Source organism: Lactuca serriola, chromosome 4 (genome assembly GCF_051521515.1).
Source record: "Lactuca serriola cultivar US96UC23 chromosome 4, Lser_US96UC23_V15, whole genome shotgun sequence".
Taxonomy (NCBI): Eukaryota; Viridiplantae; Streptophyta; class Magnoliopsida; order Asterales; family Asteraceae; genus Lactuca; species Lactuca serriola.
This window is the reverse complement of record NC_136411.1, coordinates 239,937,401-240,009,489: the sequence shown is the minus strand read 5'-3', so window position 1 is coordinate 240,009,489 and position 72,089 is coordinate 239,937,401. Positions and strand designations below refer to the sequence as shown.

The 72,089-nt window shown below is 37.5% G+C and overlaps 2 protein-coding genes and 1 non-coding gene across 8 annotated transcripts in view; all 3 read right to left on the bottom strand.

Moving 5' to 3' along the window:
• The window catches only part of LOC145096874 (serine carboxypeptidase 1-like), a 5,057-nt gene extending 2,055 nt beyond the window's left edge, over positions 1–3,002 (bottom strand). The window contains exons 1-8 of one of the 5 annotated variants that reach the window (XM_079034240.1): positions 2,603–3,001; positions 2,242–2,349; positions 1,847–2,121; positions 1,502–1,750; positions 1,264–1,370; positions 1,102–1,185; positions 202–307; positions 1–75 (exon numbers count right to left, since the gene is read on the bottom strand). The exon at positions 1–75 is cut by the window's left edge and continues 253 nt beyond it. In XM_079034240.1, the coding sequence (XP_078890366.1) occupies positions 1–75; positions 202–307; positions 1,102–1,185; positions 1,264–1,370; positions 1,502–1,750; positions 1,847–2,121; positions 2,242–2,349; positions 2,603–2,975 (1,377 nt within the window). In that variant the 5' untranslated portion in view covers positions 2,976–3,001. Of the gene's footprint in view, positions 76–201; positions 495–1,101; positions 1,371–1,501; positions 1,751–1,846; positions 2,122–2,241; positions 2,350–2,602 lie in introns of all 5 variants that reach the window. The other 4 variants (XM_079034239.1, XR_013704142.1, XM_079034238.1 and 1 more) reach the window with 4 other exon arrangements.
• A 33,632-nt stretch (positions 3,003–36,634) lies between these two features.
• On the bottom strand, positions 36,635–36,741 carry LOC145049033 (small nucleolar RNA R71). Its single transcript, XR_013683153.1, has one exon. It is a non-coding gene; the product is annotated as a small nucleolar RNA R71 (small nucleolar RNA).
• Positions 36,742–61,529: 24,788 nt separating this feature from the next.
• On the bottom strand, positions 61,530–69,233 carry LOC145096873 (serine carboxypeptidase 1-like). Of its 2 annotated transcripts, XM_079034237.1 has the most exons (8): positions 68,835–69,233; positions 68,471–68,578; positions 68,058–68,329; positions 67,651–67,908; positions 67,424–67,530; positions 67,268–67,354; positions 62,018–62,123; positions 61,530–61,900 (listed from the first exon to the last, which is right to left on the bottom strand). In XM_079034237.1, the coding sequence occupies exons 1-8, from the start codon at positions 69,205–69,207 to the stop codon at positions 61,751–61,753; spliced, it is 1,461 nt and encodes a 486-aa protein (XP_078890363.1). In that variant the 5' UTR covers positions 69,208–69,233; the 3' UTR covers positions 61,530–61,750. The 2 variants fall into 2 exon arrangements, with proteins under 2 accessions (XP_078890363.1, XP_078890362.1); XM_079034236.1 differs by having other exon boundaries at positions 67,268–67,530.
• Between the last annotated feature and the right edge of the window lie 2,856 nt (positions 69,234–72,089).

Here is a 72,089-nt window from a genome sequence, read left to right as displayed (position 1 = left end):
GCTTGGGACTGCATGCCCTGCACCTCTCACTGTGGTAAGTACAGCTCCTTTGTAGCCTACCACATATCCTCCAACCTATCACAGTTTTATCATCAACTTCTTCAGTTTGTCTATTAATATGGTACTATTTATTTTTTAATATAGTTTTTGCTTGCTCCTAGGTTGTTATTCGATGTGATTAACCTTTCAAATATTGTTTACCTCTTTATTATAGTACCATGGCCTCCAAGCAGACTCTACTGGAAGCTTCAACTTGTTTATGGAGTACCTTGAGGATGTTACTGGGACAATTCCATCAGTGTCACCACTGAGAAATTTTCGTGAATCAGGAGTAGCTTGTAAGGTGCTTTTATAAGTACAATAAACACATCATCCCCACATCAACAAACCAAAAGCTTAATAAACATCCATGCGCGATAAGGAAGCTTTTTCACAAAGCTTATTTATGGGTACTATCAATGTCTATTTACAACATCTACAAGAATTTAGAGCATCTACAATAGCAAAAAACTTTTTCAAAGCTTTTTCAATAATACTTTTGGTGCCAACTTAATAGACGAAAATTTTAACCTATGTAATGTTTTTTCATAGAGCTTATTTTTGGGTCCTACCAAGATAAAAGAAAAAAAAGGTTTATGCAAATGAATTTAATAGTATTGGAATTGTGAAAAAGCGCTGTAAATTTAAGGCTAAAGTTAAAAAGTTTTGGGTTGAAAAAGCTCAATAGTTTGTTTTACTTTCACCAACTTATTTCACTGAAGAAACTCTTAATGAGCTAGTATTGTGAATGCTTTTAATCAAATGAATAAAATAATATTATAGCTTGCAGTGGATACTCATAGAACTGTATTAATTAAGTATTGTCGGGACTCCGGATAAATCATTGTTTGGATAAATGATGTTTGAAAAAAAAAATTAAGAGAAAGGTAGCACATGGGGAAAAGCTCCTTTCACTGTCTTTTTTTTTTTTTTTTTTTCATTCAGTCTTACTTCATGCATTCTATAAAAAAAGTAACACCCATATATAGTTTATTAGATTAAGTCATATCTCTGCTTTAAGTAAAAGAAAAATAGAATTGGGTGTAAACTGGGTAGACTGACCTGTATATCCAGACACTAATACCATATCCAATTAGTTGATTGATAATAGGCAAAACGGTCGTTGGGCTATCTGGCCAGTCAAAACTGCTGCTCATATATATAAGAAAATAAATAGTCAGCATTTTTATCTTATCCATAAGGTATTTATAAGGAAAGTGGTACCTGCAATGTCTCCATGAGGTATTTCGGGCATGCAGAGCTTCTTGAACTTTTGCTTGATTCAGATATGAAGACACATAAAGACTAGAGCAAGGATCAAAGTTCTTGACCTAGTTCCAATTCATTATCTCTTTAAACGATAGTTTAATTAATTAAAATCGAAGGATACATTTTATATAGTTTTTGAAAGGTGGGTGCGCGCTATATATATATTCTTTGATTAATGGAATCCAAGACTTACAGATCCGGATCCAAGTTTCTGTGTGGTGGTATCACATAGTGGTGCATAGATGTTGTATATATCAATTCTACCAAGTTCACTGATTCCTTGGTTTAAATACTGATTGCACTTTTCTGGGAAATTCCCAGAAATATAGTCACAATACTTTTTGATTCCTGCATTTGTCTCATCGGAGATTAGGGCATGTGTCCATAAGTAGTCGAACATCCCTTGATTAGATATATTGTCATCTAGCCAAGCATTCCCAATCTACAAAAAAAAAAAAAAAAAAAAACGTTTACATGATCACTTCACAAATCTATAGGGTTTTTTTTGTTCATGTGAATAAAAAAATTAAAGGCTTACTGCAATCCCGTGAAGATTAATAATCTTTTGGTTTGTCTTCTTGTTTTCTGAGAGAATGAGGGATGCGAGTTGAGGTACATAGTGACCTGCGTAGCTTTCACCTGTAATAAAGAAATCTCGGGTTTTGTATTCCGGGAATCTTTCAAGCCAGTTGATGAGGAAAGTGTATGAGTCTTTCGCTGTTTGCTTGTCTCCTGCGGTTGTGTAGTCAGACGTTTTGTTTGAATACGAGAATCCAACTCCAGCAGGTGACTCCAAGAACAGCACATTAGCCACTGTCAGATTTTCAGGATTTAGGGTACGTTTTACATTGTGATAGCTTTTAAAGGTGTCCTCCCTCATCCTCATCATAGAAATAGTCATAAAAAGCTTTTAAAGGAATTAATTTGTGTTACCATTATTCCATGCATAGTCGTTGCGATAAAGTGTTTTCCCATCACTGTTGACTCGGAAGGGTCCAAGTTCTTCCATGGCTCCGTATCCAAACGACGAGCACCCTGGCCCTGTACATTATCTTCATTACTAGTGGTCAATTTCAGCACATGTAAATCATGATGATTTATCATATAATATTCCATGATGAGAATAAATGATATTCATGTCTTTTGCAAGCATTATTTTAGTGGCATCTTTTTTTGGTGGAACAAAAAGTTAAAGTTCAGTTCACATTGATTCCAAAAATTGGTTAGGACAAAATGTAATCTTATATTGTCATGGGCCCATTACAGCAGTAGAATGAAACAAAAAACGCATTACCTCCATTTAGCCAGAGGAGGAGAGGTTTGGTTGATGAATTGTGAGGTGATTCAACAAAGTAATAGAACAATGCCCTTCCAGCCTTTAAATCGACTGTTATATAGCCTGCAAAATGATCAAAGTCCACTTGTGGTTGACCTGGAAGCCTATCAACCCTGTCTGCTTCCTTTGATCCTTGTTGAGGTTCAATAGAAAGTACAGGAGAGAAGTTTGAAATATCTTCTTCTGTCCATGGTTCCCCAGCTGGCGGATTCTCTGATCTTCTTGACTCGGTCAATTTGTTGAGTTTGGTGATCTGGTTATGCTTCTTTGCCACAGAAAAAAACAGAAAATATATTGAAAAAACTAGTAAAAAGTGACAAATTTGGGCCATTTTACTTTTTTATCAGTGGTTGTGTATGTGTGTCTCTTTATAGACTTTCTTGTAGACGTGGTTGGTTAGATAATGCTCTGACGTCATTACCTTATCTCATTTATAATGCACTTTGGGATTCGTGGTTAATCTTTATTCTACATTTTTAGAGAGTGAGGTTGAAAACTTTTGAATTGTAAATTAGAATTTTCTAAAATCAATGTTAAAGGCTTTAGAAACAAAATGTTGTTGGGCCTCTTTGACAACACTAGCGGATAGCATGAAATTGATAGTGGGTAGCTGTTAGCGTTTTGTTAAAAGGTACATGAGATAGCTTTCAGGTTTAGAACGTTTTTTATAACCTAAACGCTAAAAGTTTGTAGTGTCAAACAAGATTTTTTGTTCAAAACGGAGCGTTTTGTCAAACGTTAAAATCAGAAGTTCCCAAACGTTTCGTGTCAAACGCGTTCGTTAATAAGTCATAGTTATTGCTTTGTGGTTGATGCTCATTAGTCGTTGCACTTGCCTATATGTCACCGCTATTGGTGTCGTAATTATTACATATATGTCTCTCGCCATTGAAGTCACACACAATATTGTCGCTCTATTGATATGCCATTGATTAAAGTGCCCCTAGTGATCAAATCGTCGTTATTGCCCATCGCCGCCCTTATTGATGTCATCACTTTTGGTGTTTACTTTACAAAATATTTTGTTATTACATGAAAATAAAATGTTTTTATAAATGCAGAAATACTGTTATTATATGCAAAAACTTAAAACTACATATTTTATGAAACAGACATAAATTATTACAAAAACTATAATATATGTTTCAAGTTGTTTGTTACCCAAAAACAACAATGTACTATTAACTTTAAGCAAAAAATAACAATGTGATATACTTTTAAATATTAAACAACAATGCACTTCTAATATTAATCAATGAATACTGACACATTGTTCATGGACTATTAGGTCAACAAATGACTCATAATATTAGAATATAGGCCTTTAATGACACACGAACTATAATATACATTGGCTTTAAGACACGTAAAACTGCGTGTCTTTAAGACGCGTAAAACTGCGTGTCCTAAAACAATGTCTCTCTTTGAAAATTTGAAGTATTTAACACATGTATTTTTGTGTGTCTTAAAATTGCAGTCGCTTTATATTTATTTTAAGAGCGCGCATCTCCTTAATAGTTAAGTGCCGAAAAAAATCCGCCAAAATTTTGAACACCTGTTTTCCTCTACCTCTGCACTCTCTCCTCTAGATCTCCACCCGTCGTACCTTTATTCCTCCCTCCCTTCTCTCTGCAAACCCTTTCTACCTGTCAGCAATCGACTTGCACTCCCAAGAAATTACAAAACTCCGTGTTGAAGCAAAATCCCAAACACCCGGTGGTCTTTTGCCTAAAATTCATGGATTCTCTTAGGCGATTTTGTTGATTTTTGTTTTCACCCTGTTTTTCTGGTGCAGATCATCCCTCCAGTCGTCTTTGGCCTTCGTTTTCTTGCGTCTTTTTTACCTTGTTCTCCTTTACCTTCTTTTCCATCTTTCATCTTCAAATTCTTCTCATTGTTGATTCAGACGATTCAAATGATTCCTGGTCGTTGAGGTTCAAGAATAGCAAGCGTTCATGTAACATCCATAAAATTCATAAAAAGTTAAAACTTTTTCAAGTATCCAAAAAACATTATTTATTACAAAATGTTTTCAAAATAGCTTCATATTAGAGTATCCCAAAAATCAAAAGCATAAAATGTGAGCAGGTGCACGATCAAAACTTCGCCTTCCCGCGATCATCTGGAGTACCTGAAACAAAATCCAAAATTGTAAGCTCAAAATTTAGTGAGTTCCTCCAAAATACCAACGCCATACAAACCTGGACAATATCATAACAAACAATATGCATATAGAGTCTGTAGTATAACTGGACCGTCCTTACCGAGCCTTCAGTCTATCTGACCCACTCTCAAAACCTTCAACATGTATTGTCCGCCCTACCGGGCCTTCAGCCTATCTGGACCGTTCTTCGGGCCTTCAGCCTGACTGGTATGCCCCATTGGGCCTTTAGTCTCTCAGGGCTGCCCCGGGTATCTTGGCCTACAGCACAAAGCAGGACCACCTCAACCCACTCGCAAGCATACACTCAACACACAAATAACAAATGCTAGCATGTACAAAAATTCAGACCGATCTAATAGATCAATAAACATAGGATCATCATATATATACCAGGATACAGATCTAATAGATCACTAAGCATATCATCATGCGATAACCAGGATAACAATCCAAAAAGGGTCAGCATTGGTGCCTTCGACCCTGTTAGTATAGTGAGGAAAACTCACCTCACAAGTAGTGTTGAATCAAGAAGATCAAACCCTAACTCTCAGTCCCAAACTCAATTGCTTGTAATCCCCATCATGACTAATTCCATTAGAATCCCATATTACCAACATACCTCCAGAAGTCAAACTTTGTCAACCATGGTCAAAGTCAAAGTCAACAATCCATGTTGACCCGACTCGTCGAGTTCACCTACTGACTCGCCGAGTTCCTTCATAACTCAAAAGATTATGAAACACTCGAGACAACTCACCGAGTTACCCGAGTAACTTATCGATTTCTTCGATGTTCAGAAGACCAGGAAAACCTTAGTGAACTCGCTGAGTCATCTCACCCACTCACCGAGTCCACTCATAATCTAGAAAGCGGGAAAATCCTTAACCAACTCATCAATTTGGCTAAGAAACTCGTCGAGGTTTGTTGTCTTAATGAGTTCATCCATTTCCAGTCGTCTCTAAGGCTCCAAAATACAGATCTAGCCTCTTGGGACTGAGATACCACGTAAAGTGCAACTTTACGTGCATGCAAGGCTTCAAAGGGATTAAAACACTAAAACTAAGCTTAATAAGAGGTTTAGGGCATTGAAGTTGGCCAAAACTTCACAATGCTTGACTCTTTAGGCCTAAGGAGACCTAAAGGGGTTTAGATCTAAAGCAATGTCCTCATGACAAGCCCTAATCCGAGAATGACTCCAAGATGTACCAAAAATGACCATTTTCTTTCATGAGAGGAGATCTAAGCAATGAAAGGTCAAGGTAGCAGCTTTATACCTCAAGATGGCTGCTACAACAATGCAAATATCGAATCAACAACCCCTTCCTTCAGTTATGCACTCACTACTTCAACCTTCTTCAAGGAATGTACCAAACACACACTCTTTAGCCTTATACACTCTCAAGAATGGAAGGTTAGCTTGATTAGGGTTTCTTTTGACTGTAAAGTGATAAGGGAGGTTGGTGAAGGGGACTTATGGTCCTTTAAATAGGGTGCAAACCCTAAAAATTAGGGTTTTCATGCACAGCCTCAATTCGTCGAGTTAGGGTCCTCAAACTCTTTTAGTAGGTTCCATAAACCACGCGGCCTGATCAATTTCTACACGACGACTTGGGGCCTTCAAGTCATCGAGTGGGTCTTAAATGATGTATAAATTTTTTTGATATTCATAGTTGGGAGTCGGGATGTTATAAGTCTCCCCCACTTGAACTAGACTTCGTCCTCCAAGTCTGTTGCGGTGAACAACTCCGGATAATGCTCCCGCATCTGGGCCTCCGGCTCCCATGTCCACTCGGATCCCCTCCGATGTTCCCATTGTACCTTTAGCAAAGATACCTCCTTTTTCCGTAGAACCTTCACTTTCCTCTCCAGAACGACCACTGACCTCTCCACGTAATTCAGGCGCTTTTTGACCTGAATATCATCTAATGACAACACTGCATCCTCATCTAATATGCACTTTTGCAATTGTGAGTCGTGAAAAGTGTTGTGAATCTGACTGAGCTCCTCTAGGAGATCTAGTCTATATTCCACCTTGGCAACCTTGGCAATAATATGAAAGGGTCCATTGTATCGGGGACCCAACTTCCCCTTCTTTCTTAAGAGAATCACACCCTTCCAGGGTGAGACCTTCAATAGTACCATGTCACCAACCTAAAACTCCAACTCAGATCGGCGTCGGTCGGTGTAACTGTCCTGCCGACTCTTAGTAGTCTGCAGCCGCTGCCTGATCTGTCGAATCCTCTCGGTAGTCTGCAGAACTACCTCGGTTCGACCTATCAACCTGTGACCAACCTCACCCCAACAGACTGGGGTGAGGCATCTCCATCCATATAACAGCTCAAATGGTGGAGCACCAATACTGGAATGCAGCCGCATGCCTAGTTCCTCGTGGAACTTCTACTAGAAACTGGAGGTGAATCGAACATCACGGTGTGAGACAATAGAGACCGGTACCCCGTGGCGAGCAACAATCTTGTGGATATATATATCGGCCAGCTTCTCAGCAGCGATGAGCTCTCCTGAAAGGGCATAAAATGGGCACTCTTGGTCAATCGATCCACGATGACCCATATAGCGTCGAAGCCCTTTGCCGTTCTTGTCAACTTGGTGATGAAGTCCATCGTGATCTGCTCGCAATTTCGACATAGGAACCTCTAGAGGCTGCAGCTTTTCATGCGGCCTCTGATGCTCAGCCTTGACCAACTTGCAGGTCAAGCACCTCTCGACATACCATGCGACCTCTCTCTTCATGCATGGCCACCAGTAGCTTAGTCTCAGATCTCAGTACATCTTGGTGGTCTGCAGGTGAATAGAGAAACGAAACTTATGAGTCTCCTCTAGTACAATCTGTCTGACCCCACCAGACATCGAAACCCCGACCCGAACACAACTGGTCAACAATCCACGACTATCCTGCACAAATCGGGTGATCTCTCCCCTGATCCTCTCAAGTTTCTAGTTCCCTGCCACACACCCTTATCCTAAGGTTCCATTATGAAGCTCACAAGTGGAGAATCCACTAATATCCTCATACATGTTGCTGGAATAGAAGATCCATCTGACTTGGGGCTCAGGGTGTGTACAACCTCATTTGCTTTACCCGGACGGTAAAGGATCTCGCAGTCATAATCATTGACTACATCCATCCACCTGTGTTGCCTCATGTTCAGGTTCGGCTGATCCATGATGTGTCTCAGACTGTTGTGGTCAGTGTATATGGTACAGCGGACCCCATAAAGATAATGTCTCCAAATCTTGAGAGCGAATACCACCGCTCCTAACTCCAGATTGTGTGTGGGATATCTCGTCTCATGCTGCTTCAACTGTTGCGATGCAGAGGCTATCACCTGTCCTCTCTTCATAAGGACTGCTCCCAATCCGATGATCGATGCATCACAGAACACCACGAAATCCTTAACTCCCTTAGGGAGTGTAAAAACTGGCGCCTCGCAGAGTTACTGTCACAAAATCTCAAATGCAGTCTGCTGCTCAGGGCCCTACCAGAAATCCACCCCCTTCCTCGTCAAAAGAGTGAAGGGTACCGCAATCTCGGAGAGATCCTATATGAATCTCCGGTAGTACCCTGCCAATCCCAAGAAGCTCCTGATGTTTCCTCCATCCTTGGTTCGGGGGTGTCACAGATTGGTATCAGAGCATTGTTTATAGTGAACATATTATATCAAACTACATAAGATATACAAACTATAATCACAAAGCGACTAAGATTCTCTGATTAACTATTTTCCCCTACAATTATACTTTTAAAAATAAAATGTTATTCTGATGAAACGGTATAAGTACATACATGCATACCGGTATAGTGTCACGTCTAAGGAAAACACAAAAGTCAAAAATAGAGGAGTTGTGCACTGTGATTATGCCTTGGGATATGCAATCAAGTCTGGGAGGAATATAGCCTGATCATCTATATTCGTCCCAGAAGTGACTAGTATATGCCGGGGGATAGTCATAATGGACAACAAGTCTATCAACCTACCAACTTCCATACAAGTATAACCCTAACAATCAAACAAAACATTTAACATACTATAGGAGTATTTTATGCACTAAAACACAATACACCTAGATTCATTATGTGCCTCTTACACCCTTATTCTCGTACAGACGACATGGTAGGATTTCATCCACCAGCGGATCCCTACTTTCCGAACCAAGGAAATGGTGGGTGAATAGAAGCAGAACCGGAAGAGGATCCCGTGGAAGATCCCAAAGTGGCCGAAGAAGAAGAAGAACCCGAGGAGGAAGAAGAAATGGATGAAGAAGAACCCGAAGAATAATTTGAGGACGAAGAAGAAGAGGAGGAGCCAGAGGTGAATGTTTTTTACCCTCCTTACATCGCCAGGGTGCCTGCGAACCGTTTCGGATACAACGGGCATGAGCCCCGTTGGGCAACAGTGATCGAGAGGTGGAGCCGTCAACAACGACAACGATCACCATATGGCGATCAACAGGGTTACTATGAGCTCAGCCATGGGGGACCGGCTGACAGAGCCCTCCCCGTCATGGTCCAACAAATCATGAACCTGGGGAACCAGAATAGGGAAATGGAAGATCAAGTTCGGGATCTGAACATTGTTGTAGAAGCCACCAATGCACACACTATGGATTTGGAAAGAGACTTCTATCACGTGGACTAACTCATTGAGGACCTTACCGCTGCTTGGGCGGAGGTATGGGAGTACCAGTGAGGCACATAGCTCTCGAGGAGAGAGTGATCGCGGCCAAACGCCGGATTGTGGAGCTTCATGGAGCCTCGACCTCGTCCCAAGGCCACAATGGGCCAACTGATACCACCCGCCTCGAGTAGTGTTTGCAATACTCGCATTTTTGTTATAAACTAGGTTTATGGGTATACGTTGGGGCTATTCTTTCTTGCAACTAGTTTTGACCTTGCGTCTAAGTGATTACACTAGTCAAAGGGTCTATGTGCTGTCAAAATTTTCTGTTACATTGATATAATGTAGAACTTCTATAAGGTCAAATTTTCCTGCAGACATGTACTAAGTTATATCAACGAAAATTTGCACGCATTTTATTTTATTAGGTGTTCCCCTCAAATTGCATAACATAGCATTACAAACAATTTACTTATGGTAACTCTGAGATTATTTAATATATACCTCGAGGTTATATGTAATTAAGGGGCGATCGACTTAGAAATGGTGAGTTTCCCTTGGATCCTGTTCCTTGTTTGGTTGTGGACTCAGAGCAAAGCCATTAAGTTCGACGGTCGATTGAACCTTAGTTGCACACAATAGTATACATTGAGTGGTCTTAGGAGTGGATCAGGCATGGATCAAAGATTACAAGATTTCAATTGAAGTCATTACTACTAAATTAATGAGTTTATTTATATAGACTTCTACTATGAATCGGAACATACTATACTTGAAAACTAATAACCAAATTCTACGACACTTGACTTATAACCAATACTAAAAGTGTCACAACCCCGAACCAGACAGTGGAAACGTCCGAGGGCTCGCGTGACTTAAATTGAATATCGTCACAATGAACATACATGAATCATGACATAAACGTCGCCATGCATCAATATATTACAACTGGAATTGTTCATATCAAGTACATTGTTTTAACACTACACATTCATAACCTAAATAGTTTGAGTACATTCAACAACATAACATCTAACATAACTTCTTAATCCTTCCGCTTACCTGTTACCTGAGAATACAAGTTATTTTGGAAAAACGTCAACATATGAAATGTTGGTGAGTTCATAAGCAATGTTGTGATAAAATGATTGGTGTATTTTGTAAAACCCAGAAAATCCGATATTTTCTTAAAAGACTTTTGTTTATCAAAGTGTGAGATCCATAAGTTGATGCATGAATGATTTTAAAAACATATATACATATATAAAGGGTATTTTGTATTATAGTTATAATATTTCGAACGAGTAGTATTGAATTCCCCGGAAAACCCGATGCTGAAATGTATTCGTGATTACTGATTTTTGTATTGTCTTAACGAATGAATATTGAATTAACCTGTATTGTATATCGTCCTAAGTATGTCTACTTTAATTTCGCGTAAGCCTTAACAAATGAAGAGAAGGGGAGTATTATGTCCCACTACTATCGTAAGTTCCTTAGGCTATCGTAGATGCGAAAGACACGATGGTCCAACTCATATTTGATTACTGTGACCTTACTAGCTTTTCTAGCGGGACACTTTGGCCCACTAGCAAACAAAGCTATTGAAAGTCCTTTTATAAAATATTGGGTCATTGAAGGCCCAATAACATATAAGCGTTATCCATTTGGGCCCAAAGATTATGTTGGTGGGCTTGCAAGGCCCAACAAGCATAATTTAAAATTCATAAGCCCAAAGTTTGTAGATTTACTCATTGTAGTCATCACGTATCTATTGAAGTGTTTTGATTTAACGTTTGTTGTTTTGTATTGATTCGAGACTGAATCAATTCGTTTATAACGATATTTGGTATTGTAGGTGTATTTGTTTTTCGTTTTTCCGCTAGTCGGATATCTTGTATTTTGTCTTAATGAATTTGTTTAGAAGTATGACTTTGACCCTTTTCACTACCTTTCTTTTATAAAAATAACACTTTTAGTCCTTTATATAAAAGCATTTCATTTTTAGTCCTTAAAAACATTTTCTTGACACTTTTGTATCATAAACTTGTTGAAAAGACATTTTTAACCCAAATTATATTTAGTAAACAGTTTTAGCCCTTCCAGAATGGTGTTTCTCGGTTAGAACCCCAAATTTCGCAACTTTTACAGTTTTGGCCCAAAATACAAAAAGTATACATTTTGGTCCTTTTTGGAGTTTAAAAGCATTTTTGACCTTAGAAATAGTTTTATTTCACTTCATGTCCCCTATTTTATAGAATATTACAATTCAGCCCCTTAGAAACTTCAATTTTTGCAATTTTGTGCTTCTTGGGCAAAAAAGCCCATATTTAGCCCAATAACTCATTTTTTTGCATTTTAAGTCCTTTGAAAATTCTAATATTCAGAAAAATGATTATGAAAACTGTTTTGACTCTTTTGACCCTCAAGAAACCGTGACTTGGCAGATTTTAGCCCAAGTTTCGTATTTTTAACATTTTAAGCCCTAAAATGAGTTTTATGTTAAAGTATGTTCCTTATAAACTTATAAGCTATTTTTCTTGACTTGATTAGTGTAAAATAAATTAGATTATGTTTGTTTCCTTTCTCATGTCATAGATCTCGAATTATCACCCTTTTTGTTACATATTTATCTCGAAAACACATAACATCACACACATACATGCATAAAATCACACATAGCATACACATACACATAGATCTACACATTTTCTTGTATTCTCCCCCATAAAAAATATGAAAAACCAAAAATAGAGGGGTATGAAACTCACCTTTGCTTGATGATTTCGATTTGAAGAAGAAAAGGAAGAAATTTGATGCTATTTTCGGCTCTAGCAACACCTTGTAGTAAATTTCGAGCTTAAGGAGTTTTCTAGGAGTATGATCACCAAAAGCTTGTTTAGAAGAAGTGATCTTGCAAGAGAATAGAGTTATATAACTTAGACATGTAAAAACTTACCAAAGAATGATTATTTTCTTGTGAGAATCCTTTTGAAGCACTCTCTAATTCTCGAAAATTTAGAGGAAAGTGTAGGAGTGTTCTTGTGAGTGTTTGAGATATTATTTGAGAGAGTTTGTGTGTATGTATCTTGGCCGAGAGTGAGAGAAATAGGGGAGGAAGAGAAGGCCTTGCATGGAGGGTAAAGATTTCATGGATGTTTGTGATGACCTAGAAGTATGCTAGACAATTATGAGTTGTCATCACCTCCTAATTCCTTCCTTAATTCCTTTTCCCCCCCTTTTTTCTTCTTTTTAGCATGGGCCGAAAATTTGGCTTAGAAGGTATGAATGGAATAGTTTGAGCCCATTAAATTTTTGTTAGGATTTTTGGACCTAATCATAAAATTTTCGGCCCATTGGGCCTCTATGAAGGTTTACAGCCCAATTTGTCAAGAATAATGGGTTTCATAGTCCATTAGAGCTAATTAGGTTAGTTATGGCACAATAAGGTCCATTAGGGTATTTTATTTCATTATAGGCCCAATATGGTCCAAAGTATTAAGTTTCATGCATATGGGTCCAATTAGGGCCCATTTGAGTGTTCTAGGTTTAAGATAGTTAACATAATTGTTGTAGTTACAAGGCATAGAAATTTCCTAGTTGTGACATCATCCCCCCGTTAGAGGGAATTTTGTCCCGAAATTCTTTTGAAAGTTAGATTTGAGAATACGAGAATAGGTGAGGGCACTTCTACTTCATCTGGTCCTTGCGTTCCCATGTGAATTTCCGGTCCACGCTTAGCGTTCCCTCGGATCTTCATAATCAGAATGCGGCTTTGTTATGTACGCTTTACTTCCCTATCCCGTAGCTCGACTGGTTCTTCAACGAACAAGAGATTCTCGTTTATTTCGACCTCTTCTTAAAGGATTGATAATATTTTTGCTTGATAGGCTCTTTTTCACATCCGGTATGCTAAACATAGGGTGTACGTTTCTGAGCTCTACAGGCAGCTGCAGCCTATAATTCTTTGTACCAATCCAAACAAGAATCTCTAACAGTCTGATGTATTGTGGGTTTAGTTTTCTTGGTTCCTAAAGCGAATCATTCCTTTCCAAGGAGATTCCTTTAATAAATCGTGATCCCGTCTTGGCATCCTAATGGCTTACGCCGCTCATCAGCGTAGCTCTTCTGTCGGTCTCGCGATGCTTGAAGTCGAGTTCTGATTTCGATTATCTTCTCTGTCATCACGCGAATAGTTTTCTAGTCCCGTGTGAGTACTGACGAGTGATCTGCATTTACGACTGTGAAGAGCTTCAAAAAGAGCATCCTTGATGCTCGTGCGATACCTGTTATTGAGTGAGAATTCAATCAAGGGAAACCGGGTATCCCATGACTTGCTGAATTCCAAAACTCGGGCTCGGAGCATGACTTTGAGTGGTTGAATGGTCCTTTCACTTTGCTATTTGTTTGAGGGCGGTAAGCAATGCTCATATCTAGCTATGTTCCCATAGCTCTCTGAAGTGACTGTCAAAGTCTTGAAGAAATTCCATTATCTCGATCCGAGAGGGTAGATACCGATATTTCATGGAGTCTCATGATCTTCTTGATATAGATCCAAGCTAATCTTTTCGTCCTGTTTGATTTCTATATTAGCGGGAAATGGGCAGATTGGGTTAACCTATCGACGATCACCCAGATAACACCCAACTCAACTCTTATAACAATAAGCTTCGTCTTCCGACTTCGAGAGTTTTATCCATCCATGCAGTGCTTTCTTCGGAATATCCTCTGACTTAGATGCTTTCAAGGCTAGTTGTAGATGCTGGCAATGTTTTGTTCTCGCTTCGTGGGCAGACGAGTATGCTATTGATGAAAATAATGAAAAGGCTAACTAGGAATGGTCGGGATAACTCGGTTCGTAGGGTCCATGAATACCGTGGGAGCATTCATTAGACCGAAGGGTATCACAATGAATTTGAAATGGTCACGACGAGTTTGGAAGGTAGTTTTTGGAATGTCGTCTACTCGGACTCGAAGTTGATGATAATCGGTTCTTAGATTTATTTTAGAGAAGTAACTAGCTCCTTGGAGCTAGTCAAATAGATCATCAGTCCGAGGAAGTGGGTATCAATTTTTGATAGGGAGCTTGTTCAATTTCCTAAGATCGATGTACCTTCTGAAGGATCTATCTTCTTGAAGAACAAGACCGGAGCTCTCCAGGGTGAGAAGCTTGGTCCGATGGATCCTTTGCTCGAAATTTTCTTAATTGACTGGTTAACTTCTGAATTTTCGGTGATTGTCAACCTATAGGGTGAATTGGCAATTGATGTGGTTCCCGGTATGAGGTTGATTCGAAATTCAACCCATCTCTCTGGGGTATTCCTGGAAGTTCTTCGGGAAATACATCCGAAAAATCGCATATTACTAGAATACCTTGCATGCTTACTTCTTCCTTGGTCTTGTCCACATCGAGGGTGAGGAAACGTAGTTCTTCTGGTGCAGGCACTTCTGTGCCTTGATGCACGAGATAGGACGAGGATTGACGTTAGGTTTATCACCATGGGTTATTAGAGTTTCGTGATTGGGGGGGGGGGGGGGGTGAAGGCAAACGGCCTTCTCGTGACACATAATATCAACATGGTGGGCTTAACCCATCCACGCTGATTATCACATTAAAACTCCTAATATTTACTGGCATTAAATCTACTTGAAATGAATGGTTGTTTAGTGTTAAGGTATACTCTACATAAATGTCACAACTGGAAATTTTGTGTCATGTAATCTATACACTCAAGTTAACGTGAATCAAAACTTAAGAGCATGTGTGATACCTACTATTAGGACATCAAAAACTTAAATCCAATACATCATACAAGTACTACAAATGGTCATCAAACAATTGGAAACCCTAGAAGTTCCTGTTTAGGTCCACTTTGGACTAGGACTTCCTTATTGGACCCAAATGGACCAATAAGCCTCCAATTTGACTATCATGGGCATAGAACCCTAATTGGGCTCTATTTGGACCCACATTAATTTATTTCAACATTTTGGGCCATATTGGGCCTAGAATGAAATGAATTAAAAGCTTTGATCCATGAATAACCTAAACTAGTCCAACAAAAATGTAAAAATCATACTATATTCTTTTATGTTAAAACTCACCCAAACTAACTCTAATATTGGGCTTAGGAGTAAAAAGCCCAAAAATCCTTTCTTTCCTCTCCATTCTCGGCCCAAGCCCAAGGAAAAAGGGAGAGTTGACTTTGGATTGCCACCTCACTTTTATTTGTTGGGTTTCCATGCACACAACTCATATTTCCAAGCAAGTATCACTTCAAAGATCACTTCTTCTTTTCCCTCCCTCACTCTCGGCCGAAACACACACACACATACACAAATATCTCTCAAACTCTCTCTAGAACACTCAAGAACACTTCCTCCCTCTCCACTCAAAGATCTCGAAATTTAGGAAGCTTTCAAGAGGATCCTTCCACAAACTCTTCATCTAAGGTAAGATTATGCTTGGATCTATGACTTAGGTTCTTTGTGTTATCAAAATCTTTTCCTAATCCATGCAAAAATCGTGATCTTACCTTTTAGAAGCATACCAAACTCGAGATCTTCAAGAAAAGGGTGCTAAGGCCAAAAATCACCAAGTTTTCTTCCATCTTTTCTTCCAAAAACCGAAATCACACCCTAAGGTGAGCTTCATACCCCCTATTTTATGTTTTTATGAGTTTCGTGGGGGGGGGGGGGGGAATACAAGTGAAAGTGTAGATCTATATGTGTTTTGTATGCCTTGTATGATTCTATGCTTATATGTGTGTTTTTGTGTGTTTATAATGTTGGATCTAGCCATAAAACCCCTAAAAATCGAGATATACTTTATGTTAAATGATACTAGCATCAAATATATTTCCACATATAAAGTGTTCCAAGAAAAATAGCTAAATGGCTTAGTAACATTTTCTTTGGGCTAAAAACTCAATTTTTGGACATAAAATGCTAAAAATATAAAGTTAAAGGGCCCAAATTGAAATATTTCGAAATCTGATGGGGGAGATGAGTCAAAACAGTTTCAATAAAATATTTTCTGGAAATATACTCATTTGGAGGATTAAAAACATAAATTTCAAGCTTAATGGGCTAAAAATGACATTTTCGGCCCAATAAGGCCCATTATGCGAAATTTTCTGTTTTGGAGGGCCAAAACTGTGTTTTTCTGTAAAACAGTGGACTACTAGTGTTCCAAGCACTTTTCAAAGGTTTAAAACGCTTTTTAAATTTAAAAAGCACCAAAGTTGCAAAAAATTTCCAATTTGGGCCAAAATTGTCAAAACTGCGAAAAAGAGGGGTTATAACCGAGAAAACTGCATTTTCAGGGACTTAAACTGTTTTCAATGAAAAATATGCTGAAAAATATTAATTTCAATAATTTTTGGTGTTAAAATGTCAAGAAAAAACGATTTAAGGACCAAACCGGAAAGTTATTTAATTAGAGGGTTGAAAAAGTAAATTTTACAAACAATGAGGGGCTGAAAACAGAAAACTTTCAAGGGTAATTCAATACACGCAACTTGATCAAATATTGGCACCGCGACTACCGACGAAATACAATACACGACAATACCAAAAAAATCGTTGTTAAACGAATTGGTTCGGTCTCGAACCAATAAAAATCCAAAACTACTAATGCGACGATAACTCGATTCATACAAGTAACATTTGGGAATTCAATACACACGTGAGAGTGCACAGACGTCTACGCACTATCTTTGGGCCCCAAAAGTGTAAAATCTTGTTTGTTGGGCCTAGCTAGCCCAATGACCTGATCTTAAGGCCCGAAGACTTCTACCTTACGAGGTGTTGGGTCTTACATGACCTAGCACAGCGTAAAAGGACTTTCAATGGCTTGTATACTATCGGTCCCCAAGGGTCCTTTGGTATTGCTAGTAAAGTCGGTATTTCATGCGAGGCGGGTCAGGGATCCCTCTTACCTTTTTTTTATCCCCAACCGGTTAATGGAGTCATCGGGGTCTTCGTGTCCCCTTTCTCTTCGGATGTGGGGAAGTCAGGGCGGTTGGATAACGTGATTAGTACGGACGACGCCTACGGGATCGTTAGTATAGTTATAAACTGGTCGTTTGTGTAACGCGTGTTTATAGCAATTAATCATTCTCAAAAATAATCCAACGTCGCCTGGAATTGATAACTTCACGCGTTGCAATGGGTTCATTTTAACTTCATGGAATTCAAAGAATTAGGAAAACATCGGGTTTTCCTAGGGTTTTCAATACATTCGGTTTTCAAAACGTACACAATTTTGATGAACATTTTCTTTACAACTATAGAAACAAACAAGCATACTTATGGATCTTCACAAATGTTTTCAAAAGCTCTTTTCAGAAAATATCGGATTTTCTGGTAGTTTTCAGAATGATACAAAACATTGCTTTTCAAATACCGCTTATGAACTCACCAACATTTCGCATGTTGACGTTTTTCAAAATACTTGTGTTCTCAGGGAACCAGTGAATCAAAGGAAAATGTACTCAGTGATGGCTTGCAGTTTACTTCTTAACGAATCGAACAATTTATTTTTGGGAATGTAATGTTTAAACAATGTACTTCACGTAAACTTTATTGGTTGTACTATATTAATGCATGGTGACGAATGTTGTTACGTTTCATATATATTCAACGTTATGGTATTCAATTAAGTCACGACAGCCCTCGGACGTTTCCGCCGTCTAGTTCGGGGGTGTGACAGGTTGGTATCAGAGCTTTGTTTATAGTGAACTAGCATGTCGAGCCACACATTGATGTGCAACTATAAACCAAAAAGAGGGACTAACATAACTCTGAACAAAACAATGTAAATAAAACACTCTTGTTTGCATTAGGAATAGGAACATAACGCCGAACCAAACACAATAATGCTAGTATCTCGGTTAATTCGAGACTGTTCTTAGTGATACCAAGGAGTGGATGTAGCATGATCAACTACATTCTCTCCAAAGTAAAACTAACACACATCTTGATGAGATCGGGATAGCTAGGGAATCTAAAACTATACCCTTTATCATCAAAAGGAGAGCGTCTAGTTAGCATAAGTCATAGTCAGGAGAGTGACGATAGTTTATATTTTCCCCAGTCGTCATGGAGGAAGAGCAGCAGGGTATCTAGTTCCATCAGGTCCTAGTAGCTCACGGGATGCTTGAGGATGAACCGGGAGAGAATCCAGGGGAAGCACATGACGTAGGACCCGACGAATACGTAGACACCGACTACGAATTTGGGGAGATCGACGACGACGACGAGGAAGGCCAGGTCGAGGACCAGGACCCCGTCCCGCCCTATGAGAACGAGGCACAACCAGACCACCCCACTCCACCAGTGAACCCCCCAAGGGGGAACCGTTCCCCCGAAGCTGAGATCGCCGCACTGCGACAACAACTGTATGCTATGGAAGCTCGGGCAGTGCGAGCAGAGCATGAGAGGGGCGAGGTTATTGGTGACATGGCAGAGATGGCGCAGTTACTGGCGCAACATTTCGGCATATGACCTCGGCACCACCTCCGGATGCAGCTCGTCACGGGTAGGGATAGACTTGTCTTAGTAGGTTGTTAGGAACTATGCTATGTACTCCGACTCTATGTTTAGGTGACTACACTACTCATAGAGCCGTTATGCTGTCAAAATAGCGTCACTTATGTATGCTCTTACGAGCAAAATTTTCTTATATTAAATGCGGATAATATTAATGAACTTTTGTGTGCTTTACTATGATATTACAAATTGCTATGTGTTGAGAAGTTATGATTGTATGTCCGATGGTAGTATTGTCTAAGTCCGTACCATACCCCTAGTTAGTAGGATCACAACCTCACCGAAACCACATACACTCAACATCTTTCCGTTTCGTGACAGAAAGATGCCTCTCCGACCTACTCGCGGAAACCCAGGACCAACCCCACCTGAGATTGACTCCACTGCGTTCCAGGCAACCGTGTCTGCTGCGGTCACCACAGCTATGGCACAACTCCATCAGGGGAATAATGGAGGAGGCAACGGGCAAGGGGTAGGAAGTTCGAACAACGGGATGAACCAAGGATCTACCAAAACATGTACCTACAAGGACTTCACGAACGCTAAACCACGAACTTTCAACGGCACTGGAGGGGTGATCACTCTGAAGCGATGGATTGAAAAGGTGGAGTCAGTGTTCGAGATATGTGATTGCCCCGAGCAGATGAAGGTGAAGTTCGCGGCCTACACTTTTGTGGACCAAGCACTTACTTGGTGGAACGGACACGTAGAAGCTATGACGCTCCCTGTAGCCAACTCTATACCATGGGCAGAAATGAAAGAAATGTTAATGGCTGAGTACTGCCCCCGAGGCGAAATACAGAAGATGGAGCAAGAGCTATGGAACCTCACTGTGCAGAATGCGAACATCGATGCCTACATATCGAGATTTAGCGAACTATCTCTGCTGTGCCCGGGTATGATCACATCAGAAGGAAAGAAGATTGAACGATTCATTTGGGGACTAACGTCACCTATTCAAGGGAATGTGATAGCTGCGAACCCTGAAACGTTTGACAGTGTGAAGAGATTGGCGAAGAGGTTGTATGATCATAACAACAAGAAGGGCGAGAAGTCAGTGGAGACTAAGAAGAAAAAGGAGGGTGATGGCTGGAAAGGGAAGAACAACAAGAGGAAGGGACGTCAGGGCCCCGAGACCTCTAAAAAGCAACAGACAGTGGCAGTTAACGCTGTCACCGCACCGGTTCCAGCCACACCACATTCTCCAGCCTCAGCTGCTTCAAATGCTTCAAGACCCTATTCCGGTAATCTTCCCAAATGCAATAAGTGCGGTCTCCATCATCACGGCGAATGCAGGGAATTCCATTGCACCAGTTGCAACCGAAGGGGACACACTGCAAGGTTCTGCAGGACTTATCTTCCTCAGAACCAAAGCCAGGGAAACAACCACAACAACAACAATAACAACAACCACCGCAATAACCACAACATCAATACCGGCGGCAACAATGCAGGGCCTAGCCACACCTGCTTCGGGTGTGGAAGGACGGGGCATTTCCGCCGAGATTGCCCTAACAACAACAATTCAGGAAATAGAGGAGCAGGAAGGATGCTGACTATGGGTCAGGGTGATGCAGTTCAGGACCCCGCAGTTGTGACCGGTACGTTTCTCCTAAACCATACTTATGCATGCATCTTATTTGACACCGGGGCGGAGCGAAGTTTCGTAAGCGAGAAGTTTAAACACTTATTAAAACAACAACCCCAAAAGCTAAATGAAACCTATACGGTGGAAATGGCCAATGGGAAAACCGAATCCACTGGGGAAATCTACATCGGATGTACCCTAACCCTTAACCAACACGTCTTCCGAATAGACCTAATGCCAGTATCAATTAGGAGTTTCGATGTGATTATCGGCAGGGATTGGTTAAGCCCTCACCATGCTGAGATTATGTGCCACGAGAAGGCCGTTCGATTTCGTCTCCCAAATCACGAGACCCTAGTAATTTACGGAGACAAACCCAGCACGAATCTTCGTCTCATCTCGTGCATCAAGGCACAAAAACATCTACGAAAGAACAATTTGGCGTTCTTGGCTCACATAGTGGATAAGACCAAGGAAGAAACTAACATCCGAGATATTCCGGTAGCGTGTGAATTTCCAGACGTGTTTCCTGAAGATCTTCCGGGAGTACCCCCAGAGAGACAGGTTGAGTTCCGAATCGACCTTGTTCCAGGAGCAACTCCTCTCGCTAAATCACCCTATCGGTTGGCTCCTGCTGAAATGCAGGAATTGTCCAGCCAACTCAGTGAGCTTCTGGACAAGGGATTTATCCGACCTAGCTACTCGCCATAGGGAGCTCCGGTGCTCTTTGTCAAAAAGAAGGACGGATCTTTCAGAATGTGCATCGATTACAGAGAGTTAAATAAACTCACTGTTAAAAACCGCTACCCACTCCCACGAATCGATGATCTATTCGACCAGCTCCAAGGAGCTAGTTATTTTTCTAAAATAGACCTACGGTCCGGATACCACCAACTCAAAGTCCGGGAAGAGGATATTCCTAAAACCGCTTTCTGAACCCGCTACGGACATTATGAATTTGTCGTAATGCCCTTCGGTCTAACAAATGCACCTGCCGCATTTATGGACCTAATGAATCGAATCTGCCGACTGTTTCTCGACAACTTCGTCATTGTGTTTATCGATGACATTCTCGTCTATTCTCGAAGCAAAGAGGAGCATGGCCAACATCTCCGACAAGTCCTAGACACTCTGCGATCGGAAAAACTTTACGCCAAACTCTCCAAGTGTGAGTTCTGGCTCCGGAGTGTGAATTTCCTAGGCCACGTAGTTAGCCAGGACGGAATTCATGTGCATCCCTCTAAAGTCAAAGCTGTGGAAGGATGGGCAACTCCGACCACGCCCACTAAAATTCATCAATTCTTAGGCCTAGCGGGCTACTATAGGAGATTCATTCAAAACTTCTCTAAGATCGCCAAGCCACTTACCTCGCTTACGCAAAAAGGCGTACCATTCAATTGGACAGACAAACAAGAGATTGCGTTTCGAACCTTGAAGCAAGCTCTCTGTAGCGCCCCCGTACTATCTCTACCTGAAGGAACGGAAGATTTCGTAGTCTACTGCGACGCGTCGAATCAGGGCTTAGGTTGCGTTCTCATGCAACGTGGAAGAGTGATAGCATACGCGTCCCGCCAACTAAAGACGCACGAAGTAAATTATACGACCCATGACCTAGAATTGGGAGCCGTGGTCTTCGCTCTGAAAATTTGGAGGCACTACCTGTACGGTACGAAGTGCACCATCTTCACGGATCATAAGAGTCTCCAGCACATCTTGAACCAGAAGGAGCTGAACATGAGACAACGAAGATGGGTTGAATTGCTAAACGACTACGAGTGCGAAATCAAGTACCACCCAGGCAAGGCCAACGTGGTAGCTGATGCATTAAGTCGGAAGGAGTACTCTAATCGCTGTAAGAAAACTCTCTCGATAACCATTCAATCTCATCTGGCCACTCAAATTGCATCAGTCCAGTCGGAGGCCATGAGGACGGAAAACAAGGCAAGCGAAGCATTGCGCGGGATGGAGAAGAACCTAGAAGCAAAGGAGGATGGGGTATACTACTTCATGAACCATATTTGGGTCCCAAAAATCGGAGGATTTAGGGAGGTTGTTATGAAGGAAGCCCACAAGACGCGATACTCCATTCATCCTGGTTCAGACAAGATGTATTTGGATATTAAACAACACTATTGGTGGCCTAACATGAAGGCGGAAATCGCGACCTACGTTAGTAAGTGCCTTACGTGCGCCAAAGTAAAGGTGGAATACCAGAAGCCCTCAGGATTGTTGCAGCAACCGACAATCCCTGAGTGGAAATGGGAGGGGATTTCTATGGATTTCGTGACCAAGCTACCCAAGACGTCGGACGGACTGGACACCATATGGGTAATAATCGACCGACTGACGAAATCTGCCCATTTCCTGCCAATCAAAGAATCCTACAAGATGGAGAGATTGACGCGTTTGTACCTACGAGAAATTGTGAGACTCCATGGAGTGCCAAAGTCTATTATCTCGGATAGGGACAGTAGGTTTACATCGCGCTTTTGGCAATCACTCCACAAGGCAATGGGAACTCATCTCGACATGAGCACCGCATATCACCCACAAACGGACGACCAAAGTGAGCGAACCATTCAAACGCTTGAAGACATGCTTCGTGCATGTGTGATAGACTTTGGGAAGTCTTGGGATACCCACCTACCTTTGATCGAGTTCTCGTATAACAACAGTTATCATTCGAGCATCAAGGTGGCTCCTTTCGAAGCACTGTACGGGCGTAAATGTAGATCACCGTTATGTTGGGCTGAAATAGGTGATACCCAGCTAGCGAGAACACATATGTCGGACAAGGCACTAACGGGACCGGAGATCATTCGCGAAACCACAAAAAAGATCGTTCAAATCAGAGCTCGATTGCAAGCATCGCGTGACCGACAAAAGAGCTACGCCGACAAACGGCGAAAGCCCTTAGAATTTCAGGTCGGCGATCGAGTACTGTTGAAAGTCTCACCCTGGAAAGGGGTTATACGTTTCGGAAAACGGGGAAAGTTGAACCCGCGATACATTGGACCTTTCGAAATCGTCGCCCGAATAGGTCCGGTAGCCTACAGACTACAACTACCCGCAGAGCTAAACGGTGTACACCCCGTGTTTCATGTCTCTAACTTGAAGAAGTACCTATCAGATGAAACCCTTGTCATTCCTCTTGACGAAATCGAAATCAATGAGAATCTCCTGTTCGTTGAAGAACCAATTGAAATAATGGACAGGGAGGTGAAGCGTACTAAGCAAAGTCGCATCCCGATCGTGAAGGTACGGTGGAACGCAAAGCGTGGGCCAGAATTCACGCGGGAACGCGAAGACCAAATGAAGCAAAAGTACCCTCACCTATTCTAACATTCTCAAATCTAGCTTTCAAACAGAATTTCGGGACGAAATTCCCTCTAACAGGGGGATGATGTCACAAATGGAAATTTTGTGTCATGTAATCTATACACTCAAGTTAATGTGAATCAAAACTTAAGAGCATGTGTGATACCTACTATTAGGACATCAAAAACTTAAATCCAATACATCATACAAGTACTACAAATGGTCATCAAACAATTGGAAACCCTAGAAGTTCTTGTTTAGGTCCACTTTGGACTAGGACTTCCTTATTGGACCCAAATGGACCAATAAGCCTCCAATTTGACTATCATGGGCATAGAACCCTAATTGGGCTCTATTTGGACCCACATTAATTTATTTCAACATTTTGGGCCATATTAGGCCTAGAATGAAATGAATTAAAAGCTTTGATCCATGAATAACCTAAACTAGTCCAACAAAAATGTAAAAATCATACTATATTCTTGTATGTTAAAACTCACCCAAACTAACTCTAATATTCGGCTTAGGAGTAAAAAGCCCAAAAATCCTTTCTTCCCTCTCCATTCTCGGCCCAAGCCCAAGGAAAAAGGGAGAGTTGACTTTGGATTGCCACCTCACTTTTATTTGTTGGGTTTCCATGCACACAACTCATATTTCCAAGCAAGTATCACTTCAAAGATCACTTCTTCTTTTCCCTCCCTCACTCTCGGCCGAAACACACACACACATACACAAATATCTCTCAAACTCTCTCTAGAACACTCAAGAACACTTCCTCCCTCTCCACTCAAGGATCTCGAAATTTAGGAAGCTTTCAAGAGGATCCTTCCACAAACTCTTCATCTAAGGTAAGATTATGCTTGGATCTATGACTTAGGTTCTTTGTGTTATCAAAATCTTTTCCTAATCCATGCAAAAATCATGATCTTACCTCTTAGAAGCATACCAAACTCGAGATCTTCAAGAAAAGGGTGCTAAGGCCAAAAATCACCAAGTTTTCTTCCATCTTTTCTTCCAAAAACCGAAATCACACCTTAAGGTGAGCTTCATACCCCCTATTTTCTGTTTTTATGAGTTTCGTGGGGGGGGGGGAATACAAGTGAAAGTGTAGATCTATATGTGTTTTGTATGCCTTGTATGATTCTATGCTTATATGTGCGTTTTTGTGTGTTTATAATGTTGGATCTAGCCATAAAACCCCTAAAAATCGAGATATACTTTTTGTTAAATGATACTAGCATCAAATATATTTCTACATATAAAGTGTTCCAAGAAAAATAGCTAAATGGCTTAGTAACATTTTCTTTGGGCTAAAAACTCAATTTTTGGACATAAAATGCTAAAAATATAAAGTTAAAGGGCCCAAATTGAAATATTTCGAAATCTGATGGGGGAGATGAGTCAAAACAGTTTCAATAAAATATTTTCTGGAAATATACTCATTTGGAGGATTAAAAACATAAATTTCAAGCTTAATGGGCTAAAAATGACATTTTCGGCCCAATAAGGCCCATTATGCGAAATTTTCTGTTTTGGAGGGCCAAAACTGTGTTTTTCTGTAAAACAGTGGACTACTAGTGTTCCAAGCACTTTTCAAAGGTTTAAAATGCTTTTTAAATTTAAAAAGCACCAAAGTTGCAAAAATTTTCCAATTTGGGCCAAAATTGTCAAAACTGCGAAAAAGAGGGGTTATAACCGAGAAAACTGCATTTTCAGGGACTTAAACTGTTTTCAATGAAAAATATGCTGAAAAATATTAATTTCAATAATTTTTGGTGTTAAAATGTCAAGAAAAAACGATTTAAGGACCAAACCGGAAAGTTATTTAATTAGAGGGTTGAAAAAGTAAATTTTACAAACAATGAGGGGCTGAAAACAGAAAACTTTCAAGGCTAATTCAATACACGCAACTTGATCAAATATTGGCACCGCGACTACCGACGAAATACAATACACGACAATACCAAAAAAATCGTTGTTAAACGAATTGGTTCGGTCTCGAACCAATAAAAATCCAAAACTACTAACGCGACGATAACTCGATTCATACAAGTAACATTTGGGAATTCAATACACACGTGAGAGTGCACAGACGTCTACGCACTATCTTTGGGCCCCAAAAGTGTAAAATCTTGTTTGTTGGGCCTAGCTAGCCCAATGACCTGATCTTAAGGCCCGAAGACTTCTACCTTACGAGGCGTTGGGTCTTACATGACCTAGCACAGCGTAAAAGGACTTTCAATGGCTTGTATACTATCGGTCCCCAAGGGTCCTTTGGTATTGCTAGTAAAGTCGGTATTTCATACGAGGCGGGTCAGGGACCCCTCGTACCTTTTTTTTTATCCCCAACCGGTTAATGGAGTCATCGGGGTCTTCGTGTCCCCTTTCTCTTCAGATGTGGGGAAGTCAGGGCGGTTGGATAACGTGATTAGTACGGACGACGCCTACGGGATCGTTAGTATAATTATAAACTGGTCGTTTGTGTAACGCGTGTTTATAGCAATTAATCATTCTCAAAAATAATCCAACGTCGCCTGGAATTGATAACTTCACGCGTTGCAATGGGTTCATTTTAACTTCATGGAATTCAAAGAATTAGGAAAACATCGGGTTTTCCTAGGGTTTTCAATACATTCGGTTTTCAAAACGTACACAATTTTGATGAACATTTTCTTTACAACTATAGAAACAAACAAGCATACTTATGGATCTTCACAAATGTTTTCAAAAGCTCTTTTCAGAAAATATCGGATTTTCTGGTAGTTTTCAGAATGATACAAAACATTGCTTTTCAAATACCGCTTATGAACTCACCAACATTTCGCATGTTGACGTTTTTCAAAATACTTGTGTTCTCAGGGAACCAGTGAATCAAAGGAAAATGTACTCAGTGATGGCTTGCAGTTTACTTCTTAACGAATCGAACAATTTATTTTTGGGAATGTAATGTTTAAACAATGTACTTCATGTAAACTTTATTGGTTGTACGATATTAATGCATGGTGACGAATGTTGTTACGTTTCATATATATTCAACGTTATGGTATTCAATTAAGTCACGACAGCCCTCGGACGTTTCCGCCGTCTGGTTCGGGGTGTGACAATAAATATCTTTGGTTGATCCGGTTTTTCCCATTAGCCATCTCCACCGTGAAGGCTTCGTTTAGCTTCTGGGGTTGTTTGTTTTAGTAAGTTTTCGATTTTGTTACTAACGAAGCTTTGCTCGGCTTCACTATTGAATAAGGGGTAAGCGAAAGAGTTGTTAAGTGGGAACGTACCGGTAACATCCGTCGGGTCTTGGACTGCTTTGCCTTGACCCAATGTTGGGACCATTTCTGCTCCTTCTGCACCTCGATTGTTATCCTTGGGGCAATTGTGCCTGAAGTGACCGGTTCCTTCACACCCACATCGGGTGTGACCGGTCTCATCATTGGTGTTGTTGTTATGGTTGTTGCAATTGTTGTTGGTTTCATTTGGCTGATGATTCTGGCATGGATAAGTGCTACAGTATTTAGTGGTGTGATTTATTTCGGTTGCATTTCTTACAATGCATCTCCCGGCAGGCTCCATTATGATGGAAATTGCACTGGTTGCATTTTGGAAGGCTTCCAACATATGGTCTCGTGGTTGTTGGTGTAATAGGGTTCATGGTCGCATGAACAGCAACAACATGTTGCTTCCTTGAGAACCCTTGAGCGGGCTATCCCTTTTTCTTACTTCCATACTTCCGCTTCTTGCTCTTAAGCTTAGGGTTTGGAGTTCCTTGATGAGCTCTCACTTGTTGGTTTCCATGTTCTTTCCTTTGACTAGAGTTTTCAATGCTATTCCTGCTTCCATTGGTGTTGTTTGCATTGATTTATGCTATAGCAGCGGTTACTGCTGCTGTTACAGCAGCTTGGACTGTAGCAGAGTCCATTTGCAGGAGCGGTGTCTCGCGGGTGTGGTTGTTATTCCTGCAGGATGGCATTTTCCTACTGCACGTTAATAAGCCAGATCGCAAGTAATGCTCATCATTCCTGTTTGTACTCTATAAATTTTGCGTCTTGTCATATGATTCTCATTGTTTCCATCTACATTCCTATGACGTATTTATGGTAGTAGGTAACCGCAGACTTGGAACGATCGTTACGTCTATCCCTAGAGTATATGGTTTGTTTTGGTTTTGAGATCCTTAAGTGTCTAGCGGTTTTGAGGGTTCGGTTGTGCATTGAATTTATGTAGTAATCTTAAATAAAGATAGCACATAATTGTTCCATTGGTAAGTACCATCTTAGTAAACGAAAGAGAGTCACATCGGATAGTAGGGGGAGAAAAGAAAAGGCTGATCCTAATTGTGGCGGAAAGTGTCTGGTGGTGGTGCTGATGAAGTGGATGCACCTCGTAGGCGAGCTACTTGTTTTTCGGTATCTCGTAGTCATACTTCCCAAACTAACTGTCTTGCTCGAGAGTCTCTGTTCACTTCCTATGTTTGCTTCTCATTTCTCTCAATAGCAAACCACATTTTTTCCGTTCAATTTGGGGTGTCCCGAGCTTGGTTATCAATACCTCAGGTGCGCCGGACCATGATTGGGATTAGCTGTCCTCTATGACTAAGATCGAAGAGACCTCGGTTCCTACCGTAGTGTGGTCGAATCCCCTACTGATGACTCCACCCCCAAATACCGAGTGCCCAAGGGGGCATGGGGCCACCGGGGCCCACACGATAAGTCGGTACTCTCGCTTTACATGGGGGATTGATGACATCAGATTCTGCATCCGAGTCATCATCACCATTTCCCTCTGGCTCTTCCTCTTCGAGGTCCACTATTGACTCGATGTGTCTATCTACAAGTTCTACTTCGTGTTCCTCCTCTGGTTCTTCCTCTGAGTCTCCTTCTGGGTTTTCCTCTGGGTCGAGCTACCCTAGTATTCCCTGACTACGGAGATAGGGGTTTCCTAGCTAATAATATTCGTCTATAGTGCATTGCACGAAGGGGTATAAACACTAGAAACAAATAGCATACCAATTACTCCTATAGTAATTTAGTTTTGTTTAGGTTTTGTTCTATAAGCTCTTTGGGTAACTGCCCGGGTTTAATAGCGATGTTCAAATCCTCCAAAGACTTTTACTGTTCTTGTTGTGTAATTATTCTAAAATGCACACAAATTTATGTATCTTAACTATTATGTTCAGAGTTGGGGTTAGTCCCCTTTTTGGTTTATAGTTGCATATCAATGTGTGGTTAGATATGCTAGTTCACTATAAACAATGCTTTGATACCAACCTGTCACACCCCGAACCAGACGGTGGAAACGTACGAGGGCTCGCGTGACTTAAATTGAACATCGTCACAATGAATATACATGAATCATGACATAAACGTCACCATGCATCAATATATTACAACTGGAATTGTTCATATCAAGTACATTGTTTTAACACTACACATTCATAACCTAAATAGTTTGAGTACATTCAACAACATAACATCTAACATAACTTCTTAACCCTTCCGCTTACCTGTTACCTGAGAATACAAGTTATTTTGGAAAAACTTCAACATATGAAATGTTGGTGAGTTCATAAGCAATGTTGTGATAAAATGAGTGGTGTATTTTGTAAAACCCAGGAAATCCGATATTTTCTAAAAAGACTTTTGTTTATCAAAGTGTGAGATCCATAAGTTGATTCATGAATGATTTTAAAAACATATATACATATATAAAGGGTATTTTGTATTATAGTTATAATATTTAGAACGAGTAGTATTGAATTCCCCGGAAAACCCGATGTTTCCCGATGCTGAAATGTATTCGTGATTACTGATTTTTGTATTGTCTTAACAAATGAATATTGAATTAACCTGTATTGTATATCGTCCTAAGTATGTCTACTTTAATTTCGCGTAAGCCTTAACAAATGAAGAGAAGGAGTATTACGTCCCACTACTATTGTAAGTTCCTTTGGCTGTCGTGGATGCGAAAGACACGATGGTCCAACTCGCATTTGATTACTGTGACCTTACTAGCTTTTCTAGCGGGACACTTTGGCCCACTAGCACACAATGCTATTGAAAGTCCTTTTATAAAATATTGGGTCATTGAAGGCCCAATAACAAATAAGCATTATCCATTTGGGCCCAAAGATCATGTTGGTGGGCTTGCAAGGCCCAACAAGCATAATTTGAAACTCATAAGCCCAAAGTTTGTAGATTTACTCATTGTAGTCATCACGTATCTATTGAAGTGTTTTGATTTAACGTTTGTTGTTTTGTATTGATTCGAGACCGAATGTATTCGTTTATAACGATATTTGGTATTGTAGGTGTATTTGTTTTTCGTTTTGTCGCTAGCCGGATATCTTGTATTTTGTCTTAATGAATTAATTTATTTAGAAGTATGACTTTGACCCTTTTCACTACCTTTCTTTTATAAAAATAACAGTTTTAGTCCTTTATATAAAAGAATTTCATTTTTAGTCCTTAAAACATTTTCTTGACACTTTTGTATCATAAACTTGTTGAAAAGACATTTTTAACCCAAATTATATTTAGTAAATAGTTTTAGCCCTTCCAGAATGGTGTTTCTCGGTTAGAACCCCAAATTTCGCAACTTTTACAGTTTTGTCCCAAAATACAAAAAGTTTACATGTTGATCATTTTTGGAGTTTAAAAGCATTTTTGACCTTAGAAATAGTTTTATTTCACTTCATGTCCCCTGTTTTACAGAATATTACAATTCAGCCCCTTAAAAACGTCAATTTTCGCAATTTTGGGCTTGTTGGGCAGAAAAGCCCATATTTAGCCCAATAACTCAATTTTTTGCATTTTAAGTCCTTTGAAAATTCTAATAGTCAGAAAAATGATTATGAAAACTGTTTTGACTCTTTTGACCCTCAAGAAATTATGACTTGGCAGATTTTACCCCAAGTTTTGTATTTTTAACATTTTAAGCCCTAAAATGTGTTTTATGTTAAAGTATGTTCCTCATAACCTTATAAGCTATTTTTATTGACTTGATTAGTGTAAAATAACTTAGATTATGTTTGTTTCCTTTCTCATGTCATTGATCTCGAATTATCACTCTTTTTGTTACATATTTATCTCGAAAACACATAACATCACACACATACATGCATAAAATCACACATAGCATACACATACACATAGATCTACACATTTTCTTGTATTCTCCCCCATAAAGCATATGAAAAACCGAAAATAGAGGGGTATGAAACTCACCTTTGCTTGATGATTTCGATTTGAAGAAGAAAAGGAAGAAATTTGATGTTATTTTCGGCTCTAGCAACACCTTGTAGTAAATTTCGAGCTTAAGGAGTTTTCTAGGAGTATGATCACCAAAAGCTTGTTTAGAAGAAGTGATCTTGCAAGAGAATAGAGTTATATAACTTAGACATGTAAAAACTTACCAAAGAATGATTATTTTCTTGTGAGAATCCTTTTGAAGCACTCTCTAATTCTCGAAAATTTAGAGGAAAGTGTAAGAGTGTTCTTGTGAGTGTTTGAGATATTATTTGAGAGAGTTTGTAAGTGAAGTGCGTGTGTGTGTGTATCTTGGCTGAGAGTGAGAGAAATAGGGGAGGAAGAGAAGGCCTTGCATGGAGGGTAAAGATTTCATGGATGTTTGTGATGACCTAGAAGTATGCTAGACAATTATGAGTTGTCATCACCTCCTAATTCCTTCCCCCCCCCTCCCCCCCTTTTTTTCTTCTTTTTAGCATGGGCCGAAAATTGGGCTTAGATGGTAGGAATGGAATAGTTTGAGCCCATTAAATTTTTGTTAGGATTTTGGAACTAATCATAAAATTTTGGGCCCTTGGGCCTCTATGAAGGTTTACAGCCCAATTTGTCAAGAATAATGGGTTTCATAGTCCATTAGAGCTAATTAGGTTAGTTATGGCCCAATAAGGTCCATTAGGGTATTTTATTTCATTCTAGGCCCAATATGGTCCAAAGTATTAAGTTTCATGCATATGGGTCCAATTAGGGCCCATTTGAGTGTTCTAGGTTTAAGATAGTTAACATAATTGTTGTAGTTACAAGCATCAAAATTTCCTAGTTGTGACAAAAAGACTTATACTCGTTTCGTCTTTAAAATTCGATGACAGAAAGATGCCACCTCGTAGATCTGCTAGACGCACTGGCAGAACACAAACAAATCCACCACCTCCGCCTCCCCAATATGAGCCTGTTATGTTCCAGGCTACGGTTATGGCCACAGTGGCAGCTGCTATGTCCCAAATCAGCACTGACGATGCCAGGAGGACAGGGAGCGGTACTAATAACTCTACCCAAGGAGATAGCTAAGGGCGTTCGAGAGAATGTCCCTATAAGGACTTAACGAATGGCAAACCCGATTCTTTTAATGGAAGCGGGGGCGTCATCTCTTTGATGCAGTGGTTCGAGAAGACCAAATCCGTCTTCGAGATCTGTGCATGCCCCGAAGCAAGCAAAGTCAAATTCGCAGCTTGCACTTTCACCGGCAGGGGCCTTACTTGGTGGAATGGCCACATAAAATCACTAACACTCGTCGTGGCTAATTTGATAAGTTGGGAATACTTGAAGACTATGATGCTGAACGAGTATTGCCCAAGGGGTGAAGTGCAAAAATTAGAGCAAGAAATGTGGGGTCTCAAAATGACGGGCTTTGACCTTGCAGCTTACACTGCCCGATTCAATGATCTAGCACTCCTCTGTCCAACGATGGTCACTCCAAAAAGCAAGAAGGTGGAACGATACCTCTGGGGACTATCTTCCTAGATTCAAAATAGCGTGTTGGCCTCAAGGCCAACCACCTTTGTCAGTGCCAAGGAGTTGGCACAACAACTCAACGATCATCAGGCCAGCCATGTCAATGTGAAAACCACCTCCGATCAAGCCAAAGGAGGAAGCAACAAGAGGATGTTTTGGAACAATAAAAAGAAGCAGCCGACGCAGGACCCTGCCAAGAAGCAACAAACTGTTACCATCCATGCTGCCACTACTCCTTCCACTCCAGCACCACTGATACACTATGCTAGAACCCTTCCCAAGTGCAACGAGTGCAACTTTCACCACAACGGTCCTTGTCGGGAAATGCACTGCAACAACTATAATAAAAAGGGGCATATCACCCATTATTGTAGGGATTCTGCCGAACAAGCCAACCCGGCCGCCAACGTCGGAGCAAGCCGAGCTTGTTACTATTGTGGGAAACTGGGCACTGCAAGTGGGACTGCCCAAAAGCTAAAAACACAAACACCAGCGGTGTCAGAAGGATTTTGGCCTTAGGACAGGGGGAAGCTAGGGAAGACGCCATGGTGGTTACCGGTACGTTTCTCCTCGATAACTCATATGCATGCATATTATTCGATAGTGGAGCGGAGAGGAGTTTCGCTAGCCACAAATTCAAACAATTATTAAAACAAAATCCCCAATCACTAAAAGATACATACATCGTAGAAATGACTAATGGAAATACAGAAAGCACTAACGACATATACTCAGGATGTACCCTCACTCTACACAATCACTCATTCAAAATAGATCGATTGCCGGTTTCGATAAAAAGATTTGACATCATCATTGGCATGGATTGGTTAAGTTCAAATCGTGCTGACATTTTGTGTTACAAAAGGGTCGTACGCCTTAACCTTTCGAGTGGCGAAACTCTTCTCATCTACGGCAACAAACCTAGTGTAAAACTACAAATCAACTCTTGCGTCAAAACCCAACAGTATCTCCACAAGGACTACCACGCCTTCTTAGCCCACGTAGTGGATAAGAAACATGAGGTGAAGAACATCAAGGACATTACGGAGGTCTGTAATTTCTCAGACGTATTCCCATAAGACCTTCCCAGAGTTCCATCCGCACGACAAGTTGAATTCCAAATTGACCTAAATCCCGGAGCTACCCCCGTAGCCAAAGCGCCTTACCGCCTAGCGCCAACCGAGATGCAAGAACTATCCAGCCAACTAAACGAACTGCTAAGCAAAGGGTTCATTAGACCCAGCTTCTCGCCTTGGGGAGCACCTGTTCTGTTTGTGAAAAAGAAAGATGGGTTGTTTCGCATGTGCATCGACTACCACGAGCTAAATAAGCTTACAATCAAAAATTGACACCCTTTACCCCGAATTGACGACCTATTTGACCAACTCCAAGGAGCATCTTACTTCTCAAAGATCGATCTGAGATCGGTATACCGTAAACTATGTGTTCAGGAGGAGGATGTTCCTAAAACGGCGTTCAGAACTCGGTACGGTCACTACGAGTTTGTAGTAATGCCCTTTGGGTTAACAAATGCACCTGCGGTGTTCATGGATCTAATGAAACGGGTATGTTGGCCTTACCTAAACAAGTTCGTGATTGTCTTCATAGACGACATCTTGGTCTATTCAAGGAGTAAGGAAGAGCATAGCCAACATCTATGACAGGTATTGGAGACACTAAGGGAGGAGAAATTATATGCAAAATTTTCGAAGTGCGAATTTTGGATCTTTTGGATCCGAGAAGTGGACTTCCTCGATCATGTGGTTAGCGAGAAAGGGATACACGTGGATCCCTCCAAAATAAAGGCGATCGAGAACTGGTTAGCACCAAATACGCCTACATAAATCCGCCAATTCTTAGGCCTCACTGGCTACTACCGAAGGTTCATCCAAGACTTCTCCTAGATTACCAAACCACTTACCACTCTAACTCAAAAGAGTGTAACTTTCAGCTGGAGAAAGAAACAAGAAATCGCCTTGCAAACATTAAAACAGGCCCTGTGTAGTGCCCCAATTTTATCCCTGCCAGAAGGGACCGAAGACTTTGTGGTCTAACGTGACACATCAAACCAGGGCCTTGGATGTTTGTTAATGCAACGAGGAAAGGTCATTGCCTATGCATCGAGGCAATTAAAAACGCACGAGGTCAATTACGCCATACATGACCTCGAACTAGGAGCAGTAGTATTCGCCCTAAAAATCTGGAGACACTACCTTTATGGAACAAAGTGTACTGATATGTGCATATTTAGTTCATATTAAGTGTAGATTTTTATTCATTTATTAGCTAATTTATTGCATTTCATGGACAAAAGGTACTTAAAAGTGTTTGAATTATGTTTTCAGTCCCAAAAGTGAAGCTCGGAAGCAAAAGGAAGCAGGAGAAGCGGTTGGGAGTTCGAGAATTGAACAAAGAAGAAAAACACCAAAAACAACACCTACTCGGCGAGTAGGGTCGTCTACTCGGAGAGTCCGTGCGAATATTATAGAAGATAAAGACTCAAAAACCCAGAGACTTATCACATATGGGGATTGAGAGATGGACTCGGTGAGTCGGCACCTGACTCGACGAGTCGTTTCGCATATATAAAGATAACTTCTCAGAACGATGAGGGAGAATTCTAGAACCATTCTGGAGAGGTTAGCTGCGATTGAAGAGTCAGAAAAACCCTAGAGGACGAAGATACAAGCTAGAATCCAATTTTGAAGGAGAATTGAGGCAAATTTCATCATTCTAAAACTCTTAAACAGAAGTTCCTTCCCATTATTGAATCTAGTAATTCTTTGTTTTTCTAGTTTTTAGATTAAATAATAGTTAGTAAGTTTCTAGTCTTGTAAAACTAGAGAAAACCCCATACTTATTAATTAATTTAGATAGAATTAGTTTTTAGTTTTAATTTACCGTTCCCTGTGTTCGATACCCTACTTATTTAACTATACCACAATTGATAGGTCCACTGCCTTTGTGTGTTTATTTTATAATTAAAAGTAGGTTTAAAACTAAGTGAGTTTGCACACATCAAGTTTTTGGCGCCGGTGCCGGGGAACGGTTCTAAAATTAACGTTAAATTCTAATCGATCCTTTGTGTGGGATTTATCTTACACAAAGTTAAATAAAAGGTAATTTAGTAAGTAGTATAAGTTTTAATAAAAATCCGTTTTTAAAAGTAACTAGAAATTTTTTTTGTTTTTGCCTTCAACTCGCCGAGTGCATTCGCCCCGACTCGGCGAGTTCATCGCTGATTCATAGTTTTAATTTTATTTATTTTTTGTTCTTTTTATGCGTTTTTTTTGTTTTCTTTACAGTTGTTTCATGACCCGAGGATCTGATACACCTCTGGTCCTTCCTCTTGAAGACCCGAAATCCGCACTAAAGAGGAGCAAAGGCAAAACCGTTGGAGAATCCGCTTCTTCAAAAAACTCGCCACTCAAAAACCTCAAGTCCATTTTCAGCAAGAAGAGGAGCAGTAAATCAGGAGCATCCAGTGCCTCTTTGATAATCGGAGACCCAATTCAAGAAGACACCGAGTATGAGACCGAGGAAGAAGAAGAACCCACATACGAGCACGAATCCGAGTCTGAAGACGATTTAGCTATCACTATGGTTATCGATGAAGTCCCCATGGGGGAATGGAAGAAGAGGATGCGCGATGACAGTGGCCTGGGACTTGTGCAGCCCGCAATTCCCGCAACCACTACTTTCGAGCTAAAGGGCCATATTCTCGCTCAACTCAAGGAGATTCCTTTTTATGGGAAAGACCACGAAGACGCCTACAAGCACTTGGATGAAGTAAATGATGTGGCTGACTACTTCAATGTACCGAATGTGCCACGTGAGACCCAACTACTTCGCATGCTTCCAGTCACGTTCAAGGGTGCTGCAAAGGATTGGCTCAAGTCACTTCCTCCCGGATCGGTCACCACATGGCCCAAGATGAAAGAAGAATTCATAGACCACTTTTACCCACCTTCCAAAATTGCTAAGTTGAAGAAAGCCATCACCAACTTCGAGCAACAACCCAGCGAATCTCTTTATGAAGCTTGGAAAAGGTACAAAGGTTTGCTTAGAAATTGCCCACACCATGACCTTAATAGCCAACAAGAGGTCTCCATTTTCTATGATGGAGTCAATGTCACCACAAGGCAATTGCTCGATTCACAAGTCCCGCTCACGAAGAAGGCGCCCCCGGTAATCACGGAGTTAATTGAAGAATTCTCTAAGCATTCTAGAGAATACCACAATCCAAGAAATGAAGTAAGTCGGGGGGTAGTGAACTCGGTAAACGATAGCATGGTGGTGGTGATAGCTAAGGTCGATAGTCTAGATAGAAGGATGACAAAAGTGGATCAAACAATCCATGCTATTCGAGTTGGATGTGAGAATTGTAGAGGGCCCCATCTCACAAAGGATTGTGATTTGGATGAAAATGAAAACAAGAAGGCTCAAGTGTTCTACTCAAGTGGAGATCGATACGACGAGAATTGGCGGAAACCGAAGAAGGAATGGCTCCCATACGAAGAATACAAGAAGGCTAAGGAGGAGAAATACAAGCAGAAGGAGAGGAGATTTAATCAAAAGGAAGAACCGGTAATGGAAAAGAAAGCCAATTTAGAAGAATTGTTCACTAGATTCATAGCCGCATCCGAAAAGAGACACAATGATCACGATGTTGCAATACATTCTCAACATTGAGAAACAACTGGGACAACTTGCACATCAAGTGAATGAAAGAAGACCAGGTCAACTTCCAAGTAACACCGAAAATAATCCAAGAATGGAGAATGTGAGTATTGTGACTTCCAGCTATGAAGAAATTTTCACACATGCACAGAGGATCTCCAATAGGAAGACAGAAAAGGCAGAAGAGTCGGCTCCAGCTAAACCCGATCAGACTCGCTGAGTCCCTCTAATGGACTCGACGAGTCCATGCGTTAATGACAAAACGGTCATTTCCTTAAAGCCATATAATCCCCCTTTGCCATTCCCAATCAAAGCCATGCCTGTTGAAAAAGTTGAAGCTTATAGAGCTTTTATGGAGCATGTTAGAGCCCTACAAGTCAACGTGCCATTTGTAGAAACGATGCTTCAAACGCCCAAGTATTTTAACTTACTAAAGGGTCTCTTTGCTGCTAGGAAATATTTAGCTGAAGTCGCGGAAATAATATTGAGTGAGTTACCTGAAAAGAAGGGCGATCCGGGGAGTATCATAATTTCGTGCCAATTTGGAAATGCACTTGTCACTCAAGCGTTGATCGATTCGGGTGCAAGTATCAACTTAATGCCCTTCTCTTTCTTCAAGAAGCTGAATTTACCGGAGCCAAGGCCGGTAAACATGAAGATCCATTTGGCAGACAAGACAATAATTCATCCAAGAGGCGTTTGCGAGGATCTTCTCATTAAAGTCGACAAGTTCATCTTTCCAGTAGACTTTATGGTGCTTGATATGGAAGAAGACCCCGAAATTCTGATTATTTTGGGGCGGTCATTTTTAAACACCGCATGTGCTTTAATTGATGTATGTGAGTCTACACTAACGTTAAGGGTAGGAGACGAGTCAGAAATATTTAGAGCTTTACCAAAGATCAAGCAACAAGAGGAAGGAAAAGAAGAGATCTCATTTATCGATTTGGATGATGAGATACTACAAAAAGAACTTGCACTTTTGCAAGAAGAAGATCCAAGCAAGTTTTTGCTACCTTCTGGTGGTAACAGAGATTTTGACAAAGACTTGGAGGAGATAGAAAAGCTGCTGAAAGGAGCCGACTCGGAAAACACAGTGGAAATGGTGAAATGCGATCCGACTCGCCGAGTCACTTTCCTAGACTCGACGAGTCCAGTCGAAATTACCAAAAACCTGGACGACTTAGATCTGCTTGTTGTTAGTTCTCTGCATGTGCTGGACATGGATGTTTTTCCTTATTCTTTAGAAGAACAAACAGTAGAAGGAGAAATCGATACTGAAGTTTAACACGTTCATATAGTATGTCTTGATGCAATCCCACTTGAAGATGAGGTAAGCATTGAAAAAGAGAAGGCAAAGGATAGGAGAGTTGATGCTGATCAACCATTCATTACCAAACCTAGAGCACGAACTTTCACAAAATATGAAGTAATTAAGTTTAAGGAAAAGGAGGTGCAAGAAAAGGTGCAAAAGAATGGGGTGAAAAAGAAAAAGAGGAGAAGAGAATTTCAAGCAGCTGAGGATAATGCTGTAAGAAAGAAGAAAGAAGACTTAAAACGGGCTTACAAAAAGAAGATTCACGCTTACAAGACAAAGTACAAACCACAAAAGATTAAGCGTGCGTTCCCGATGCTGGAAGAGGAAGAAACGTAGATGGGAAGGAGTCCAACTAACGACTCCTTAAAAAGAAGCGCTTGGCGGGAGGCAACCCGTTATTTAGAGTTTGCTTTCTTTTATCTTTTTAGTTTTGTTTGATTTTTTTTTCGTTTTTGGGATTTTAATCTTCCAATTCGTCGGACATGTCTGCTAGAGAGTGCGTATGGACTAAGTGTGGGGTGGAATAAATTTTCTTTTCTAAACAAATGGCAAAATTATATAATTTTTGAATTATTTGTAAGAGACTCGCCGAGTCTGAACATGACTCACCGAGTACATTCAGATTTCAGAAGAGGATAGAATCGCGACCAGACTCGCCGAGTCTGTCTCTGACTCGACGAGTCTGTTTTATTTACAATAATAATAATAATAATAATTTTTACAACCGGTAGCTAGGGTTTTTAACCCTAATGAAATCAGTTTTTTTCCCCATCACTCGCCGTGCGCCTCCACTTTGGTTCTCTCTCAAGCATTCATCAACTTCTTCATCTTTCCTTCAAGTTTTTCAATTTCCATCACAAAAGGTACTGAATTTCTTCCTAATTTCTGTTAAAGGCATGATTTTTAGATGATCTAGGGTAGCAATTTCATAGAATACCCGATTTTGAGTAATAGTAAATTCTTAGGGTTTTGCTTTTACATCAAATCTGATGTTTTGGATGATTATTCTTGCCCTAATACATTTTAGACATGTCCCTGGACAAAACCCTTGAAGAAATTTTGAGATTTTGTGGTTGAATTTTGATCGACTCGCCGACTGACTCGCGCAGTTCATACGACTCGCCGGGTCGCTCATGGACTCGACGAGTCCAGTCGGGGACCCAGGCGTGATCTATTTTGATGATTTTCTGTGTTTTTTGGGTTTTGTGTTCATTGTTTTGCAGGGACAATGTTTCACAGGGGTCAAGGTTCCAGTGGACGCCAAGGGGATTTTCCTTGGTTGAATTTTCCTCAAATCGAATCAGCTTCAACCATGACGAGATGGAAGAAGAAGTTAGCTGAAGTTAGAAAAAAGGAGATCTACGTGCCAAACAGAGTTGATTGGGATTGGTTGCAGAATGTGCAGTATGAGGAGGAGTTAGCATGTTATCTTGTGAAGGAATTTACGTTCGAAGGGGAAACAATGGTTTGTGACGGATGGAGCAGGGTCTTTCGTATTCAAGAACCGGTGTACCGGGAACTTTGCTGGGAATTCTTCTCTATGGTATCTTTCCGTGGAGGTGACGATTGCTATCACCCAGCAAGTTTCAGTTTTTGCCTTGGGGGCGAGTTTCATCAGTGCTCAGTTATTGATCTTGCTTGTCGGCTGGGAATCTATGACCGCCCATTGGTCTCGACTGCTATTTTTCGCGCCTTTATGGAACATTCTCACAAGGTGTTCCCCTATGGTGTTACGAGCACGGGATGGTGGAATACGATCGCTAACAAGTTGTACATTCCAAAGTGGGCCCAAGAAGGAAGTATTCGGTCGCCCACGCACCGTCTCATTCACCGCCTTATCTCCACTACCATCAACCAACGAAAGGATGATGACAAGGTTTCTAACCTTGATGTCTTTTATCTATGGAGCATTATCACACCAGACACTTTTTGCAACATTCCGTGGTGTTTGGCTTCCTATTTGGCGGAGGGTGCGGTCAAGGATCGCAAGACATCAAAAATTAATGGTGGAATGTTTGTCACACGGCTAGCCAACTCGTTTTTGTTGATGACCCTCGGTGCATGGAATTTGATGACGGTGATTCCTACCCCTCCATTTAATCGATCCCATTCTTTTTAGGAGGGCTAGGATTATTGAGGACTATGGTGGTGGTCATTATGCTATCTCGCATGATGATCCAGTGGTTGGTCCCGAGGCACCGGGAAGGAGGGTTAGACCGAGGAGGGAGCGAGATATGGAGGAGGAACCTCCGGTAATTCCGGTGGATAATGATGAAGTTCCAATGGATTGGTATAATATTTAGATGAGGAGAATGCAAGATCAAATGGCAAGGAGTCTCAATTTTAGCAACCAATCCCACATTCGACTTTTTGACCACTTTCATATTCCGCATATCGATGGTGGTAACTTCCCATATATTCCATCTTGGGATGAGGTGATTAATGCAAGAAGGAGTGGCGCTAGTGGAAGTGGAGCTGTACAGGACCATGATGATGAGGAGGAGGATTAGTTCTTTATGTTTTTGTTGAACAATTTTTAATTTGTTTTTATTTGGGTTTGGTGTGTTTAAATTTAAGACTTTTACTTTATGCTTGATGTTTAATTGCTTTGATGATTTTCAGATTCTGGGTTAGAATGCTTGCATAGAAGGGTCTAGAGTTTGATGGAGAAAGAATAATATAAGAGTTATAAAGAGTGGAAACAAGTCAAGAAAGGGCAGAGTCTAGAGTTAAGGTGTCGAGTCCGGTCCCTAGGGACATGAGCGAATGAGTCTAGAATTTGTGAGAAGTTTTGAAGATTTATCAGAAGCTGGAACAAATGCAGAATGCGATTTTTTTTCACCCAGCGGTCTACTCGCCGAGTGCACTAAACTGACTCGACGAGTCGCCTTGTATTCTCACATATTCGAAGCTATCCGCGCCTATATTTGACGAGTCGCATATATGACTCGACGAGTCATTCATTTTTATACCAAGAGGACTGCTGATTTGATGCTGCTGAGTCTACCACTTGACCATTTATTCCTCCATATCGATTCTTGAAGATCTTACACTGTTTTCCCTGCCTATTTGGAGCCGCCACATGTGATTTGATGCCCAAGGGCATGGATGAGCTATTTCCATGTCTAAAGTCTAATGAAGATGGAGCTGAAAAGAAGAGTTATCAACCTATCGACTGCTACCCCAGAGGAGTTTGTTCCAATTCCCTCTATATTTGCATTTTTATTTTTTGCATAATATGCAATGAGGGCATTGCATAAAATAAGTGTGGGGTAGGGGGTTGGTCACATATTAGAAAATATAGAATCTTAATTTAGGTCTAATTTAAAAAAAAAAAAATTTGTTGCGTACCAAAAATATTACTTAGGACTTAATTTAGAAAATTTTGGTAAAAGCAAATTAGGATTCCATGTTAGAATTGTGTTGATAATTGCATGAAAACCCAAATGTTTAGTTGAGCCTATATACGTTGTAGTGCATTTGTGGTCTCCTTATTGTAGTGAAATCATGGGAAAAAAACACGACCTCGCTCAGCCTGAGGGATGCAATATGTTTAGCATCGTGTACCAGAAATGTATCCAGGAAAATTATTATCGTTAGCCAATAAAGGTTGAGGTTGAGCGCCTCACCTTAAGCATGTAGGGTTTTGAGTGAAAAAAGAGAGGTACATGTAAAAAAAAGAGAGAGAGAATTGCAAGAAAAGCTTGAAGAATTTTGGAGCAAATAAAGTGAAGATCAAAATTCCAAGAAATTCAAAAATTGAAGATACCAAAAATCAAACAACAAAGGTAGTGAATTCAAAGAAATCAAAGATCAAATTATCAAGGAAGTGAAGAATTCAAAAGAGCTCCATAGTGGTATCGTAAATTGTAATTCTAGATTATGTATGCTTGGGTTGCTCAACTAAAAATACCTTGAGGGTAAGAGGTTTTCTGCGGATGGATTCAGAGGGATGCATAAAATGAGCATAGTTCGGGGTGAGTGGGCGAATGTTTATGAGGATTGTGAGTATTTGGAGTGTGGGGGTTATTAGGGAAATTTTAGACACAAATGTATGCGTTGCGTTCTTGGCATAATGGTTAGGTTAGATTGGAGTTGTCATATGTGATTCTAATGTTTTAAAATTCAGTTTTGCTTGGGGGCAAGCAAAAGTCAAGTGTTGGGTATTTTGATATGTGCATATTTAGTTCATATTAAGTGTAGATTTTTATTCATTTATTAGCTAATTTATTTCATTTCATGGACAAAAGGTACTTAAAAGTGTTTGAATTATGTTTTCAGTCCCAAAAGTGAAGCTTGGAAGCAAAAGGAAGCAGGAGAAGCGGTTGGGAGTTCGAGAATTGAACAAAGAAGAAAAACACCAAAAACAACACCGACTCGGTGAGTAGGGTCGTCTACTCGGAGAGTCCGTGCGAATATTCTAGAAGATAAAGACTCAAAAACCCAGAGACTTATCACATACGGGGATTGAGAGATGGACTCGGCGAGTCGGCACCTGACTCGACGAGTCGTTTCGCATATATAAAGATAACTTCTCAGAACGATGAGGGAGAATTCTAGAAGCATTCTGGAGAGGTTAGCTGCGATTGAAGAGTCAGAAAAACCCTAGAGGACGAAGATACAAGCTAGAATCCAATTTCGAAGGAGATTTGAGGCAAATTTCATCATTCTAAAACTCTTAAACAGAAGTTCCTTCCCATTATTGAATCTAGTAATTCTTTGTTTTTCTAGTTTTTAGATTAAATAATAGTTAGTAAGTTTCTAGTCTTGTAAAACTAGAGAAAACCCCCTACTTATTAATTAATTTAGATAGAATTATTTTTTAGTTTTAATTTACAGTTCCCTGTGTTCGATACCCTACTTATTTAACTATACCACAATTGATAGGTCCACTGCCTTTGTGTGTTTATTTTATAATTAAAAGTAGGTTTAAAACTAAGTGAGTTTGCACACATCATGTACTATATTTACCGACCACAAAAGCCTTCAGCACATCCTTAATCAAAAAGAGCTCAACATGAGGACTTCAAGCCAAGAAATAAATCTAATAACCATAATAATTTTAGCAAAAAATTTTCTGCCAATTCTACTACCACTTCTTCTGGAAGTTCAAATACTTCTAATCTTTTTGATTCTGTTGGAGATTCTAAGTTTCATCAGCTTACTAAGATCAATACATCAAAATTGTACAACTTATTGGTGATAGAAAAATTAATGAGGAAGCATCTGCTAGTGCTAATATGACAAGTACTTGCTTTCTCCAAGTCTTTAATTCATCTTTAAATTTTCAAAAATGGAATCAGATCTTCTTGTTAGTCATCCTATTGGTACTTCAACTAAAATTGAAATAATTGGTAACATGAACTTATTGAATTCCTTAACTTTGTTTGATGTTTTTGTTGTTCCTGACTTCAATGTCAACTTGTTATATGTCCACATGGTCTGCAAAGACAGTAATTGTGAGGTTATTTTTAATGAACATAGTTGTAAAATTCAGGGTTTACAATCAAAGGAGGTGATCGGGAATGGTAGAGAATTTGGAGGTCTCTATTACATAAATAGTGTACCTTTAGGTAATTATTTTAGTATTAATAATTCTTCTTCTATTTGTTGTGTGTCTAAACTAACTTGGCATAGCAGACTTGGTCATCCCTCTGATCAAGCTTTGGGTTCTTTAAAATATAAACTTAAATTTCGTAATGAAGTTCTTCGACCTTGTGATGTATGTCATAAATCTAAACAAACAAGAGAATCCTTCCCTATTAGTCAACATGTTACTTCCAAACATGGTGAGTTAATTCATCTAGATGTCTAAGGACCTTATAGAGTGACAACTACAAAAGGATTTACGTATTTCTTGACCATTGTGGATGATTACACTAGAGCAACTTTGGTTTATCTTTTAAAGTCAAAAGATGAAGTTTATGATTGTGTTCTTATTTTCTTTAATATTCTGCTTGGTCAGTTTGGTGTTAGAATTAAAACTGTTAGGTCAGATAATGGAACTGAATTTTTAAACCATAAAATGAGACAATTGCTAGTGTCATAATGTATTTTTCATCAAACATCTTGTGTTCATACTCCACAACAAAATGTAGTTGTAGAGAGGAAACACATGTATATTTTAAATGTTGCTAGGTCTTTAATGTTTTAATCTGGTTTACCTCTTAAATACTAAATAGAACCAATTTTAACTTCTGTTTTCTTGATTAATAGAACTCCTACTTCTATTTTAAATGGTGCTTCTCCTTATGAGCTTGTTTATAATAATTCGTCTGTTTTTGATAAACTTAGGGTTTTTGGTAGTTTATGCTTTGCCACTAAGTTGAATAATTCTGATAAATTTTCTAAAAGAGCAAATAAATGCATATTTCTTGGTTACTCTTCTGATAAAAATGGTTATAAAGTTCTTAGTCTTAATTCAAATCTTGTTTTGTTTCTAGGGACGTAAAATTCTATGAAACACATGCATATTTTAATGTTGCTAGGTCTTTAATGTTTTAATCTAGTTTACCTCTTAAATACTAAATAGAACCAATTTTAACTTCTGTTTTCTTGATTAATAGAACTCCTACTTCTATTTTAAATGGTGCTTCTCCTTATGAGCTTGTTTATAATAATGCGTCACTTTTTGATAAATTAGGGTTTTTGGTAGTTTACGCTTTGCCACTGAGTTGAATAATTCTGATAAATTTTCTGAAAGAGCTGATAAATGAATATTTCTTGGTTACTCTTATGATAAAAATGGTTATAAAGTTCTTAGTCTTCATTCAAATCTTTTTTTGTTTCTAGGGTTATAAAATTCTATGAATCAGTTTTTCCCTTCAAGCTAAAGTCTTCATCTTCAACTGATAAATCTAATGTCACTTTAAATTCTAGTGACCTTTTTTCCTATGGTGAGTCATTGCATTCTAGTACTCTTCTTGATAACACTAGTTTAGATAACTTAAGAAGTGTCCATCAGTCTGATGCTGCTAGTGCATACCAGAACCTGGATGAGACTTGCCCATATAATGTCAGCAACCAGACTAATGAGGCACATGTGCCTTCTCCTGGTGTGACGTTTCCATGTTTTTCTACTTTGACTGAGGAAAGTATTTCAATTAATACTAATCCTTATGAGGGTCGGTCTACTAGGTTTATAAGGAGTGGACGTGATGTTCACATGCCAGTTAGGTTTAGTGATTATGTTGTGGAGGGAAAACACAAATATGGAATTGAGAGATATGTTAACTATTTGGCTCTTAATAGTGAAAATCTTTGTTTTTTATCTAATCTTAATAAAACTGTTGAACCCAATAGTTATAGTAAGGCTGCTTTAGATCCAAATTGGATAAAAGCTATGAATGAAGAAATGTAAGCACTTATAGGAATAACAACCGGGAAATCACTAATCTTCCTAAAAGAAGAAAATTTATAGGTTGTCCTTGGATTTATAAAATCAAATAAAAATCTAATGGAGATATAGACAGATATAGAGCCAGACTTGTGGCTAATGGTTATAACCAAAGGGAAGTTATTGACTATGAGGAGATTTTTTCTCCTATTGCCAAGATTGTTACTGTTCGCATTGTCATTTCTTTAGTTGTTTATAATTCTTGGCCTCTTTACCAACTTCATATTACAAATGTTTTTTATATGGGTACCTTTCTGAAAGTGTTTATATGAACTTACCTGAAGGGTATCATCCAAAAGATGATGTTAGGCTTTATAACTGTTAAAATCTCTGTATAGGTTTAAACAAGCCCATAGAAAGTGGAATAATGAATTATGCTCCTCTCTTTCCACCTTTGGTTTTAAACAGAATATAAATGATTATTCTTTATTTTTTAGGAACTCTAAAGATATTATTGTTGTGCTTCTTGTTTATATAGATGACATTATTATAACTGCAATTGCAAAATTGAATTGAATAATGTCAAAGATTTTCTTAAATCTCAGTTCTTAATCAAAGATTTAGGGGATCAGAAACTTTTTTTTTATGAATAGAGATTATAAAAATAGATAATGACATTTGTCTTAATCAAAGAAAATACTGCATGAAATTACTTCATGAATTTGGTATGATCGCATGTAAACCTGTCAAAACACCTCTTGAAGCTCATTTGGTTATTAAAAGAGAATGTGAATTATAGTTCTAATTATTTGGTTAACATAACTGAGTTTCTAAAAGTTATAGGTAAATTGATTTATTTAGCAATTACTTGTCAAAATATTTCATACGCTGTCCAATTACTAAGTCAATATATGCATAATCCTTATAATTCTCATGTTAATATTGCATTTAGAATTTTGAGATATTTGAAGAACAGTCCTGGTAAGGCGTTCATTTAACTAAAACTAATTCTTTTAATCTGATTGGGATTGTGGATGCTGACTAGGCAAAGTGTTTGTTCAGTCGTAAATCTATTACTGTTTCTTGCTCCTCCACTAAGTCAGAGTATAGAGCATTGGGTAGTATTACTTGTGATGTGATGTGGATTTTAAAATTGCTTTTTGATTTACGTATTAAAACTATTTCACATGTTGATATTATTTGTGATAATGAGTTAGCTATAAAGTTGGCTTTGAATCCTATGTTTCATGAAAAAACCAAACACTTTGAAGTTGATCTTCATTTTGTTCGGGGAAAAAATTAAAAATGGAATTCTGAAAGTTAATAAAATTGAATCTTCAAACCAAAATGCAGATATTTTAACTAAATCTCTTGGAATTAATCAACATGAATACATTTCAAATCGTCTTGGTTTGATTGATGTTTTTAAAGGAAGTTGATTTCTGATTGTTCTCTCAAATTAATCTTAAGTTTGAGGGGGCGTGTTAAAAAAGTTATATTTAAAAGGTTTCAAACTTAAACATTAATTTATAGACTATAAGGGCGAGTTATGTAAATGAATATATTAATGTGGGTATGTTTGGTAAATATGATGCAAGTTTACAGGTTTACACGCAGACTTCGAGTTGAACCTCGAATCTTCTTTATCTGAAGTATTTAAGTGACTGTTGTTGCAATTTTCTTGTCATTCAGTCTATTTCCTCACTTTTGTATTCTTAAAAACTCTCTCGTCTTTCTCACCTTTAGATTAGGGTTTCATAGGTAGCGTTTGTTCACACTCTTTGTTTTATGTATAGATTTCTTATTCATGTGTAATATGAGTGTGAGTGTAATATGTAGTGAGATTTCTAATGTATTTTGTTGATGTAAAACCATTTGTTTCATAGTGAATGAAATGATGATGTTGGGAAGATCTTGATTTGTTTATGTTTTTTAGACTGGTTCTACTTCGAACCTATAGATTCAATGGAGAAAAATGGTAGGATCTGATCCAGATGAAGAAACACAATTTGGTAATGATCTCAATTCTTCAGGTATGAAAATTAGTAATTCGAAAAATAATCATCAATTCAACACCATTATTGACTCAAATTATGGTGGTTTACATCAGGGGCGTGGGATTTGCTTCAAACCAGCTGCAACTGCTAGCAATTTCATAACTTTAGCAAGTAGGTCAAATAATTTTAGGGCTCCAAATAACAATGTTGCACAATGTTCCAATATGATCATCATGGAAACAATGGAGTTCAAGTATACCCATCAAAATTTCAAGTTAGAGAACTTACATGTATTAGACTAGGAAGATTTAGCAAGACTGCTTCAAACTCAAATCCTAGGCACCGAAATAAAAATGGGGAAGAAGATGATGATAATGATGATGGAGAAGATTGAGTTTGGGTAAAAATGCCCAAAGACAAAAGTTAGTATCCATTGAGTTAAGAGATAATAAGTGTGGTGAACAGAAACTTAAGCCACCATCACTTTTTGAATGGTGAATATGATTTTCCAGGAGATAAAAAAGAGTGAAAAGAGACAATAACAACTCCTTCTGAGATGTGGGCCATTCATTTATTTAATAATAATACAATATGAAAAGGAAACAATGAATATATATATATATATATATATATATATATATATATATATATATAAATAAAAGTTTATATGAGGGTGTTATGTACCTAAGATTAGGCGTGGAACCATTAAAAACTACGTCGTTTTGAACTAAAATATAACTATTTATCTCTAATTCCTTGAAAACCTTGATTTTCAAATTTATTTTAGGTTTAGAATAGTTTTACATCAATTTTGTTAAATCGGCGTCTTCAATATTTAGAAATAGAGATTAATTTCTTCGATGTTCATTTTGATCAATTTATTTAAGAAAGAGGTCATTCATTTCATTCTGAAGGCAACATCGACGATTCGTTTAATAAAAAGGATCAATTAATTCTTTAGTTTATTCAAGGTTGCAGAAATCGCTCGACGGTGGCTCAGCGGTGGACTGGGGTCAAGGGATTAATCGGCTAGGTGGGGATTAATCGGGGACCATTAATTATTAAAAAATTAATAAATAAAACATTAATCTTAAGAATATAACATTATATCTATTAAAAAGTTACTAAAAATTAATAAATGTACAATTATAACATGATACTATGATTAAAAAAACCCTTTTGATCCCTAATACATCAGATCTAAATAACCAACAATTGCATTTGGATCCAAGTCTCCATAAAATGGGGAGAAAAAAGTGTTATGAACAATGAGTTCCAATAGCATCGGAAAGAGATGTGGACCTGCAACCTGTTGTTTATTGCATTTGGAACTTTGTAAATGTTAAGGGAATTCAATAGCAGGAGGCTATGGATATGTGGGAATTCCATGATCAATGATTCGATCCTGATTATTGCTATATAACACAGAAGAGGCGGTGACTGTTGTTGAAGCTTCAGAAGGCGAAGACTGGTTTAGATTCGAGAATGACGATTGACGGACTGCGATGACGTGAATGGAAGAAAAAGACAGTGTCGGAGGAGGGACAGATGGTATCGAAGAAGAATATGGCATCGTTTTAGAAGCCTCAGTTCATGCTTTCTTTCGTTCCTTCAGACCACAGAGAGAATTTAAAAAAAAAAAAAAAAAAAGAAATGAATGCAATGGAGTGAGAAGAACCCTAACAACAAATCTAACAATTTGAAACTTTTTCCCTTAATTTTTTTTTTATCGATTAGGGCGCCTAGGCCCGCCTAGACCCGTCTAGACCCGATAATCTCCGTCTTTGACCGATTTTGACCACGTCCGATAATAGGGTCCGATTAGCTATAAACATAGACAGTGGAGGACCGCCAAGCGCCTAGCGCCGATTAATCGGCCACCTAGGCCGATATTTGCAACACTGAGTTTATTTAAGACCAAAATCTTAACATTCATGCAGTATTTTGGTTTACACGGTTATCAAGGAATTGTTTATTATGAATTTGAATATTATAAGTGAAAAAACCACCGAACAATCCAATTGGAATTTGGAATCAATTACTTCAAAACTTTTTCACTAATCTGTTTTTCTCTATGCCTTCTGCTGCGGAATTATTTTGTAAACAACAATGTTAAATAAAGATCATATTTGTTGCTGGAACGTCGTTTACGATATATATATATATATATATATATATATATATATATATATATATATATATATATATATATATATATATATATATATATACTAGAAACATGGGTTTTAGAGACGGACGAATCCATCGCTATTCCGTCGCTAAATGTTGTTTGCGATGGATCAGCGACGGATTCACTCCATAGGTAATTTAAATGTGGCTAATTTCTCAGCGAGGGTTTTAACGACAGATCGGTTTTTCCTTGCGACAAATATAGCGACAGAATATTCGTCGCTAAATGTCACTCAATACATTTACTCAGGACATTAGCGACAAATTTTGATAAAGTCATTCCGTCGCTATTCTGTCGCAAATTTCCATGATCAGTTTTTTTTTTCCGTAGCTAATCCCTTGCAAAATTCATATACTGATTTTTTTTCCGTCGCTGATCCGACGCTAACTTTAGACATGATTTTTTTTCCATAGCTAATCCCTCGCAAAATTCATACATTAATTTTTTTTTTTTAATTCACTGATCTGTTGCAAACATGTAATATCATTTTTTATTATGATTCTAAACAAAAAAAAATACTACAATCATCAAATTATTATACAAAAAAAAACATCAATAATGACACAACCAAACATTACAATACCAAAACTATCAAAGTTCACCAAAGTATCGTTCAAAAAACATTCAAAACCAAAATTTTATATGCTAGTGGAGATCCTTCTATAATGATACCATTACTGCAAATTAAATAACACACACAATTATTGTTTATATAGAAATACCAAAAGAAACAGCTTTTGATATCTTACCTTGGTACTAGTATCTTTGGATTTGTCGAATCCTCTTGCACGTACTGATTCCATTACTGTTTTGACATTGGAATCAGTGACAGGGCTGTCTGCAATTGCATGTACTGATTCCATTACTTGCATGCCACCAATTTTTACAAGAGTAACAGATTTTGCATCCCCTGGCTGGAAAAGTAAACTTAAGTGCATATTTATTTTTAATTTACATAACATATAGTGCCTTAAGGTGAAGTATTTGACCTCAAATCTAGTAGTTGTTCCTGTGGATATATTTAGTCTCATGCCATATGCTTTTCTTTGATCAAAAATTAAACTTGGATTGACCTCGATAAAATGGTAATGGCTTCCAACCTGTAAAAATAGTATTTATTTAAGTAATTATATAAGAGAAAAATATTAAAATGTGAAAAGGAAAGTAGGAAGCCACATGTATTGGTCTATCTCCATTGTTAGTTACCTTAATGACTACTGCTTCCCTTCCAAAATTAAGCATTATATATCCATGTTTGAAGGTTAGTTCTCCAGGAATCTTACAACTTTCTACAAATATCCATCAAATTTGGCACCCAAGATAAGTAAAATGGATCTGAAAAGATGAAAGTACAGATTGCTGACCTGGAAGAAAAGATCCATGTAAAGCTATTTCAAGATTTCCATTTTCACAAGATACTGGATCATCTACAGTAATTAACTTTGTTCCATCAGGAAAGGTTCCCTCTACCTAAACATAATTTAAGCATCAATGAAAAAGAGTTGATGCAAATTGATCAACTCGGGTAGTAAAGTGGGACAGATTTTAGTGCTTATGTAACAAATCACCTTCTAGTTGACAAAAAAGTCTAAAAAATATACGTACATCTATATCTTCTCTCCCAGTAGCATGAAAGTTGTAGCTATCACCATTACACACAGGAAGAATAAGCTTCTAAAAAAATTAAAAAATGACCTGTTTTGCAAAATGAAAATTAAGTGAATACTACCTCAACATATACCTCTCCCTTCCTTTCTTCATCAATTATCCCATAGGTTTGACTCACGTTTCATGAGAACTAATAAGAAAAAAGAGCAGACTTATTAGTAATATTAAGTATGTGTATCATTAAATTAACTAATTAAGTTAATAAACAACATTCACATGTAATCCAACGCTTAGTGTAAATTAAAGGTCTTAGTAGTTTCAAGAATAATGTAAGAGTGTTCTCTAGTATTGATGCAGCAACCTGTGATATAGTGAAAGTTCATGTAAAAAGCATTTGGATTTTTCTCAATATGAAAAATAATAGATGAAAATGATAAATTTATAATGGAGATAAGATACCTTGTCAGGGTTATTTTTAGTAACTACAACACCAACTGCTCCACCAAGAGACCTTCCAAAGGCAACTAGTTGAGAAGTGTCAATGTCTGTCCCCTGGCTGAGATGATCTGGAGAAGCCTAGTTGAAATGTATGTGATTGAGTTCGAATAAATTAAATAAAAAAAAGAAAAAAGAAAAAGAAAATCATTTTAATGGATTATGGCTAGAATGAAACCTGAGCATCCCTAATGATTCCTTGTTGAGAAGGATAACCACCACTAGCACCATATCTATTTATTGTGAACAAGATAAAGATTATAATTAACTGCATCTAGAATTGACTCCAATCCCTACAAGTCATTATCCATCTATTTGTTTAAACGGTTTCCTTTAGTTTTATGGTTAATTATTATCTAACACCATATTCAATTAACTTTGGATCCAAAACATGAAACTTACTTGACCTAAAGCAAATAGATCCCCATGGATGAGATCCCTTTCTTAATATTGTACAGTTTAGTGTTCAAGTTGAACTTATAGGAACGAAATGAACTCTCATATGAATCATTTAGGTAAGCTAAAACTTAAAATACTTTCAAATATCGATCAACAATGAAGATATGTTAAAACTTAAATTACCTTCAAATATTGACCGCCAATAAAGATAAGAGCCCTAGAACAAACCCGTGTCATGTGACAAGGTTGATCAACCTAAGAGAAAAGAGAATAAGATAAGATAATGTTTTCCAGTTGCCTCTCAAGTTTTAGCTCATTTGACCTCAATCTGAGTGCCTACAAAAGAAACTTGTTTATGAATATACTATCTAAAAAAGATATGACATTGTATTTTTAACTTAGTTAATTAAATTTATACCTTCTCTTCTAATCCAATAACTTCATAAGCCAATAGCTTGGAACGTTCATCAGCTGCACTACATTCTAACTGAGGATTTCCATACCCTGTACTCATAGCCTCAAGTCCCAACTAATCACATAAATAAATAAAACATATTTCAAAATTCAATCACCAAGTTAATGTTTATTGCATCTTATTAGATAAGATACTAACCACTTAAGCCTTAATTTCTTCCTACAATCTCTCCATATCCAACTTTAACTAGTTCACAATGCCTCTCTGCAAACGAAACAAAAAAAGATTTACAATAATTAAAATTTTCTTTTTCTAAATGATTATCTTAGAAAATCAACAACCTGTTGGTTATACATGTCGGTAAGTGCTGATCTTTTCCAGAAACTTGTTCAACAACTATATTAATCAAAAACAATTATATATAAGGGTATTAAAGGGAAATCACAATGTCATTGTCCCTATAGTAATGACTAAGATACCTGAAATACCCTGGGCACTTGCTGCATGAGCAAGCATCATCTTTCCATTAGCATCACCAATGCAATACAAGTGAGGGACCTAAAAATGTGACAACCCGATATTTCAACTCTTTGTAATGACCTAAAAGGTCAAGTATTGTAACCACTTTTGAGTTAATAAAAGTAACTTTCATAATAAAATGTCCAAATAGTTCTATTTAAATTCCTTCTATGTTTAAATGTATTTAAACCATGATCGTACGTAAAAAGAACGCCCAAATCCGACTTCGTATATTGAAGTTATGATTTTTCCAAGTTCAGCTTAGCAACAGACAGCTAAAAACTCGAATCGGAGATCGAGCGACTTTTGGCCGGAATGACCTAAACGAGAATCGAAGGTCTCGACAATGGTATTTCAGCGGTAAAAAGTCTGGCAAAAACCGACGTCAGATAAAGAAGTTATGAATTTTTGAAGAAATTCCTTAAACACGATGAGTTATAAAATAAATAATAAAAATAATTTCGGAATTTGCCAACGGAGTCTAAACGAAAGTTGTAGAGCGTAGTCTCACCTACACGTGCATATAAAGACCATCGAAAACGGAGTTCGTATGAAGAAGATATGAATTTTTGAAGTTTATTAAATAAAATTGTATTTATTTAATTCAAAAATCAAGCATTATCCGAAGAGGAGTCAGCGTCCTCATCTGAGGTACGCGCTGCGTACCCCTGTACGCCCTCCGTACCTGAGGGCCTTGGCCTCTGATCGTCCACGTCGCCCTATGCGAGGCTACCGACCCGTCCGACCCGCCCGTCCGACCGACCCGTCCGACCCGCCGTCCCATCCGACCCGCCAGACTGATCCGTCCCATCCGAAGCCGAGGCAGTCGAGGCTTCGGTCATGCATGACGTACGCGTACGCGCTGCGTACGAGCGTACGCCCCGCGTACGAGGCTTCACAGACCCCCCTATAAATAGCATGCGAAGGCTTCCGAAAAACTTGCTCATTTCTCTCCTTTCTCTCATGATATTGCCTTGTTTTCCGTGCCCGTTCAAACCCGAAGCTCTGGTCTTTTTGCTCAAGTCCCGAGGGTCGATTTTACTCCCGAGAATCCCGAGAAAAATCCGTTTCCCGAGTCGAAACTCTGCCCGGTTTTCCATCTCGCTATCTTCAAACTTTCAAGTGAGTTGATACCCCTTAATTTACCTTTTAAATGTTCTATCAATTCTTTTATATGCTTTCAAGGGGGGGATTACAAGTAAAACACACGAGTATTATCGGGTGTTACATAAAGAACTCTTTTATATGCTGTTATATATCCAAATCACATGCGATTTACAAACTTTATAAGGAACTTTCATATATATAACATATGTTAAAATAGCATTCTATCTTTTGAAATATAAATTGTCGTAATGCATTTATAAACTAAACTTTTCTTAGATTATATGTATACTTGTCTATCTTGGACTCTACACCAAAAATCTATGCTTTCATAACGAATGATTCCTTTTTCTAGATATTTCTAAACAAACGAGACACACTTTTAGAAAACTATAATAGGTATAGTTTTACGAACAAATTTCTAACTCTTATGTACTAGAAACATGAATTTCAAGAAGTCACTTTCGTATACAAGAACAAACGTAACATTTTAACAAGTAGATCTGTTTTTATACCACAGTTTTGTGAGACACTAACTTCATGTACGTCCGAGTACACATTTCAAGTCCTGTATTATATACCAGAATCCCTTGGAGGGGGAGCATGGTGTTTGTGTATAGATCTATACGGGCTTGACAACCCGCGCCCTGACTGTTAGCTGCAGTCCACCGTTTGGGGTGACAAACGTCATAACATTCCAACGCCTGAAGAACGTTGTGTATAGGCATTCCGAGTCAATAGTATGGTTATAAAACTCACATGGGGTATTAAAAATGCATTGATTTACAAGGTTTTCAAACACCTTGGTTATTTTACACTTACATACATTTTAGAAACAAACATTGGTCTTGAGTGAAGGATACTTTTATACTAGTAGAAAATATAGGATTTTCTAAACACAAACAAACAAAGACAAAACATTTCATTTCATACAAACATTGTCACGTAAATACTTATGAAACTCACCAGCTTAAATGCTGATCTACTCTTTCAAAATTACTTGTATGTCCCAGGAAATCAGTAATTTCAGGTATTCGTTATGCTTTTGATGAAGGGATGCTGCGGCGCTAGTTTAATCTCGTATTTTGACATCATATTGTAATTGGTTTTGAACATGTAACTTTTGACAAATGTAAACTTTCAATTATATATAGATGATGGTTGTATTGCTTTCTTTACTATGTATTCATTTGTTACGTTACCACATGAAGTCATCCGCCCCCGAACGTTTCCGCCGTTCAGGTTTGGGGGTGTGACAAAAAAGACCAATATTTTATCATTTTATGTTTAAAGAAATAAACTTAAAAAAAATCCAATTAAAATTTTGATGTCAATTTTGAGTCAATACCAGTTCTCCCTTTGGGTCAATCACTCTCATGCATTCATCAATAGGAATAAAACCACATTGTGTTTGAACATTCACCTATAAAAATCAAAAAAGACGATAATGCCCTCTGTATTTTCATCATCAAAAATATCCTAAAACCCTAAACCCTAAGAAATGCAGCTTTGTAGATTTATTGATGAGTTCACTTACACTCTCAAGACCAAGCCCTTCTATGAATGGAGCTCTTCCAGTTGCAATAAGAGCAACATCTACCTGTAACAAATAATAAATTCACAGAGGTAAAATGACCTCCTGATGATCACATGACCATATCCTGAAAAGACTACTATATAAGTGGATAGAAACATGTGACAATACATACCAGTTACATCTTTCTATCTTGAATTTGCAACCATGCAACAAAGTCTTTGTGTTTATTTATCTATTGATTTGAAGTATGCAGAGTATGCTCTGCTAAAAAATGATGCAGAGTTCGTTGCTAAAGAGCCACATTCAACTTTTCTTTTCAACAACTATGTTCAACAAACAGTAAATTACCAGTTGATTTCTTTTACGTACACACTATTCATCAATTTGCAGCTAGTACTATCATCTAACACATAACATTTGCCTAAAATTATGCATATCATCCATAAATTTCAAAATTACCTTCTAAGTTAATCAAATTTGTAAGAACAAGATCTTGGAGGGGATAACCACCACAGTTTTCAAGAAGCCAATAGATCGAACTATGTTGGTAGGAAACATCGAGTGGACAAGAAAAGGAGACGAACCAAGAGGAAATCCAACGAGAATGTTCCTTGGTGTTGCTTCAAGTAAACTTCAAAGAGGGGAGATACAGGTAAGAGAGGCGATGCAGGCGGATGGTGGTGGAGGTTATTTCTAGGGGGAGGAGGGAATTGAGTCGAAGTAATATGGTTTAGGGTTTTGGAGGGGGAAATTTAGAGAGGATGAAAATAAAACGAGGGAACAAAGAAAAAATTAGCGCAGAATGAAAAAAAGGGAGTGGGCCTTTCAGCGACCGATTGGCGATGCCCAAGAAAAAAAATCCTCTGTTTCTAAGAAATCTGTCGCTGTTCCCTAGCTAAAGATCTTTAAATTTGCTACAAATTAGCAAGGGATTCCTTTTGTCGAAAAAAAAAGACCAATCTGTCGCTAATCCCTCGGTAACCCCTCACTAAAATTCTAAAATTAATTTGGTTGAGGTATTTGTGAAATCTGTAGCTGATCCCTCAGAAAACCTTAGCTAATTAGCTACGGAAAAGTTTCGTCGCTGATTTCGTTGCTGAAAGTCAGGTTTCTAGTAGTGTATATATGGCTAGGTTAAAGTGTTTTTTACATTTATTATGTGCTACAATTCACCAATAGGAATTTAGTAAAATTATATTATTATTTAATTAAATAATGATAGATATTAAATGGTTTTCATAATTGTATGTATATTAAATGATATCCATAATTATAATTTTCACTTTATGGAAATTAATTAAATTCGTCATTAATGTCAGCAATAACATTCTTTTAGAATAAATTCGTATCTAAGTTTTTATGTCAGCAATAACACAATTTCAGGACTCACTCACTTAAAATACAATAAAGTTGTATGAAATATGAAGAATGAGGGTGCATTCTAATTGAATATACTCTCGTTCTCCTAGAATACACTTTTATTATTTTATATATGAATTCATTCTTAAAGAATATTAGTAGTGATATTAACGACGAATTAAATTAGTTTCCATAAAAAAGATTTATAAATATAGATATCATTTAATATACATTTAATGTTTACTCAATTTTTATTGGTGTATTCTAGCACACAATAGATGTGAGAAACATTTGAACCCACCTCTCTCTCTCTCTCTCTCTCTATATATATATATATATATATATATATATATATATAGAGAGAGAGAGAGAGAGAGAGAGAGAGCTAGGTTCAAATGTTTCTAGCAAATAGTGTGCCTAAATGCACCAATGAGAATTTAGGAATAATAAATCATTAAATAAATTAAAAAATGGTATAATAATAAACTTACTATATCTAATTATGGTAAAAACTAAGTCAATTAATCTCTCCTTAATTAGTTTAACCCTACAAAGCCAACAACCTTAACCATCGATGGCTTCCTCAAATCATTGATACCTTTGTACCTTAATTTCCACCAGAAATTGATTCATACATCCGAGCACCACCGTCAGCCTTTTATCCGCCATCATGACAACAACTTCTAGATCCTCTATTCGACTACTCTTCTTCCTCATCTTCATGTTTGTCGCCTTCCATCCACCTGATGCCTCCATGCTTACAGATGGTGGCAAAAAATAGATTGATTGAAATAGAATGCCTGAAAGATGTTCGATTAAAGTCGTCAGAATAGGATTATGTCTTTCTTTTGATATCTGATTTTGAGTTTTTGAGCCGACAATATTGAACCATAAGACAACTATTGAACAACAAGACCACAGGTTTGATTTTATCTTTATGTGATTCTTTTAAATCTGTATTTTTTGTCTTTGGTTCTTAGTTAATGCATATACGATGACATATACTACTCTAATTTGTATTTGTGTTTTGGTTTTATTAAAATAATGGATATAAATAACACATACTGAAGTGCACTCTATGTGTTTGTGTTTATGCCTGAGAGAAGTCAGAATGACAACTAAGACTAATGATTGATAACTGTATTGAACAACAAGACCACATGTTTGGAATTGTTTTTATACTTATTCTTCTATGTTTTATTGTAGTGATTTTGAATATAAAAGTCAATTTATGTTAGAATCTTGTTTTGCATATACTGGCTTTAGTTGTTTTGTTTTTCTAAACCATTTGAATTGAGTAAAATTATATAAAATAACTAAAAACTTCTGAATTTTGTAGATAATAAGAAGAAAACAAAAACTAAAAGTTGGTGTGTATTTTTTGTGGTTATATAAGTAGGAACATGTGTTTCTTTCAAATATTCATGATTTAGATATTCTGTTGGAATTTAATGTATGTTAGGATGATGTAAAAATGATGAGGTAACTTATGAAAAAAATATATGTGATACTTCATTCTCAAAGAATGAAGAAAAACAACAATATTCTTTCAGAATTTCGGGATTCAACATCCAAAAACAGCAATATTCTTTCAGAATTCAAGAAGAAAACATGGAGAACGAGATTATTCTAGCAGAATGTTGTTATGTTTTAAGAATGTTATTCATTTTTGTTGATATTCTTTTAGAATATTTATAACTATATTAAAATGTATAAGACTTTTAGTTTGTAAAAATATATATGAATTTGTATTTAAGTTTAGATGTATAAGAATATATTAGAATGTTTGTTATTTTTCAACATCTTATTCAAGAATCTTGTTTTTCTTCAATTATATTCTATTAGAATAAAATTCTGAAAGAGTATCATTCTAACAAAAAATATTCTGATAGAATAAAATCGGTAAAAATTGAAATTGAATTAATTAAAAAATTCAGATTTTTTTAAATTTTGAGAATTAATCATCCCTAAAAATCCGAAAACTTCCTTTTATAAATGTAGTTAATTGTCCAAAATACCGTTTTGCTAAAAATTGTGTGATTATATGGTACATGTTACCCCATTGTAATATCATACACTCTCAAATCATGTTCATTGATTAATTTCATCCGTTAGTCCAGATCTGTGAATTCTGGCACACAATACTTACTAAAAACAAAATAACCTATATATATATATATATATATATATATATATATATATATATATATATGGGAAAAGTGAATATGTGGTTGTTATGTATGTAATATTAGGTATATAACCATCAAAATTAGCTTCATTTTAATTAAAAAAACACAATTTTTTTTCATTGTTAGCTTATTCATATTGCTTTTGAGCTTATATTATTTCTGATTTCATAATTTATCCCCAACATATATGTATTTCAAATGTGTTGTTTATATTAGACGTCTAGTAGGCTTCATAACTTTCTTTGACACCTACCATATGTATACTTGGATGGTTCTTCTTGATGTATTATGAGAAGAAGTTTATTGGGTTTTTGATGAACAATTTCACTTTTTTACTATAGTTTTCTATATTAAATTTGAATATGAAGACTTATAGATAGTTGATAATGTATTATTATACATGGTTTGTGGTGCAAAATTAAATATTTAAAACTCCATAAAAATATATAAAAAGCCTATCGTCTACTCTAATTGAAGATAGAAGAAAGATGATAGAGAGATTTAATTGCATTTTGTTAAAACTACTTGTATGTCTCCAAATAGAAATTTAATACAGAAAAATACATTGGAAGATTGAAATTGTTCATTAAAAAACCTACTAAAACTCTTTCCATAAGCCACCATAGAAAAACCGTACAAGTATGCATAAAATAGGTGTTGAAGGAGTTATGAAACCTACTAGAGCTCTAATAAAAAACACATTCGAAATAGATAGATATTTAAAATGAATCACGAAATCAAATATAATATGAGTTCAAAAACAACAGAAAGAAGCTACGAATGAAAGAAAAATGTGTTTTTTAATCAAAATAAAGTCAATTTTGATGGTTTTATACCTAACATTACATACATGACAGCCACATATTCACTTTTGACATATATATATATATATATATATATATATATATATATATATATATATATATAAAAGTGGGTATATAAAATGGAAATATGTTGTAATGTTCAAGTAAACTATGTCATTTTAATTTGATGGTTCCACACTTAAATTTAGGTATAAAACAGCTTTATATTCACTATCCCCACATATATAAAAGGTTAAAATATCATTTTAATTTTGAAATAGACTAAATTTACAAAGAAACTAACTAAAAATAATCGTTTGTTAATAGTTTTGGAACCACATAGACAGTCTATGAACTTTTTTGAAATTAAGGACCAAATCTAGATTTTTGAAAACTAATATGGACAATTTATCAGTTTTTTTCTTAAATTTATTATGTGTCACTATAGGTACACAAATAGTCATGATAACTAGTGGCATTATTTTCAAAAGGTATATGTTGGAGTTTTGTTTTCTTAAATTTCACCCACTGCAAACGTTACGTCTTTGCCATGTTTCAGATTTTTTAGGTAGTATATATATTGTATGAAGAAATTGTTAGAAACATACAACAGAAAAAAATACGAACAAAGACAAACATAAAATTGTTGATGAGGCCTGTATTTAACATAGTTTATTTAAAAGGAATTTACTCGTTATTAAATTTGGAGTTTGAGGTTACGCGCTCGCACATAAGTTTAGTGAACACAAGACAATTTAGTTTTTCATTTGCAACCCAAGCCACAGGGAAACATAAGCATCTAATCATTTGTCTCGTTTGATAACGTTTAGGGCTCAACATTCATGCCAAAAATTAGGAATACATCATTATTGAAAATTGGTTAAAAATTGATCAGGAAAAACATAAAATGTTTCATTTCATTGGAATGAAATAAAATGGTTGGCTCTGCATGCCCGATGGAATTGACCAATTTCTTTCCATTCACTTTATTTTAAAGCCATACAAAATGATTAAAGAGACATATTTATTATATTATTGTATATAAACATTCAATGCTCAAAATGAACTTGTTATATTTCCAATATGATTGGATACCACTTGCTTATAACTTGTCATTTTTCATCCGGTAAATAACTTATATTAATGGTTATTCAGCCAAAGATGGCGGAAGTTTTCCATGAAGGAATGATGAAATCAAAAGCAATACTCTTTCTGGCTGGTAACTAGGGACTGCATGCCCTGCGCCTCTTACTGTGGTAAGTATAACTCCTTTGTAGCCTACCACATATCCTCCCACCTATCACATTTTTAACATCAACATATTAAATTTTGCTATTATTGTATTGTTTATTTTTAAAATATATATTACTCCTACATTGTTATTCGATGTTATTATTGTTTCAAATATTCTCACCTCTCCATTATAGTACCATGGTCTCCAAGCAGTCTCTATCGGAAGCTTTAACTTATTCACGAAGTACCTTGAGGATGTTACTGGGATCATTCCATCAGTGTCACCACTGCCAATGATTCATAAATCAAGTGTAACTTGTAAGGTGCTTTTATATGTACAATAAACACATCATCGCCACATTAATAAACCATAAAGCTTAAATAAATGTCCACGATAAGGAATATTTTTAACAAATGTTACTTATGGATGAAATAAATATCAATTTAGATGATTATTTCAACGTTTTTTCCGCTGATCTTTTTGGTGCTAATTAAATTAATAACTGAATTTTTAATATATCCATGCTATAGCAAAAGAAATTTATATACAACTTATTTATGGGTCCTACTAAAATTAAAAGAAAAGTTATGAAAATGAAATTCATAATATTAGAATTGTGAAAAGCCCTACGAGCTTGTAAATTTTCAGCCAAAGTAAAATGGTTTTGGGACAAAAAGGTTCTCACAATAGCTAGTTTGATTTAGGCAAAACTTATTTCACTGAAATAACTATCTAATGAGATCCTATTGTGGATGCTCTTAAGCAAATAAATAAAATAATATTAAATATATGAAAGAAAAAAATCTCTATCATTTAGCTTGTAACTTTACAAGGAATGCCAAAAGTCTTTTGAATGAAAAAATCTACCACAAAAGATTTTGACTTACTATTACATGTTATCAGGGATTCGTATGTTAAAGCGTTGTTTGGATACATGATGTTCGAAAAAAGAGACAAAATTGCAAAAATGGTCTCTTTGATGTATTTTTCCGAGGTTTAGTTCAAACCTCGACTTTTTTGGAATGATGGTCTTTTTGAGATTGTTTTGTTGCGTATTTGGTCCATTTGAAACTTGAAATGACTATAATACCCTTAATGTATTTATTTTCTACTTTTTAAAAATTTAATACTTATTTATTTATTTCTTATAATTAAAAAAAGTAAGAGTCTCTCTCTCTCACATACACACACAAGAAAACCCACATAATTATTTTTCTTGTTAAAATTAAAACACATATACATTTCTCATAGTGGTTATATTCATCAAAACACAAGACACAGATATACTGAATGTTCCATATCTAAAGCAAATGTGGAGAAGGGGACTTATTCTGAGTCTGGTCTAACACCCGGATCCCAAGGTACTTCATGTTTTCATTTTTGGCATTTTAAGGTTTGCCATGACGTGGTGGAGGCACCACCACGACGTGACAAGTCAAAATGGATCGTCTACTATATGTGGCCACGAAGTGGTAGCTGACAGATAGAAAACTCTACTTTTTCTAGGTTTGCTCCCTATTTAAAGGAATGATGAGGTTGGGGTTTGCTCACCCTTAGCCTGTATCAGCCTCCTTAAGATCTAAGAAATAGTAATTTCCTTCCTCTTTTATTTTAGCTTTTTTTGGTGTTCTTTAAAGTCCTTGAAGGAAGAAAGAAGAAGAAGTGAGATAGGATTCAACAAGCGACCCCCATCCTCGTTCTAGCACTCTTCTAGACCTTTGTAAGTGTCCGATACTCAAAATTTATCATGATAGGTTGCTAGATCTTTAGTTTTGTCCCTTAATCTTAATTTTCTAGTAAGTTGGATTGGTGAGATCTCATAAAGTTTGCAACTTTATAAATTTCTAGATCGTTTGGTATGATTATGGGTTTGGATTTGAAGTATAGTTGAGTTTTTGAACCATGCATGTAATTTTTATCAAAAACCCCTTATTTTAAATCTTTGTTGCTTCAAGACATGAATTGGACATGCATGTCCATAAAGCAACGACTTTTATGATGATTCTGGTATTAGAAACCCTTTTGAAGTTGATGAGCTAAAGACTTTTTGGAATAAGTGTTTAATGGATGAAGTCATGTCTTATTTAGCCATTTTAGAACCTAGGATATGAGATTTTGACCTTTTGGGTGGTCTTGATCGATAAAGTTGGAAACTTTATCATTCAAGACCATGTTAGACCAGACTTGTACTTTGGAGCTTTTAGGATCAAAGAAAATTGCTTAACCCATTAAGTTATTGGAAACCTAACGCCCACGACATGGCTTTAGGTTACCATAGTGTGATGATTATGAAAAACACGTATGTATGGATATTTGAGGGCCACGTTGTGGCCAAGAATGGCCATGGCGTGGTGGTTGACTAAAGTCAAAACTGACTGTTGACTTTGATCATTGAATTTCGGCTTGAGTTGACTATTGGTCAAACACCTAGTTTTGGAAGAAGAGCTAATGGTTTATCTGGTGTGACTGCATAGATGGAGCATAGCCTTGGTATTCTCATAGTTAGAGCAGTAGTAGTCGAGAATTGATTGACAGGTGGGTCTTCTCATCGTACTTGTGGGTCGAAGGCACCAATACTAGCCCACTGGATTATGTTATATATTATGTTAACTATTTTTGCGACTCTTGCATGTTTGTATGATTGAGTTGAAATAAACCCCAGTGTTAGGCCCCAAGGCGGGGCCCATGATTGTATGGTTGGGTTGGAAGAAACCCCAGGGTTGGGCCCCAAGGCTAGGCCCGTCATTGTATGTTGGGTTGGAATATACATTACGGTTGGGCCCACTGATTCATAAATGCACTAAGCTTTATACTTACAATTTATGTTTATGGTTTCAGGTACTTCGGCGTGAAAGGGAAGGGCTCGGCGTAACAACAAAACATCCCCTCATATTTCTGCTCTTTTGACTAGTGTTACTCTGATGTTTTGATACTTTGTATCATGGCTAACTTTAAGAAGATATGATGTATAGAAACAATGATTTTAAAATGAAAAATTTTATCACTGTTTTTGGGTTGTTACACCCGGATTTGAAACTGAACCTTTATCCAAAAGCTAAAGGGCGGATCTGAAACGAAAACCTACGCAAAAAATCATAATCCGAAGAACACCGCCTGAAGCGAAGATGTACACCACCAAGAATGGCGACGAATTCCAGAGATAAAGAAATCTTCAGTGACCATATCTTACACATATGCACCATCTCCGAAGCTGAACTGAAAGATTTGTAGTGGGTATCTTGATTTCAAAAGGGTTCTTCCAATCGTTGCCTTCCTCAAAATCCGAGTTTATGTTTATTATCTATAATCAGTTAATGGAGCTTTTCTATTAAATGGGATAAAAAAGACGTATCCGATTTTTGAGTCGTGATTTTTAGCATCAGTTTCAATTTTGAATGGGATTGAGTTTTAGTACTTCAATCAGAGGTTGTGAAGGGATAATCTCTGTTAGAGATATTTTCTTCTTCTTTGATGAATATAAAAGTTCTTGAGCACCGGATCCAACATCTACAGTTGTGAAAGTACTATAGGAGTTGACTATTGGTGGTTGTCTTTTTTGACTTTCTTCCGGAACACGATTGGTATTTTCGGAAGAGAAGCTAGCTGAATCTCCTGATATGTTTCACATTTTGGGAAACAAACAAAGATGGTGTGGAAACAAAATATCAATGATTAATGTATATAGAGGGGAAACTTTTAACAATAAATTTAGCTAATTTGTGCTCTTGTAGATTGGCAGATGTTAGGTTAGTGGGGTTTATTCTTTATTCTTTTTTTTTTTTTTTTTGGTTTCATTGGTGGATTAGATGGTTCCATTGAGAATATACTTTAAAGTTAAGGAAAAACCTAGTAGAAGATGTCGATTTAATATATGTTTGTTTGTTTTTCAATAGATTTGGATGAAAGATGCAAATGATGTGGATGAATATTAAGATGATTTAGTGTATGTATGTGTGTGCTTGTTTTTAGTGGATTGGAAAGAAGATGGAGATATATATGTTCTTCAACCCAATAAATCTAAAAAAACAATGGAGAGAGAGAGAGAGAGAGAGAGAGAGAGAGAGAGAGAGAGAGAGAGAGAGAGAGAGAGAGAGAGAGAGAGAGAGAGAGAGAGAGAGAGAGAGAGAGAGAGAGAGAGAGAGAGAGAGATATTTCTTTTTAATATTTATTAAATATTTCAAAAATCTTAAAAACAAAGAAGAAATGCATAATAGTCTTTTCAGCATAGACAGGAACCAAAACCACAAGCAAACATGGTTAAAATGACCATCATTCCAAAAAGTCGAGGTTTAGACTAAACCTCAGAAAAAATACATACCACTGGGATCATTTTTGCAGTTTTTTCGAAAAAATATTTGAGAAAGGTACGATCTCCGTTGACTTTTTTCATTATGGTTATGTTTGGCGCTAGGCCTTTAGGTTTGGGTTGGCGGGTTACGGGATGGCAAATTGGAAACTTCAACCCAATCCGACCCACATAACTCGTTTAAGTATACAAGTTCACAGTTCAGTGGATCAATTTCGGGTCAAAGAGTCAATGGGTTATTTTCGATAATTTTTCACATGTCAAATTTATACGAACTATACATGTATCTAAATTAATTAACAATTAACATTTTACATTTTACATCGACTAAAATGATTGAGAAATAGAATTGGAATGGATGGAAAAATAGAATTGGATTTGGGGTTAGATTGTTAGGGCATGCATGTCATATAGTGTATTCCATTAATTTATAAATAAAATTTTATTTTAATATATATATATATATATATATATATATATATATATATATATATATATATATATAATCGGGTTGGTGGGTGAATCCACGAACCAAACAGATAACCCAACAAAACCCATGAAATTAACGGGTTGGCGGGTCAGAAATCTCAGCCCAAACCCGTTTATTTACATGTTGAGTTACGGGTTTGGTTGAGAATTGGCGCATCACAACTAGTTAAAAAAAACTAGCTTCTTTTTTGAGTTTTTTTAAACTGTCATTTTGGCAAGTCAAAAATTAGCTTTTAAACTAGCTCGCTACTTAGACTAGATTTTCAATGATTTTTTTACAACATTTGAATAAAAAAATTTTAGGAGTTGTTTTACAATATTTCAAATGTGTCCTTAATAAATTATATGAAACTCATTTAGAAATTATCCTAAATTCCATTTTTTATCATTTTATATTTTTCAGGTAGGTTATCAATTAGTTTTTTAACAACCGTCATTTTCTATTAGCTAGTTTGTAAGCTAGCAACTAGTTTTTTAGTAATTAGCTAACTTTTGTGCTAGCTTTTTAACAAATTCAGCAAGTAAAAAAATATAACCGTATATATTTTATATATCTTACCACTAAGTCATGTCTTTAAGTAAAGGAGAAATAATTAAAAAAAAAAAAGGATTGGGTGTAGATTGGGTGGACTCACCTGTATATCCAGAGTCTAATACCATATGCAATTAGCTGATTGATAGTAGGCAAAACAGTCGTTGGGCTATCTGTCCAATTATAATCGCTGCTCATAATAAAGTAAACAGTCAGCCTTTTTATATTGGCTTTGAGGTATTTATAAGAAAAGAGGTACCTGCAATGTGACCATGAGGTATTTCGGGCATGAAGAGCTTCTTGCACTTTTGCTCGATTTAGATATGAAGACACATAACGACTAGAGCAAGGATCAAAATTCTTTACCTGGTTCAATACATCATCTCTTTAAAAGATAGTTCAATTAATTAAAATCCCAGGAAATATTTTATCTAGTTTTGAAAGTTGGATGCTACATATTTTTGTTAAATGGATTAAGAGACTTACAGACGCAGTAGATTGAAGTTTTTGTGTGGTTCGTTCACAGAGTGGTGCATAGATGTTGTAAATATCAATTTTACCAACCTCAGTAAATCCTTGGTCTACATACTGATAGCACTTTTCTGATATATTGCTTAAATTCACAGCATCGTCACAATACCTTTTAATTCCTGCATTTGCCTCATCGGACATTAGGGCATGTGTCCATAAGTAGTCTAGCATCCCTTGAAGATGTGTATTGTCATCTAACAAAGCATTCCCAATCTACAATACAGAAAAGTACACCCATTTAGCACATACAGGACATGATCCTTTTAGGGATTTTTTTAATTATGAGGAAGGCAAATATGACTTTTGCACAAACGAGCTCCTGTGTTGTGCCCTGTGCAGTCCCACGTATGAAAAGTGCTTACTGCAATTCCCTGAAGATTAATGATCGTTCCCTTAGTTTTCTTGTTTTCCGAGAGAATGAGGGATGCGAGTTGAGGTACGTAGTGACCTGCATAGCTTTCACCTGTAATAAAGAAATCTCGGGTTTTGTATTCAGGGAATCTTTGAAGCCAGTTGATGAGGAAAGTGTATGAATCTTTAGCTGTTTGCTTGTCTCCTGTTGTGTAGTCAGACGATCTATTTGAATACGAGAACCCCACTCCAGCTGGCGACTCCAAAAATAGTACATTAGCCTCTGTCAAAATTTTCTGTATTTAGTCTTTCACATTGTATTCACGGAAACACGACATGTAACTGTCTGTTCCATCAAAAAAGTGGGACATGTACTCGTTTTTTATGTGGAAAAGACATAAATCTCCTCATATTTTTTTGTTACCATTGTTCCATGCATAATCATTGCGGTAGAGTGTTTTCCCATCACTGTTGACTCGGAAGGGTCCAAGTTCTTCCATGGCTCCATATCCAAACGACGAGCATCCAGGTCCTGTACATTATCTTAATTACTAGTGGTCAATTTCAGCACATGTAAATGATGATGATTTATCATATAATATTCCATGATGAGAATAAAAGATATTCATGCCTTTTGCAAGCATTATTTTGGTGGCATCTTTTTTTTGGTGGAACAAAAAGTTAAAGTTCAATTCATATTGATTCCAAAAATTGGTTAGGACAACATGTAAGCTTATAATTTGTCATGGGCCCATTTTAGTGGTAGAATGAAACAAAAAACGCATTACCTCCATTTAGCCAGAGGAGGAGAGGTTTGGTTGATGAATTGTGAGGTGATTCAACAAAGTAATAGAACAATGCCCTTCCAGCCTTTAAATCGACTGTTATATAGCCTGCAAAATGATCAAAGTCCACTTGTGGTTGACCTGGAAGCCTATCAACCCTGTCTGCTTCCTTTGATCCTTGTTGAGGTTCAACAGAAAGTATTGGAGATAAGTTTGATGTATCTTGTTCTGTCCATGTTTCCCCAGCTGGCGGATTCTCTGATCTTCTTGACTCGGTCAATTGGTTGAGTTTGGTGATCTGGTTATGCTTCTTTGCCACTGAAAAAAACAGAAAATATATTGAAAAAACTATTAAAAAATTACAAATTTGGGCCATTTTACCATTTTATGACTGGGTGTGTATGTATGTGTCTCTTTATAGACTTTGTTGGAGACATGGTTGGTTAGATAATGCTCTGACGTCATTTATAGTGCACTTTGGGATTCCTGGTAAATCTTTATTTCACATTTTTAAGGGAGTCGAGGTTGAAAATTTTGAATTGTAAATTAGAAGTTTCCGAAATCACTGTTAAAGGCTTTAGCAACAAGATGTCGTGTTGAGCGTGTTTGGCAACACTAGCGGATAGCGTGAAGTTGGTAGTAGGGTAGCAGGTAGCTGCTAGCTAGTAGTGTTTTGTTCAAAGCTACATGAGATAGCTTTTAGATTTGAACGTTTTTTATAACATAAACGTTAAAAGTTTGTAGTGTCAAACAAGACTTTTTGTTTAAAAGGGAGCGTTTTGTTAAATATTAGAAACCAGAAGCTCCCAAACGCTCTGTGTCAAACACGTCCGTTAATAAGTTTCAGTTATTTCTTTGTCGTTGATGCTCATTAGTCATAACACTTGCCAATATGTCACCCCTATTGGTGTCGTAATTATTAAATATATGTCCCCCGCCGTTGAAGTTGCCCACAATATTGTCGCTCTATTGATATGTCACTCATTAACGTGTCCCCAATGATCAAATTGCCGATATTGCCTATTGGCACCGTTATTGATGTCATCACTCTTGGTGTTTACTTTACAAAATATTTTGTTATTACATGCAAATAAAATGTTTATATAAATGTAGAAATACTGCTATTATATGCAAAAAATTCAAACTACATATTTTATGAAACAGGCAAAAACTACTACAAAATCTATAATATATGTTTCAAGTTGTTTGTTACCCCAAAACAACAATGTACTATTAACTTTAAGCAAGAAATAATGTGCTATACTTTTAAACATTAAACAACAATGTACTTCTAATATTAAGCAATGAATATTGGCATATTGTTCATGGACTATTAGGTCGGTGAATGACCCATAATATTCGAATATAGGCCTTTAATGACACACGAACTATGATATAGACTAGCTTTATGTTGTGAAAATGTGTGTGTCCTAAAACAATGTTTTCTCTTTGAAAATTTGAAGGATTTAACATATGTATTTTTGTGTGTCCTAAAATTGCCATCGCTTTATATTTGTTTTAAGAACGGGCGTCTCCTTAATAGTTAAGGGGCGAAAAAGAAATCCCCCAAAATTTGGAACACTCGCCTTCCTCTACCAATGCACCCTCTCTTCTAGATCTCCACCCATCATACCTTTATTACATCCCTCCTTTCTCTCTGCAAACCCATTCCACCTGTCGACGATCGACTTATACGCCCAAGAAATTACTAAACCCCGCTTTGGAGCAAAATCCCAAACACCCGGTGGTCTTTTTCCTAAAATTCATGGATTCTTTTAGGCGATTTTGTCGATTTTTGTTTGCACCCTGTTTTTCTGGTGCAGATGTAACATTCGAGTCCCCAGGTATTTCCTTTGATTTATTTAAGTGTTTAAATATTACAATGTTGTGAAAGGTATTAAGCTGGGCGTACATAGTGTACGCGCATCGTACATGATTGAGGCGCGAAGCAAGGGGAGCCTCGCATACGCTGGGTGTACCCAAGCATACGTTGGGCGTAACCCGTCCAGTAGAGAACCCTAAATTTTAGGCTCTGCACCATATATAAAGATATTAACTTTGTCCATACCTCATTCCCTCAGCCTCCACTGTCCCTAAAGAGTAGAAATCGAACCCTAAACCTCTTCCATGCTTTGTGGGCTAATTTGGTGCACTTTTGGGTGATTTTTGGTGGTTTTGAAGAAGAAGAAGTTAGACAAAGGAGCAAGAACGTGAGAGGGGCTTGTAGATTCAGGACTTTAGCATCTTTTCTGACTTATTTGAGGTATCAAACTTCAAACTTGACCATTGCATGCTTAGTTGTATTTTTGCGGTGTTTTATATGACATTTTGACTCCATAGTTGAGATTCCTTGTGTTTTGGTAGTTTCAGTCCATAAGAGCTGTCCTTTTGAGCTCATGGAAGCATTTAGAGCCATAAAAAATGGGCCTTGATGTTTAAGCCACAACCAAGCAAGTGTTAGATGGTCACAAAGTGTTTTTCAGGACTTAATTCATGTCTTAACCCCCGTCCATGCATGCAAAACCATAATGTTTATAACTTTATGGCTCAGGACGTCTTAAAGGACATGGATCTATGTTTTGCTCATTAAGACTTAATGGATCAAGTCACAAAGGAGTTCTAAGGAAACTAACCAATATGTTGGGTGTGCCCCCTGGTACGCTGCGTGTACTGGGTCAACCTCCCCGAAGTGGTCAAGACCAGCATACGTTGGGCGTACATGCCAGGTACGCTGCGTGTACGCATGCAGAATGGTTAAATGGATATTTGGGCCTTATGATGTTGGGCCTGATGACCCACTGTGGAGTAAGGCTTATGGACCTCGACCTAGGATATATGGTGTTAGGCCTGAATGTGCCTTATTGGGCCTTGAAACTTAAATGAATGGACATGGGCCTTAATTTAATTAGGAGTTGGGCCTTGGGAGAAAGAGGACCAATGGGCCAAGAATTAGGAAACCTTGCCTTGGGATATGAATTAGAAGTTTCAGACATAAGGGAGTCCTTTTTGGACCTAATGACTGATTAGGAAATTAATTATGCTATAGGGAAAGCAGTTCCGAGCCATCCGAGGAGTATGATTTCTGCATATGCAGTGAGCTGAGACTACCTTCTTAGTAGTCGTGGGTCGAAGGCACCAATATTGGCCTACTAGTATTGATATGAATTAGTAATTGTTTATGTGATAATTATTAAGGTGGTATGTATTGTTTGATGCTTATGTGTGATATACATGATTTATGTGGTAGTGGTAGGGATG

Excerpts from the sequence above, each read along its gene's own strand:
- LOC145096873 (XM_079034236.1), bottom strand. The coding sequence starts at position 69,207 with ATGGCCCAAATTTGTAATTTTTTAATAGTTTTTTCAATATATTTTCTG. Across the intron at positions 68,579-68,834 it reads CCTCCTCTGGCTAAATGGAG|GACCTGGATGCTCGTCGTTT; the intron begins GTAATGCGTTTT and ends GATAATGTACAG. Across the intron at positions 67,909-68,057 it reads TTAATCTTCAGGGAATTGCA|ATTGGGAATGCTTTGTTAGA; the intron begins GTAAGCACTTTT and ends TCTGTATTGTAG.